This window comes from Lactuca sativa, chromosome 4 (genome assembly GCF_002870075.4).
Source record: "Lactuca sativa cultivar Salinas chromosome 4, Lsat_Salinas_v11, whole genome shotgun sequence".
NCBI classification, from domain to species: Eukaryota; Viridiplantae; Streptophyta; class Magnoliopsida; order Asterales; family Asteraceae; genus Lactuca; species Lactuca sativa.
The window spans coordinates 334,098,867-334,170,955 of NC_056626.2; the positions used below are offsets into that span (position 1 = coordinate 334,098,867).

General features: G+C 37.8%; 2 protein-coding genes across 3 annotated transcripts; both read left to right on the forward strand.

Annotated features, from left to right (window-relative positions):
* The first annotated feature begins 29,908 nt into the window (after positions 1–29,908).
* On the forward strand, positions 29,909–33,444 carry LOC111917897 (putative lipid phosphate phosphatase 3, chloroplastic). Of its 2 annotated transcripts, none has more exons than XM_023913530.3 (9): positions 29,909–30,402; positions 30,989–31,078; positions 31,172–31,388; positions 31,638–31,725; positions 31,975–32,084; positions 32,436–32,526; positions 32,624–32,812; positions 32,903–32,962; positions 33,082–33,444. In XM_023913530.3, exons 2-9 carry the CDS (start codon positions 31,062–31,064, stop codon positions 33,222–33,224), a joined length of 915 nt encoding a protein of 304 aa, XP_023769298.1. In that variant the 5' UTR covers positions 29,909–30,402; positions 30,989–31,061; the 3' UTR covers positions 33,225–33,444. The 2 variants fall into 2 exon arrangements, with proteins under 2 accessions (XP_023769298.1, XP_023769297.1); XM_023913529.3 differs by having other exon boundaries at positions 29,910–30,402; positions 31,167–31,388.
* Positions 33,445–36,768: 3,324 nt separating this feature from the next.
* Positions 36,769–37,440, forward strand: LOC111917896 (60S ribosomal protein L26-1). Its single transcript, XM_023913528.3, has one exon. The coding sequence runs from the start codon at positions 36,813–36,815 to the stop codon at positions 37,260–37,262; it is 450 nt and encodes a 149-aa protein (XP_023769296.1). The 5' UTR covers positions 36,769–36,812; the 3' UTR covers positions 37,263–37,440.
* Positions 37,441–72,089: the final 34,649 nt, after the last annotated feature.

Genomic DNA, 72,089 nt, shown 5'->3' on the forward strand with positions numbered 1-72,089 from the left:
TGCCTTCCCGTGGTCCTGAGAAGCACCTGAAACACATATCACACAACACGGTAAGCACAAAGCTTAGTGAGTTCCCCAAAATACCACATACACAAATAACAATAAGCCATTCATGGCTATAACTCGGCATGGACCTTCCAGTCTCATGCGACTCGGTGTGGACCCTCTGGTCATGTGTCTCAGTGAGGACCCTCTGGTCCTATCTTAGTGGAAACCCTCCTGTCCCACAACTCGAGTTGGACCCTCCAGTCCGATCTTAGTAAAACATAGAATATAGCATATATATCACACAAACAAAATGCATAATATTGCGTAACTCAAATAAGCACAGAAGACCCTCCGGTCACACATAGATACCACTCATGGTAAGTATAGTGAGAAGACTCACCTCGTAAGCAAGCACGTAATAACCTCATACACGAATCTCGAACTAGCCTCCGCTTAACACATAGAATAATTAGCTCTAATTAACACTCTATTCATAACTCTAAATAAACCAAGGTTTGTTCTCTCTCTCTCTAACTCTTGGAATGGGTAAAAGACCATTTTACGCCTCCATTGTCCCCATAATCCCTGTCTTGACCAAACCCTAAAGTCAATAGAAGCCAACACTCAAGTCAACAGTCTATGTTGACCTGACTCGCCGAGTGCATCTATGTGACTCGTCGAGTCCCCTTGCTTCTTCTGAAATATCATGAATATCCAGTTTAACTCGTCGAGTTGTCACATCAACTCGCCGAGTTACCCATGTCCAGACTCATCGGGGAAAACCCTAGCTGACTCGTCGAGTCAGCTCACTAACTCGGCGAGTCACTTCAGTCAGTTTCTCATTCAGACGTTTTAAGGCAGACCTACCACTCCAAACCCTAGATCTAGGCTCCCAAGGCCTAATTGTCACGTAAAGTTTCGATTTTTACGTTCATGCATGACATAGTTTGCTCCAAAATGCCAATACAACTCTAACAAGGGCGTTTAAGCATAATAACTCTTATATGGTTGAATAAAGATGGAACCTTTGGACTCTCTGGACCTCACAAGGTCCAAATCTGAAGTCTAGACCTCCTAATAGACTCCATGCACTCATTGTCCCAACAAAAGGTGGTAAAAGCCTTAACTTCCATACTCAAGATATCCAACTAATAAGATGAGACAGATGTAAGCTTTTTACCTTCCATAGAAGCTCGAAGTGAAAGAATGCTAGATGCCACAACCTCTCATTGTTCCTTGCTTGTATCTCACTCATTTCCTTCCAAAAGATCCACCAAAACACTCAATATTAGCTCACACACTCTCTCTTAGCTGTATGGTCGATTAGGGTTTCACACAGGGGAGTTGGGCAGTTGGTGAGGCGGAAATGAGGACATAAGTTCCCTTAAATAAACCCAAACCCAGGGATTTAGGGTTTTATCTCGCAGCGCTTACTTGGCGAGTCAGCTCTCTGACTCGTCGAGTCAGTTTTTAGACCCACGTGGTCAATCTGTCTCTACTCGACGAGTTTAGGCACCAACACGTCGAGTTGCTCAATAGATCTCAAAATAAATAAATAAAAGGATAATATACCTGGGATCCCAGATGTTACATCTACAGAACAAAGGCTTAATCTGTTAAGATGTCCAAACAGACAGACGGACTCGTCGAGCCCATGAGGGAGCTCGACGAGTCGGGTCATGTTGTCCTGTTCTAGTTTATGGTAGAACTTGATGAGTCTGTAGAGGAACTCGATGACTTGATTCGCCAAGTCGCAACTATGAGTAGCTCGATAGGACTCGACGAGTCAGAGGACGACTAGGCGAGTTGAGTCGCGATTCCAGGATTTCTGTGTTATAGAACTCGGCGAATTGAAAGGTTGACTCGGCGAGTTGGTCAACCCATAATGTTGAGCTTAACCAAAGCGTTGACTTCGACCAGAGGTAAAATGGTCATTTTACCCTTAGATGGATTTCCAGTTTTCTGACTAAGTATTGTTGTAAAGAGTTAGCCGGGGTGTCGTGGGAGCAGCCAATAGAGATTCCTCACTCACGAGATCAGCATCCAGTTTGAGAGGTGAGTATTCCTCTAGTAGGAACGGTTCGAAGGCACCAATGTCGGCCCATTCATGTATGTTATTGTATGTCGGACTTAGGTCCGATGCCGAGGATAGCCCGATGCAGTTTATATGTTCCGGTCTCCGGTCCGATGTTGGGGCAAGCCCAAGGAATGTTGTATTCTTGATTTCTTTATGATTCTTGCATGTACTTGTTTGTATGTTCAAGACTTCAGTTTGATGCCGGGGAAAGCCCGATGAAGATTTAGCTTATATGTTATGTGTTATGTGTTAGGACTTCGATCCAATGTCAGGGCAAGCCCGAGGAAGCTTTACATGTTATATGTTTATGTGTTATGTGTTGTTGTTATGGTATATGTATACCAGAATTTGGTCCGATGTCGGGCGGGGCCCGATGCCAGATTTCGGTCCGATGTCGGGCGGAGCCCGATGCCGGATTCGTCCGATGCCGGGCGGGGCCCGATGTAGTGGGTAAGGCCCAGTATGTGCTATCATGTGTTATTATATGGTATGTGGTAGTTTGGGGAAGCTCACTAAGCTTCTTGCTTACAATTTGCAATTTTGGTTTCAGGTACTTCTGCTAGTAAAGGGAAGGGCTCGGGATGATCGCATGGCACACACCACAATCTTCAGCCTGAGTTGTTTTAGACTCTGATATTTGCTACATGATTTTGATACAATATTTTTGATATGATGTTTGAGATACACGACATGTGATTTTATTATGTTGTTCTATGAGTTATGGGTTTTTCTTTAATGATTTAAAATGAATTTTTTGGACTATATTTTTGGGATGTTTCACTCTTATATCTATTCCAGTTTTTATTATTTATGCTTATGTCTTATTTGATTGTGATTAGGGATGTTTTTAGTCAATGGTGTAATTGCTCATGTTCTTTTCGATTCAGGGGCTACCCAATCTTTCGTATCTATTGCATTTAGCAAGAAGTTTAGTGACACTCTGGGAGCGTTGGACTACCTGTTGGAGGTGGAGATTGATGATGATTGTACCGTTAGTGCTCCGAGAGTTCACCAAGGTTGTGTCCTCGAGTTGTTTCGCGAGATGTATTTGATAAATTTGGTCCCTATTTCACTGTGTGGGACAAAGAGTATTATGAACAAGGGTTGTTTGAGCCATACTGGGGAAATGTAAGAACTCTCTATCCCTAACACTTACGACTACTACAACACTATATACATTAGTGCCCTCAACAGACTCAAAATACATAGTTTGACTAAAGTATAAAGTATAACCTCAATGTTCACACTAGATATATAGATATATCAGAGTAATATAGACTTCGATATAGATAAATATCTGTGACCTTTTCTATCACCTTCTCTATAACCTTCTCTATTACTTTCTCTATCACCTTCTCAACACCTTCTATAGAGAAGCTTCTACATTAGACTTCTCTATCAGAAATTCCACATCATCATATTCAATATTTCTTGACTCAAAATTCTCCCCTTAAATGTTGGATCTAGTGAGGAACACGCTTTTATCCTATGACAATTCCCCCCTTAAAGTGTGAGAAGCATCAACATCTGAGAATGTATAAGAGAAAGGAACAAATCTGAAAAAATGTCACCATCAAAACACATAGATCGGAAAATTCAAACCCCCCTTGAACAAACAACACTACCTTTTGAAGAAAAAATCTTGAAAAATTTCTCAGATCTAAAAGCTTTGAATTTGATGTCAAATGTGAAGATGCAAAGCATATCAAAGCTTCAATTTAGCTATCAACATGAAAAGCAAAGTAGGAACACTACCTTCTCCACTTTGACACTTAAGTCTTCAGAGCTTTGATTTTTAGGCTTTCAAAGCTTCGATTTTCAGGTCTTAAAAGTTTCGATTTTTAGGTCTTCAACGCTTCGACACTCAAACTTCGCAAGTAAGACGTTTGAGCAAGCTATGGAAGCAAGATCTTTGAGCAAGCTTCATATCTCGAATCGCAAAGAACAAACTGAAACATAATTTTTTTGGTTTTTCGTGTTTTTCTGAGGATTCAAACAAAAAACAAACAAAACAAAGATCTTTTTGAATTTTCAGGGTTTTTGAGGCTTCAAATAACAAAGATGAAAATCTTTTTGTGTTATTCAATTTTCTTGAAAATCAGACCAAAAGAAAAGATAAGAAATAAAATTAAGATGGATGAAATGTTCTTTGAGAAAGCTTCGCTATCAAAATCGAAGGTCAAAGGCGAAGGTTAAACTTTGATTAAGTTGCCAAGAACAAACTGAAACATAATATTTTAGTTTTTTGTGTTTTTTTGAGGATTCAAACAAAAAATGAACAAAACAAAAATCTTTTTGAGTTTTCAGAGTTTTTTTGAGGCTTCAAAGAACAAAGACGAAAATCTTTTTATGTTTTTTTATTTTCTTGAAAATCAGACCAAAAGAAAAGTTAAGAAACAAAGTTAAGATGGAGGAAATGTTCTTTCATAAAGCTTGACTATCAAAATCGAAGGTCAGAGGCGAAGGTTAAACTTTGATATCTGAATCAAAGGTTTTTATGCCTTCCCATACACACCTTCCCAACCTTCCTGATAGGTTTGATTTGCACTATGATGTTGATAAATAAAATTCAATATGAAAACCCTTGATGGAAGACTTCAATTTACTCACCATACAAAACAAAGCTTGAACAAAAACCCAACTCGTTAACAGCTCATACACATTTCCCAAACTCATTTTAGCTGTATAGACCCGCTTTCCAACAAAACATAGTATCCAATGCTCCTTTACAGCTCATACACATCTCACATGTTATTTCTGATATGTTGAAAGTCAACAACTACACACATTCTTCAAGACAAATGAGTTGTCAATACTATTCTCAAGACTATTAAATGCACCACAACTTTTCCATTCCCCCATGAGCTTTTAAGACCTTCCGATATACAAATGACGAAGAGGCTCATGGTCTATGAGGCCACGAGCATTATCCATGCACACCACCCTGACCTATCGTGGTCCATCATTTTCATGGTGGTTAGTGGCGGGGAAAACGCATGACAACGACAAATCGCTTCTTCTTCTCTCTCATGCCTCAAACTTATTATTATTATTATTATTATTATTATTATTATTATTATTATTATTCTTTTTCTTTTTCTTCTTATCTCTGTCTCTTTCTCTTCCTCTCTCTCTCTCTCTCTCTTCTATCTTCTCTTGTACTTTCTGTTCGTGGTCGTCCCCGGTACACGAACACCGGTCCATGGTTCATGATGGTCCTTGTGGTTTGTTGTTCGTCCTATGTACTACAGATGGCCTAATATTGACACAGCTCTCACATGCTATTAGAAAAACAACTTTTTCAGCTTGAACATCACGCTATTAGACAAACAACATTTTCAGCTTGAACATCACGCTTGCTAGACGTTGCTTGAACAATCAATTCACACATGTCATAATTGGAAAAATTAGGTTAAAATGTGAATTCATGTACAATATAACCTCCTTGTGTAACCTTACAACATCTCATCTAGCGAACTTCAAAACTTCAATACCATTAAAATTCTACTTTTATACATTGACATTTAGGTCAAAACAATCTCATATAAACCCGAAAATCGATCCAATAAGCTAAGACCAATAATTTTTTGGCCTTAATCTCAAATTAAAACCCTTAAGGGACCAGAAATCTCTTATTGGGCCCAAATAGGCCGACAACCCCTCCTTTGGGCTTTAATGGGCTGAAAAACCTTATTTTAGCATTAATGGACCACAATTTGTTATTGGATTTTCTATTTGGGCTGAAAAACTTTTATTTATCATCTTTAGTTGGGCCAAGAATTAATATTTTTGGATTAATAAAAAAAAAAAAGAGGGAATGAATTAATCCAAGTTTGACACCTCAGTTTTACATGGCAAATAACCATGCTTATCGTCTAGCATACATCTAGAAAAAGATTAATTGCCCAACAAACATCAATGCACTAATCTCTCCTCTTCCTTTTTTATAAAACCGAACACACACACACACACTACACAAAAATTCATTTTTCTTACTCTTTTGCTCTCAAGAACATCTCCCATCCATTCATCAAGAGCCCATCCCTTTTTCTCCCCTCTCTTCTCTACCTCTCGGCCCATATCCATACACATAAACACTTCACAAACTTCAAACTCCTCACTCAACACTCAAGGAATATCCTCATCCTCTCCAAAAATCTTGAGTACATCCTCATAAAGAGTTGGATTCTAAGCTTCTTGGTAAGTCCATGTTTGATCCAAGTGTTTTTGCTTCATATATATGCTTAGAACTTTCAATTTACACCTTTTGTTGTGTGTAAAACTTTTAGAAAAACTCTCCAAAAACTCAAGTTAGGTTCAAAGATTCTTCTTCTTCTTCATCTACATCTCAAAAACCAAAAGGTGATTTTATACCCCCTTATTTTCGGTTTTATAATGTTTTTGGGGGAGGATACAAGTGCTTTTGTGTTAGATCTATGTATATGTGTTTAACTTTTAGATCTTTACTTGAACATGAAGTTTATCACTTGGATCTTCAAAAAAGCCTTGAGAAAAGTATGTGCTATCACATATAATACATGTAAACTTGTAGATCTGGGATTTATACACTTAAAATAGCCAAAAACAAGTGTTGTGAACCAACATGGATAACTTAAACTCAAAAATCAGCCTTTGACAGAAACGTTTTAGTCTAATCTTGGACTGTTTTGACCCCCTTAATGGTAATATTTTTCAAAAATGTTTTAAATGAAAACATTTCAGGTTATTACCTTTAATATGACTACTCTCACGTTTTCATACGATTTTTCTACAATTTTTGGGGAATTTTACAAAACTAGCTATCATATTTGAAATAATCTCAGACCAGCCTGTGAAGGTCAGCAATTTCACACTTGTTTGAGGACATTAACAATTATGATAAAAATAGTGAACAAATTAGATAAAATTTCCAAACTTCCAGAGTTTACGGATCCAAATTTCGACTTACGATGATTTTCTACAAATTTTCCAATAACCGGGTCAGAAAAGTAAAAAACCAGAAAAATGTGTATTTTCACAAAAATCAAGCCAAAAATGATATTTTTGATAAAAATGGGTTAAAATGCTATCTTTACCAAAAACTAGCCATAAATACAAGTTTTTAACAAAAGGGGGACTAAAGTGTTGTTTTTACTAAAAGTTGGCTTTTTATATCAATTTGGTAAATAATCGAGCTAAAACTAGCAATATAATAATAAACGGGCTAATTAGGTTATTTTCATGTTTATTGGGCCTTAGTAACCCATTAATATGTTTGATAGGTCCTGAATACTATTTATATGTTTATTGAGCATCATTGACCCATTAACATGTACGACGGACCTTGGATTCTATTTGCGTGTTATTTGGGCCTGTAAATACCTTACATGTGAAATGGGCCTTAGTAGTCCTTTTACATATATTTTGGGCCCATGTTATATAATCACATTCCTATCGGGCCTTCAAATGACTTACATGCTTAGTGATGCCTTAGTGGTTCACTTACATGGTTCATTAGGCCTGGGAATGAGTTTTATATGTTTTTCTTCTTTTCTCGCATAAACTTTGATTAAGGATCTAGTGAGACATGTCGGTTGACACCTATTGAGTGTATGATCGTAGCATGTAGTTATAACCAGAGTCTCTTGGAAGGAGAGCGTGAGTTTGTGTATAGATCTATACGGGGGTGACGCCCCACACCTGAGCTGTTCGCTATAGTTAGACTCAGCCAATCTGGGGTGACAGACCGTACCTTGTTCCGTCGGTGTCCCAAAGACGCCAAGACAGACGAAATTGTCATTATTTAGTATGGTTATAATGGCTCACTTAGAAGAATTAACATTATAAGATTTACAGAAACCATTCTATTTTCTTTTTGGGATAAAACAGGAAACCTTCTTTTGATAAAACGACAATCTATACGCATCAGTACTCAACCATGGGGGTTGAGATTCCAACATTATCTATCGCAGACAACATCAGGTTGTCTGGAATCATTCTTTTTCTATTTTCGCAAACATTAACACACATTCATTAATATAAGATCGGACACAAATATTTCAAACCATTTCTTTTTAGAAAATATCGGATTTTTTAAAGCACTATGAAAACTATTCTAAACAAGCACAAAAAACATTTTTATTCAAAACTGCTTATGAACTCACCAACTTTTTAGTTGACACTTTTCAAAACAACTTGTATTCTCAGGAATTCCGGTAGCAGGTAATAAGCTCGGCTATAAGATCAAGTGGTACGACTTCAAGAAATTTTACTTTCTTACTTTTGTGTAACTGATGAGCAAGTTCAATATGTAAACTAAGTGAGTGGGTATTTCCAATGTGTGATGTTTGATTGCTATGTTTCATTCATATTCAATTGTTATGATATTGTACATGAAGTCATCCACCCCCGGACGTTTCCGTCATCCCGGTTCGGGGGTGTGACAACATAATTTCAGCTTTTAGGAACAACTCTATGCATATTCAATGACCTCCTAGATGATTTTTCTTTCCAACAATGTTGACCTGTACTCTTTGCATATTCAAAAATTCATTTTGATAGGTGGAATACATATATCACAACTCTTGATATTTAATTCATGATAAGAATACCAAGTTATCAATTTTTGATAAGGCCACCAAGATATAAAATTTGATATGTCCACCAACTTATCAACAATCCATAACAATATCAAAGCTTCAATATTTGACCACCAATATCATATTGATTTTAAAAAAAATCAATTCACCCATGTCGTTAATATCTTCCAAATTGAATTCATGTATTTGTCGAAGCAATATCTCCAAATTTAGATATCAAACTTTTCCCTTTATAGAACGGCCTCAAATATTTAATTGGCTCACTCTCAAAATAAGCTTTATCAATTATCAAGATTTTTAGAAATCCACTTGAAATTGAGAATTGGAGAAAATGCCTTGTAAATTCGTTGCTCTTTCAAAAAATATGGATCGAATATAGAAGATCCAATATCATTCTTCTGAGAATAAAATGAACTTCTAGGCTCTTTGGTAGGCACATAAGAATTATTAAACATCACACTGTACCATCCATGTCACTTTTCTCACTTCTCCAGTATCGAACTTCGTCATCATGTCGAATTTGAGAACCTTCAACATTTTTGGATTTGAAATTCGAAGTCATAACAACATTTGAAGACTTTTTCTTAGGAACCCAAATTTTCTTGGATTTACTCTTCCTCTTCTTCTTCTTTTTCATCTTTTTCGAGCTTGAAGTTTTGCAATCAAGAGACTCAACATCTTCCTTCACAACTTTAACATTACACATTTGTACCATATCATTTGGTGTTTAATACATCTGAACATCTTGAATTCTGGGTTTTCTGTAAGACACCATTCCTTTAAATGAATTGCAAGAACATGAAGAATCATCAATTTGAGTTCCAATAGAACAAAATACTTTCACAACCTTAGGGGATCTATTGTTAAATTCTTCATTTGACACATCAAATTTGGAGTGTAAATCTTCTGAATCACAAGAATTACACAAAACACCTAACTCCCCCTCAACATGAGCATTTGGAGTTATCTCATTTTTTGGAACCTCAAGAACATGATGAAAGCTATGAACATCTTCAATAACACCATTATGAACTTCATGAACATCTTTAACAAATTCAAGACCACTAAGAACACTTTGATCTTCAATCAGAGAAACATATTTCCTGATATACATTTCCAATTCCTTAGGTTCTTTATCGTAAGCTCTTGAAAGATTCATCGTTTCTTTAATCATACGTAAATTCAAACTATGAGAAAGAGGTTGAAATATCAACTTTCCAGAACTATCTTTCTTTCCATAAGAAATTGGAATGCTTCAATCGAATCTACCATCTTTCGAATATTTGAACATAAATCCATAATATTGCTCCTTATTGACTTTGTACTTCACATTTTCAATCATCACTATCAAAGAATCATACTCCAAATTCACCATTTTTTATCAAATACCAAAAAGATCACCAAATATTAGATATTTCAAGAGAGAGAAGATAGATCTCAACAGAATTCTAGAGAGAGAAAGTAGACATGAAATGAATTTTTAAGAGATCTACATCGAATCTATGAACAAAATATGAATATTTTCAACAAAATCACTTCTAAAAAACGAATAAATAACATATATGAACATATTTCCGAATAAGAAATAAGATTTGAATAATGTTCTAGAGAGAAAAAAACGAATCTGAATGAATCAAAGAATAAAATTCGATTTCTAGAACAAGAATTCCTTCCAAAACAGAATACTTACAACATTTGAAGAACGATGTAAGATTCACGAGATCAAATTCTCATTTAGGATCGTTTTCTTTAAATAGTTGTTTAAACCTCCAAGATTAAACTCTGATACCACATGTAGGATCACATGGAAATGACATTGAGGGATTAAAAACATCAAACATAAATCAAATGATAAGGAAATCAACACAAGGTGTAAATAATTCTCTTTAAACTCAATTAGTCTGAAAGGAAATCTCAAGTGTACAAATGTGGAAATGTAAGAACTCTCTATTTCTAACACTTAAGCCTACAAAACTATAAATAAGAGTGCCCTTAACAGACTCAAAATACATAGCGTGACTAAGGCATAAAGTACAACCTCAATGTTCACACTAAAATAGATAGATATATCGAAGTAAGATAGACTTCGATATAGAGAACTATATATGAACTTCTCTATGAACTTCTCAACACCTTCTCTATCACCTTCTTAACACCTTTTATAGAGAGGATTCTAAACCATACTTATCTATCAAAAATACCACATCAATAAATTCAATATTTCTTGACTCAACAACGGTGAAGAACTGTTATCCACTTCCAAGAATCGACAATTTTTTCGATCAGCTGCAGGGTGCATATTGGGTTTCCAAGATTGACTTGAGGTCGGGTTATCATTATATGAGGTTCAAAGATGAGGATGTGTAGAAGACGACCTTCATGACTTGTTATGGTCATTACGAGTTTTTGGTGATGCCTTTTGGACACTCCAACACACCAACGACATTCATGGATCTCATGAACCGGGCGTGCACGCCGATGTTGGACCTATCTGTGATTGTATTCATTGATTGTAATTTGGTATATTATAAGACTAAGGATCACTTAAGAGAGGTTATGTAGAATTTGAGGAGGGAGAGGCTTTATCCCAAGTTCTCCAAGTGCAAGTTCTCGTTGTGCGAGGTGCATTTTTCAGGGCACCTTGTCAACCAGGATAGTATATTGGTCGATCCGGCCTAAATCGAGGTAGTGATGCAGTGGGAGGTTCCGAGGTGTCCATCTGAGATTAAGAGTTTCCTTGGGTTAGCAGGATATTATCATAGATTTATCCATGATATCTTCAAGATTTCAGTGCGTTTAACCAGGTTGACGAAGAAGAATGTAACCTTTCGGTGGGGGCCTGAGCAGCAGGCGACATTTGAGACCTTGAGGCAGAGATTGTACGAGGCCCTCATACTGACCCTTCCCGAGGGTGTGGATGATTTTTTGGTATATTATGATGTTTTTATCATGGGGTTGGGGGAAGTGCTTATGCAGAGGGGTCACGTGATCGCTTACATTTTAAGGCAGTTGAAGCCTCATGAGACGAATTATCCTACTCACGACCTATAGTTGGGGGTTGTGATTTTCACCCTCAAGATTTTGCGACATTACTTGTATGGGGTTCGGTATACCACCTACACGGATAATAAAAGTTTGAGATATTTGATGGATCAGTTGAATTTAAACATGAGGCAACGCAGATGGTTAGATGTTGTGAAGGATTACGAATATGAGATTTTGTATATCCTGGAAAGGCCAACGTAGTGATCGATGCCTTGAGTTGCAAAGCGAACAGTACTCCTATCAGATACCTATTTTTGAGGATGATTATCACTTCACCATTGTTATATTTGATCGAGGAACATGTAGAGGGGATTAAAGAAAGAGAATTAGAAGAAAGAAAAGATTAGGTGTCAGATTCCTTTATTTTCCAGAGATAGTAAGGGCTTATTGACTCAATGTGGCAGAGTATGGGTTCCTGCTTCTAGTGGGGTTAGGCAGACATTATTTGAGGATGCCCACAAGTCAAAGTTTTCGATTCATCCAGGCGCTACAAAGATGTATAGGGATCTGAGACTTAGTTATTGGTGGCCCTGTATTAAGAGGGAGATAGCTTGGTATGTAGAGCGGTGCTTGACTTACCGAAAAGTCATGACCGAACATCAGAGACCCTACAAAAAGGTGCAACCATTACCCATCCCTCATGTGGAAATGGGAGGAGATCACCATGGATTGCATCACGAAGTTGCCAAGGATGGCGCGCAGGGTTGATTCTATCTAGGTTATTGTCGACAGATTGACCAAGAGCGGCCAATTCATCCCGATTTAGGAGAATTCATCCACTCATGTAGGCAGAAGTACCTATTTAGTTTTCAATTTATAACCTAACAAACTCTTACTAGCTATGCACCTATCACTACTAGAAAAAAAAGTCTTTTACGACGCGCAATGCATGTCGTAAAATGCTCTGACGACGCGTAAATACGTGTCAAGGAAGGCCATGTCATAACGAGAGACGACCCGCTTTTTCGCGTCGTCTATAGACGAGATGCATTTATGACGCACATTTATGACATGCAATGCGTATCATTAAAACCCCTGTCAAGAAAGGTCATGTCATAAATGAAGATGACACACATTTTTGCGTATCGTAAATTTAAATGTTTAAAAAATATATTTTTATATTTGTATATTTTTAAATTAAATTTGCATTTAATGTGTCATAATAGAAATAAAATACCATATACAAAAAATACAATCGATTGCATAAAATTTAATGTCGTACAATTCTATTTCTTACAATATATAAATTTGCATTCATTTAATCTACACTGTATAAATTTGCATTCATAGATAAAAATAAATACATCCACAATGCTTGGAATCAATTTGAATCTTGAATCATGAAAAGTGTTTGTTCCATTAACAAATCTTTCCAGCAAAGAGTCTTTGGCTATTGGCCTATCAGCAACAAAGTAGAGAACTAGGTTGTGATTCGGTTTAGCTGGCACCTGAAAAGAAAAACCAGAGTTTTCACCATTAGCAAAAAGTTGACCATAAGTCATGTCCCCATTAAGCCAAAAAAATAGAATGTAGGGGCAATTCGGTCAAAACTGTTAAAATGATAATTTTTTTTATCAAACAAACAGTATGCAGGGGCATTTTGGACAAAATAAACGACCATAAGTCATGTCCCCATTAAGCCAAAAAAAAAAACATTGATAACTGAGGTAATTTACAGAAAACCAATTTTGTGATGAGTATATATTGCTTGCCTTGAGAATTATCATGGCAAAGCCCTCGTTACCATAACACAACTAACCAATCAAACATATCTTGTAATGTTTCCATAGGATCACAACAGCCTTCAAATGATTATCACAAGATTCAGATGTCTGGAGCAAAAGGTTCATCTGCACAAAAGTCTAAGTCTTAAGTTGAAGTTTGATGAAATCCTTTCCAATATTCAATCCCTCCACCAAGCATACCTTTCCCAAATTTAGTGCTAAATAAAGATCTACCAACTATTTGACGGCTGTAATTACAGAGGGAAATTAACAACTTTATATAAATTTTATTCAGTACAAAATGTAAAGAAATAATATAGAAATTATGTTACCCATTTATTGAAGCCGCCACCCTTGGAACAACATCAAGAGCTTGAATGATCTCTTGGGGTTATCATATTGTCCACCACTTAAAAAGTGTCTCAAATGGTGCAGATCTTTTAAAGACACAAACTTGATGTTCACCTTCAATTCCATTTCATGCCTACAATATGCATACCAACATTAACATAGGACAATGGTTAATGGTTTTTGAAAAAGCAAGAATTAAGAGGGCCAGTAGCAAACGCAGTGAGTTTCACCACAAACTCTTTAGACTCAAACGGAAGAGGGCCAGTAGCAAACGTAGTCTTCATGCCATCATAAGCCAACATCATGCTTCCCAAATGTGATTGCTTGTATACGGACTCGTGGCCTGTTGCTGAGCAGAAACCACAGGTGTCAGGGGGTTTGAACCGGATTCTGCTGCATTGCCGGTTTTTGCAGAACAGTACCAGTAGCAGTAAACCAAGCGGTGGCGGCAGTGTTTGCCGGTAACGGTGCTGCTAAACCTAGAGAAAAGTTCCTCTACCGTCTACCGCCGACATTTCCCAAATCAAGAAAATGAATTTGTATATTACCAAAGTGCTAGCATTTCCCAAATCAAATCTTGTAAGTAAAAGGTAACCCTTTAATGTTAGAAAATATTTTCAAATTCTTGTTACAAATTTCATCATCGTTACACATGTAAGATACTATAATTACCTTAAGTAAATAAAAAATTATGAAATATTATCCTAATGATTTGGTAAAAAGGTCAAATAATTGGTACAAAAGAATGATACGATGATGAATGATATGCTCATTTTGGATTTTATGTCAAGAAATAACAAGTAGAATTAATGTAAAAGATTTAAGAGAAAAGTTAATCTGAACCTGTACAACGTCAAAGGACTTAAAAATGCCACCAATTATAACATGTCACCCACAGTGAGCTCCATTCCTAATAGTTGTAGCCTTAATGTGACCACATTTCCTACAAGGAACAATGTTTCCAGCATATTATTAACATTAAAAAAAATCCAAATGATATATAAAATATTAGATAAAACAAAGATATGTCAAGACATGCCATATTTCAAACCAAATATGCACTTTAAAGTTGAAGGGAAAACTACTCACTAATGTAATTGACAGAAAAAAGAACCGAAACCACCCTGAAGTCTAGACAAATATGTTCATGTCCAACATTCATGCACAAAAAAAGATGACTAAGAATGTCAATGGACAACAATATTTAACAAAGCATCCTCTTCTCATTTCTTCCTATTACAACATTGTACTTTGAAAAATCCATCCAATCAAAGCTATGATACAGTAAGTCTTTCAAAGAACAAGTAAAGAGAAACTCCATAGAAAATGATAGTCTTGCTGTTTCAATTCCACCATGTTGTATCCTGAGAGAAACACATTTTTGGATGTTTTTTCAGATGTTCCGGAAGATTCAGTTTTGGATGTGTTTTCTGATGTTCCGGAAGATTCATTTGTGTCCCCATCACTGGAACTGCATCAAGAGACAATGCTTGCAAGATGAATGGCCAGGATTCTTCTAAACATTGCTTCAACTTTTTGGCAACTAGAGAGGATTGAATTCCATCAAGGAATGGTTTCCACTACAGGAAGAAGACACAGAGAAATGTTATAGACTCCCAAATATGATGTATAGCATGTATTTAACTGAAAAGTATACAAGGAATAGATTAAGCTTACATGTATATTGGGCCGTGTGCGGAAGCAGACATAGCTGTAATCCTTCAAGAGTGAGAGCCAATAGTTGCCCAATGTATTTGAATTTTTTTGAGAATAATGGTAATAATGCAAGATACTCCTCTGGGATGCTGTTATGTCTCCTCAAGAATGCATATGTATAACATTTGAAAGAGGCATGGGCTGTTAATAGTCTTATCTTGATCTAGAAAACAATAGAGGGAGAATTAGTAGAAATTCCATCTGAAACATCTATATCAAGAAAGAAGATTAAGCTAGTGTTTAATAAGATGAAATCGGTCATCCCATTGGACTAAAACAAAGACTTTATTTTGTCTAATGGAATGGAAATAAGCATGCTTGAAGAAATGTGATTCCCTCCATTTTGTTGATTCTCGTTCCTTTAGCCAGTTTTTTTTCATTTCGTCATGGAATGGAATGAAAAAATTGCAATATAACCCATTTTTCTGTATGTTACAGCACCAATCCCTTTTTTAAAAAGAACACGATTAAATAATATTATTATTTTTGACATTTGTTGCATGTTGTTAGCCATGTTTGCTTGACTTGGATTTGCAAATGTCCCTGTGTGGGTATTTTAGGGTTTTGAAAGAACTACTGAAATGCTTTCAAGCAACAATTACATGGATTTGAATGAAAAAATAAGGAAAAAGGTTAAAGATCATAAACTCACGAGAACTCACCATCAACGAATTTGATCTCAGCCCTCAAGTCCTCAAAGTTAAGGAACAATATTTTGGCATTGATTTCCTGGAAATCAGTAACAAGATTAAGAACATACATGAAAAAAGGAAGGACTTTAAACACATAACTTACGAATAAAAAAGATGGAGAAAGATCTCATACATCCATGGTAGTAGTTACGCTCATAGTACCATCTTCCTCAAGGCGACCAATTTTACTGCAATAGATGATAGTTCCGTTGAACAAAAGCATTCCTAACCTTCATCTATGGAGGAGAGACTTACCTAAAGTCGCAAGAGAAGAAGTGTTTGTGCAATCATAGTAGTTTTAAGGTTTCCTTCGGTTGCTCCCTTCACATCTCCGACAATCTTCATCTATGGAGGAGAGAGATGAGAGACAACCCGGTGAAGGGGGAGAGACGAGAAGGTGGATGCATCGATTAGGGAGAAAACAAACTCAGAGAGTGGAGTGAAGTCGGATTTAGGACAAGTTGTACCAACTTTAGGGAGAAATCGAAACAGTTGTTCTTTGTTGTTGATCTTCTTTGCCGTGATTATTGGCTTGTGAATAGAGAGAAAGGTTAGGGTTTCTTGATTGAGAGAAAGGTTAGGATTGATAGAATTTACGAGAAATATATTGTGGAAGGAGTTGAGAGAAAGGTTAGGATTGAGAGGAGGTTTCTTGATTTATGATTTAAGGTGATATGGGGAGTCATAGTAGGCGGGATGTTTAATTTTTTTTGGGAAAGGAAAACGGTTATGAATGATTTAGGGTTCTTAGCAGAGGATTTTAGAAGGAGAAGAAGGAGTATCAGGCGAGGTGTTTAATTTTTTTGGGATTTCATTTCCTAAAAAAACACAGAGAGCGCGCCTTCTTAAAAAAAATATAAAGCGACACCTTTACACGACACACTTTTTATGATAGGTACCCTCCATATTTTTTTTTCTTTTCTGACACTAATTTCAGGGCACGCATAAATACGTGTCCTCTATCCTTCAAATTTTAGAAGATATGACATTATTTTTAGGGTGCACGCTTTTGCGTATCGTAAATCACTGTGTGTCATTGTTTGCGCGTCATTAAAGGGTTGTTTTCTAGTAGTGTATAGGAAGTGTACCTAGTCAGTTTATAGTATAGCTCATGTAAGTTTGATGTCGATCATAGGGAACGAAATCCAATTAATTAAAATTAACTACTTCTAATTAAACTATTAAACAAACTATGATTTGGGGGTTTTACTGATTTTTCAAGATCAGAATAACTTTATATCAACTAGCAAACAAGCAAGCAACAAAAACAAAGTAACTTCACGAATTACAAGAATACTTATGCCTAGATCCGATTTCACTTTCTCCTATTGTTGATTCTTATGGATAAATTATATTGATTACCAATTATCTAGCTATTATGATCAAATATCTAGACGTACCAATTTATGAATGACAAAGAAATGATCATGCAAAAGTTAAACACCAAATTGATAATAGTACAATTGGACTATGAATGATATGATTTGCTCTCATATGATCAAATCAAGCAACCAAACACAAATTAATACTAATTTTGCTCTTTAACACAGTTAAATTTACTAGCTTTAGTTACTTAAACTAAGATGTGATTAATCATATCTCTAATTATCTAATGATCATAAACAATTAAAAGAGAGATTCATGCAATTAATATGATCAACTAACACATAAAATCTTATTTATAAGCAATATCAACTAGAACTGAAACATGCTAGGGTTTATATATATCAAACACAAGTAACATCAATAATAACCATCCAATATCGAAATCAACTTATAAGTATCAAACTCATCTTCATCAAACAGAAGTAAAAGGTGATTAGCCTCTCATTGTAGCAGGAAAAACTCATTAAATCTAAGTAAAATAAGCTAGACATAAGTTTAATAAGCAGACCAACTAGATCAATGATGGACATTTTCTAAATCTTCTTCAATCCTTGAGCTCTCTTGAATTTCGACTTTCTTCTGGGTTTCTAAGGGTTTATTAGTTGCAATTAACCTTAGGGAACCGAATGCAAGCCTTCAATTTCGATATAATGTCCGAGATTTTATAATTGAGAAATCTGACCACCATATCGTGGTTGACCGCCACCACGACATGGTCTTCGTGTTAATAACGTATCTGTCCGGTCAGCAAATGGGTCGTGATTCTTCAAATTACCTATCACACCCCCAAACCAGAATGGCGGAAACGTTCGGGGGCGGAGGATGTCATGCTCAGTATCACAACACATGTATCATAGTATTCAAAGTAACAAACAATCATTGTATAAATATTAAAGTGCTTACATGTATTCGATTCACAAAAGATTTACTCCAAAATTGAAGAACAAAACAAAGACATGAAGCTACTATACTCCATCTTCTGAATCCCTGTGTGTGTACATGTCTACTAGTTTCCTGAGAATACAAGTTATTTTGAAAAGAGAGTAGATCAGAATTTAAGCTGGTGAGTTCATAAGTATTTAAGTTATGAAAGTAAACTATAAGTTCTTTTGAAGAGATCGCCTGTTCCTCTAGAAAATCCTATATTTTCTGATGTGATGAAAGATAAGTGAAAATGACTCTTAAAATTCCTTCTATGAGTACTTAATGGATACAAGTTATATACAATCTAAAGTAAACAGACATTCGATTGTGTGAATCTGCCATAAGCCCACAACCAAAGAAGGAACAGGAAGTAAGGCGAAAGTCACACATCCCATTGTTTGTTAGCTCTTCATTGTATATAACCCTGGAGTATCCATTAGGTGCTTACGGAGTTAACTGTATTAGTTCTTTTATATTTGATGAAAATATTCCATAAGAAAATCATATATTTTCTTTAGTAAAAAGGTAACCACAATAGTTCCTTCTATAATCACTAAGTTTATACAAGTTATATACAATCCAATATCGAACGGACAGTTAAATGTGTGAATCTGCCCTAAGACCACAACCAAACAAGGAACAAGAAGTAAGGCGGAAATCACACATTCCACTGCCTACCGGGTATTAATTATATATAACCCTGATGTATAAACTAAGGAATCATAGAATTAACCATTTAAGGTCCTTTATGTTATACTAGTTTAATAATATTGTTTTCGGTAATAAATGATATTGTTTTCAGAAAGATCCATTGAAAACCGTTTACCTTAAAAGAATAATGTTTACCATAGAAAATCCTATATTTTCTATAAAAACCGACTGGATGTTTATGTTCTTCTAAGTTTGAAAAGCACAATTGTACTCCATATACTTACTACCATGATGTCTAGTTTTGTTGATACGTTAAAATGAATAAATACTTGGTTGCTCTGGGTACCTGATATGACGATACTACCCTCCTATGATTACCTAATACATACGAGTTGCATATAACCAAGATCGAACAGACTGTTGAATGGTTGAATCTGCCCTAAGCCCACAACCAAACAAGGAACAGGAAGTAAGGCGGAAAGCACACATTCCACTGTCTATCGGACTTCAGTTCTATCTAACCTAAAAGTGTACATTGGGTAATCACATAGTTAATATCCTTTGAGATTGTTCATGAAAAGTATATTAGTACGTAAATATATTGTTGTTTTCTATTGTGAGTTTTATGACCATACTAATTGGACCGATTGAACACGACGTATTGTAGACGTCGAAAAGAATATGACATTTGTCACCCATAGACCTGCCGGTCCGGCTGTAGCTAACAGCGAAGTGCAGGATTGTCAATCCCGTATAGATCTATACACAAATTCACGCTCTCCCTCCAAGAGACTCTGGTTGTAAGGGTAGACTTCTATTGTACTTATGTAAGTACCGAAGACGTGTCTTACAAGCTAGATTAACGACTTTACAAGTAATAATGCGGAAAATCCTTTTTATAATTAACATATAAGTTTATAAAAAGATCCTTTTGTTCCTTGAGCTAAACTTATTAAAGTTTATAAGCTCATTTCTATGTTCTATTCGAAGTTTCATGTTCTAAATACAGTTTATTGATACAAAGACATAATAAGCAATTTATATTTTATAACACAACATTTCTTGTGTTATACTTGTACCCCCTAAAACATTTAAAAAGTTGGAAAAGACATGGGGGTATGAACTCACCTTATATGGGTGATTCACTAAAGATTCGAATAAGGATGATAAGTTCCACGAATGAAGTCCCGAGGCACAAACGAGTCCTAAATGATATATATTAATACATATAGGCATGAAATTAGTGAATCTAACTACAAAGGTGATTAGGAAACAACCTAGGATGCAAGAAGAACTCACCAAAAAGTGCTAGAAGCTAGATAGGAGGTTGATAGGGTGTTCACGGCCCAAAGGAAGGATGGTTCACAGCGCAATGGAGTTCATGGCCCAAATTGATGAACACACGAAGTGTTTACGGTCCACTTGATGAACACGACCCAAAAGATGAAGAACTCTTGAAGATCTTGGTGTTTTGGTGGGTGTTTGAAGTTCCTAGTAAGCTTCTATGGAGTAGCAAAGGGAAGGGGTGTTTAAGAGTGAAAGATGGTGTTCTTGAACTAAGATACTTGAGAGATAATGGAGTGATTGCGGCCAAGAGAAGAAGCAGTGAAGGAAAAGTGGCGAAAACTCATCTATATACCATGAGTTCACGACCTAAGAGGGGTTCACGGTCGTGAACCTCACTTGTTGAGGTTTTATGGCTCAAATGTTGTTCTAGGCTCTTGGTTCTTACGTGGTTCACTTCTTAACACGCAACCCTTACGTATACTCGGTCTAGAAGCCTATACGTTTGACCTTAAGTTGATGTGTTTGACCTGATCCAATAATTTTTTTTTTCGGGTTGTGACATTACCACGTTGTGGTTATGTGACCACGACGTGGTCTTTACACCTTTTCTTTCCTTCTTTTGTTTTAGCTCCCGTTTCTTGCTTCCAACTCTTCATATGCTTCCTTTTTGTCTCGAGCAAATCTTCACCGCTATAAAACATAATTTAAACATAATAAGTATCTTTTGTTCCATAGTAAGCATAATTGTAGCTAAAAGTACTAGAAATATGCATTAAATATGTAGTTAATTAGGCACACATCACTAACCCTAGCCTCCCTTTAAATTTCTTGGCTCATTTTTGTTGGAATAGTGTCTAAGGCTACAACTATATTAGGCAAGTATTTGACCCGGTTGTGCGTGGTCCTTTTGGGTTGCCTTCACCATAGCAACTTGATAGGATGATTTATTAAGAGAGAATAAATATTATTAATATATTATGAGAATAATATAAAGAATAATAATATTGTTATTTGATTAATATAAGTCATAAATTAATTAGAATTAATTTGGTGACTTAAAGAGATTAATTAAATAAGAGGGTATAAACTGTCAATTGTTTGATAGTTAAACTTTAGACTGTAAATCCATATTGGATAGGGGTGGACGAATTCTAGAAGCTAGGGATAGCTTAAAATCATCCAAGGCTATCTAAGGAATGGATTTGGATTGCTTTAAGAGAAGATTATCCAACTAGGGTTTAAACTGTAACCCTTAAGGAGTCTACAAGTATAAATAGACCCTATGGCAAAGGGAAATCGACACCTCATTGAAAGTAGAGAACCCCTGGCCGAATTCCCTCCCCTCTCCTCTCTCTCAAATCATCCTCTTTGCTATTTGGTGTTTATAAGCCATTGGAGGAGTGACAATTGTGACTCTAGAGCTCCAAGACAACAAGATCAAACAAGAGATTCAAAGGTATGATTCTAGATCTGATTTTGTATTGTTCTTATACCTAATTAGTCATTAGAAGTCTTGGATTCAAAGCATGTTTAATTAGAAAGCCTAGATCCAAGCATTAGGGTTTTGCATGCGCACATAGGAAAGTTCTTATGGCTAAAACCCATCAGTGGTATCAGAGCCTAGCTTGGTTTCTATTAAATTGTTGCTTGTTTGAAACTTAACTGCAAAATTCGATTTTTTGTGTTTCTGAGTCATGGACTCGGCGAGTTGGCCTCACTCGGCGAGTCCCTTGGTGCACTCGGCGAGTCCAAGCGTCAGGAATGGCCAGATTCGGGATTTCTTCATGATTATCTTATGGAAACTTACCTTAATCATATTAGATCAACCCTAATCCGATTTTTTGATATATATGACTATAATCTTGATCTAATTAAAGATATTTATCAACTAATAAAATATTTAATTTCCTTACATGATAATTAATTAATTATTTTGATTAATTTGGTAATTATCTTGCAAGAAATCTTGAATAAATCAAATATAGATAATTAGGAAATTAATTGTTAATTAAAATTATTTGTTATTTGATCTTCCATGTTTTAAATGTTTAAAACTTGTCCTCAAGTTTTGAAATTTATATTTTGTGATTAAAAGTTTTAATTTAGACAATTTAAATTTCAAACCCTAGATTTTTAAAAGGTTTAAAAATACAACCCTATACTAATATAATATTACAAGAATAATATATATATATATATATATATATATATATATAACTAAAATGCTAGTCTTACCGTTAGTAGGCCTCATTCACGAAGCCGATCTATAAGGTGGGTATAAGGTTGTGGCCTATAAAATGACGCTTAATGGGTGTACACTCACACCCACCGCTTGCTTGATCGGTGGAGGGTCGTTAGCCGAACGGGTAGGATAGGGCAACCTCATCCTCTCATTAAAAGTATAATATGTAATACAAAGTAACTACACATTTTTTTTAAAAAATTTCCCAATCTTAGTTACTTTAGGAAAAGTGAATTGATGCAATCCCATGAAATTACACTTTGCACCCTTGCTAAGAAGTTAGTGGAGCGTGTGTGGTTTACCGGCACACTAATTGGTTCTAAGCAAAGGTGGCAAAGGGTGATTCATTGTTTATCATAGTTCGATGGAGCGTGTATGGTTTACCGGCACATCGAATAAGTGATCGTTACAATGAAGGCACCGTGTGAATTTGCATGGTAATTCACACTCGCTTTGTGATCCTCGGTATCCCAGTCACAAACAAGAGGGGCATATCGAGATTTAAACATGCCATTGAATAGTTTCAATGAATCTCATCCGAACCTAGGAATTCTCAATACATTTAGGACTTATAGTTAGGTTTTTATGGTGGAGAATTAGTGAATCGTCATTCACTTACCTTCAATTTATTTGCATGTTAGATTATGGCATCCCTTTTCTAATATGTAAATGTTGTTGTTGGATCCTGGCCCTAATTTTTCTTATTGGGTGATAATTAGGGATTCATATTCTAATCTATCTTTGTCCTTTCTATTTGTAGATGTCGAACGCAAACAACGCTGCTGCTAGTTCTTTCACATTGATGAGCCTTTGCCAAAAGGTCACTTTCGATGGAACGAACTTTAGCGAATGGATAAGATACATTCACACCATTGCTCGATATGAGGATAAGGAGTATGTCCTCGATGAGAAGCTCGAGAAAATCAACCTTGAAATTGCTACTCTGGCTGAAATGACCGCTTTTGAAACTCATGAGCACGATGCAACGAAGGTACATTGCATCATGATAGCCACCATGAACTCCGAATTCCAAAAGTCCTATGAGGACATGTACCCGTACGAGATGCATCAAGACTTATTGGAGAGATACCACCAGAACGCGAGACAAGAGCGTTATGAGATTTTCACTAACATGATTTCCGCTAAGATGGGTCATGGAGAATCTCTTACCGTGCACCTGCAAAAGATGCAAAGGTATGTCGACCGCCTTCGCAAGTTAAATGTTGACTTTGGGGAATACTTGGCGATCGACATGGTGCTTCACTCTTTGCCTTCGAGCTACAATCAATTTAGGATGACCTACCACATGAACAAAGAGGAGGTCACCCTAAGCAAACTCCAAGGTCTCTTGAGGGTCGCTGAGAGCAACTTCAAAGACAAGTCTGTTGCACCAACTCCCAATCCACCCGCTGCTCCTGTCTTGGCTATTGGTCAAGGAAAGGGAAAGAAGAGGAAGGCTTCGTCCAAGAACTATCGCAAGGTTAAAGCCCGAGATGGTGCCTCTTCTAGTGGGACCAAAGTTGATCCTGCTAAGCCCTGCCCTAACCCTAAGGAGGCAGAGTGTCACCACTGCCACAAGATAGGACATTGGAAGAGAAGCTGCCCAGAGTACCTGCAAGCCATCAAGGAAGGAAAGATCAAGCCGTCTTTCGCAGGTATATACACAATTAAATCTAACGATTCTAATCATGCTATTTCTTGGGTTCTTGATACCGGTTGTGGTTATCACATTTGTTCTAATGTGCAGGGACTAAGAAGAAGTAGTGATGTGGAGCAAGGAAGGATCAATCTAATCATGGGGAACAGAAGATCGTCGCCTGTGACCAAGATTGGAGTGTATTCTTTAGTGCTTAGGAATAATTTATGTTTAGATTTGAACAATTGTTGCTATTCGCCAGAAATGGCTAGAAACATCATTTCATTTCATGGTTTATTTAGACAAGGTTTTAGATTTTCTTTTAATAATGAGAATGGTTCTATTTTGGCTTATCTAAATGGCGTCTTTTATTTTGAAGCTGTACCATGTAATGGAATATATGAAACCGTTATGATTGTTGATAACTTAGGAAATGATGTTCTGAATATAGATTCTTCCAATAGTATGGATAGAGCATCCTTGTGGCATTGTCGTCTTGGACATGTCAACAAGAAATGCATAGCCCAACTCCAAAAGGATGGAGTGTTGGAGTCATTCGACCTTAGGGAAGATGACACGTGCGAGTCTTGTTTACTTGGAAAGATGACTAAGTCACCCTTCACGAGTACGTGTGAAAGGGGTGAGGGTCTATTGGACCTAATACATACTGATGTATGTGGACCGTTTAGATCAACCATGAAGGATGGGAACCGCTTCTATGTGACTTTTACCGATGACTATAGTAGATATGGGTATATCTATTTAATCAAGCAAAAGTCAGAAACTTTTGAAAAGTTCAAAGAGTTCAAGAATGAAGTGGAGAATCAATTGGGCAGGAAAATCAAGATGCTTCGATCCGATCGAGGAGGAGAGTACCTAAGTCTTGAATTCCACGATTATCTCAAGGAGTGTGGAATAGTTTCACAATTAACGCCTCCTAGGACACCGCAGTTGAATGGTGTGGCAGAAAGGCGTAATCGAACCTTATTGGATATGGTTCGCTCTATGATGAGTCGTGCTTCACTACCTATCTCTTTTTGGGGGTATGCCTTAGAGACTGCCGCCCATATCCTTAACCGAGTCCCTACTAAGAATGTTACCAAAACACCTCACGAAATGTGGATAGGGAAAGCTCCCTCGTTGGCACATATCAAGGTTTGGGGTTGCGAGGCTTTCGTAAGACGAGATACTCACGACAAGCTTGAACCTCGTAGTGAGCGATGTATTTTCATCGGCTACCCGCAGAAATCCTTTGGATATCTCTTCTATAGACCAAAGGACAATATTGTCTTTATTGCGAGGAAAGGAGTTTTCCGAGAGCGAGAGCTCATAGGCCAAGGAGACAGTGGGAGGAAAATCGAGCTTGAAGAGATTCAAGAGTCGATAGATGAAGGAACCTCTACCGCTGGCACTCAACCCGAGGAGGAAACTCCGGTTGAACCGATTGACGAGTCCTTACCTCTTAGACGTTCCGATAGAGTTAGAGTTTAACCCCAGTTTTATGGTTTTCATATTACTACCGAAGGGGACACGTATATTAGTGATGGTACACTAATAAATCTTGATGAACCTAATAGCTATAAGGAAGCCATGGCAGGCCCGGAGTCTGCGAAATGGAAAGAGGCAATGGATAGCGAGATCCAATCCATGTATGATAACCAAGTTTGGAATTTGGTTGATAATGTGCCCGGACGTAAGACTGTTGGGTGCAAATGGATCTTCAAGAAGAAAACCGACGTGGATGGAAACGTACACACATATAAAGCGCGATTGGTTGCGAAGGGCTTTACTCAAACTCCCAGAGTTGACTATGATGAGACCTTCTCACCAGTTGCGAAGATAAAATCTATTAGAGTGATGCTAGCAATTGCCGCATTTCATGATTATGAGATTTGGCAAATGGATGTCAAGACCGCTTTCCTTAACGGAAAGTTGGTTGAGGATGTTTACATGGCTCAGCTAGAAGGGTTTGTGGATTCGAAGCATCCGAATAGAGTGTGTAGGCTTGAGAAGTCCATTTATGGACTTAAGCAAGCATCTCGCAGATGGAATCTTTGCTTCGATGAGAAAGTCAAAGAGTTTGGATTTGTACGAAGCGAAGATGAATCATGTGTATATGTCAAAGCCAGTGGGAGTATAGTTAGCTTCCTCGTTCTATATGTCGATGACATATTACTCATAGGAAACGACATCCCGACTCTGCAGGAAGTTAAGTCCTGGCTCAGGAAGTGCTTCACTATGAAGGACCTCGGAGAGGCTTTTTACATTTTGGGAATAAGGATAGTAAGAGAAAGAAGTAAGAGACTAATAGGACTTAGTCAGAACACTTACTTAGAGAAGGTACTAAAATGTTTTAGTATGGAAAACTCGAAGAAGGGAGAATTACTGATACAAAGTAATGCCAAGTTGAGTAAGACTCAAAGTCCGAGTACCGAAGCTGAGATAGCAGAAATGAGCCAAGTACCATACGCTTCCGCAGTTGGCTCAATCATGTACACTATGACTTGTACTCGCCCTGATGTAGCCTTCGCTTTGAGCATGGTTAGCAGATATCAAGGTAATCCTGGCAGAGCCCATTGGATTGCGGTGAAGAATATCCTTAAGTACCTTCGGAGGACGAAGGAATGGTTCTTAGTCCTCGGAGGGAGTGATGACTTGAAGGTGCGAGGGTATAGTGACGCCAGTTTTCAGACCGACAAGGACAACTACCGTTCGCAGTCGGGCTGGGTCTTTACCCTGAATGGAGGAGCAGTGACATGGAAGAGTTCCAAGCAGGAAACCGTAGCTGATTCAACGTGCGAATCAGAGTACATTGCAGCGAGCGAAGCGTCGAAGGAGGCAATATGGCTGAAGAACTTCATCGGTGATCTTGGAGTTGTACCTGCCATAAAGGAGCCCATGGAGATTTTCTGTGATAATGAAGGAGTGGTTGCCTTGACCAAGGAACCGAGGAATCATGGTAGATCACGACATATCGACAGAAAATATCATTTTATTAGACATCGTGTAGAAGAAGGACAACTCGTAGTGAAGAGGATATCATCAGAAGATAACCCAGCAGATCCGCTTGCGAAGGGACTGAGTAGGGTTAAGCACTTGCAGCATGCTAGGAGTATTGGGCTGAAGGATGATATTAGCATAGATTAGATAGTATTAGAAACGTGTAATAGATAAATGTAATTAACATTTGATGATTAAATAAAGGAGTTTTATTTATGAGTAATGTTACTGTCTTATGTTAATTGTTTAACTATTGTTTCACTTTGCATGTTTTGACTTCCAGAATAATTGAGTTTATTAAGAATAATCGAATTATTCAAATTGTCTACAATCGTTCATATGTTGGAAGTAGATATGAATAAAGATTGTCATGAATTGGTATGTAGATTGTCTAAATGGTGTTAGACATAGCAAAGGGTTGCTGCAACGTTCATGAGTGCTTATGAACTAGTTTTGAGCATTGGAACAAACCCGCGCTTGCTGGAATCACCTTATGGAATATGATATAAAAGGGCGATCGCAAGACGATAATATCATATAGTTTTAAAACCTAGATATATGGTTTGTTATTTGTTAATTGATTGTACATTGATAATGCGAAAACGCATCAGTAACTCGGTGTTATAAAACGCATTGTTGTGTATAGTTGGTTAATGAATAAGTAAATGCATATAAGTCGAAGTTTATCTGTAACTTTTATCCCAAGAGGGTAAAAGCGATATCTCGACCGCTCGATGATTTGATTTGACTTATGTGCCGGGACCGGTCAGAACTAAATTGATGTGTTCGATTAAGTTCTATGTCAAATAAATCAGAGATCGAGAAACCTAAATGCTTGACAAATCATTCCATAGAATTGTCAGGTTGATATCTAACAGAGGACTGTACGATCCCTTATCTAAAGGACAAGATTGATTAGATCAGAGTTTGACAGCGTCTTTGAGAGCTACGATTGCAAATCGAATTATACTTGTGCATATAGTTGCTAGACTTATCCAAGTGGGAGACTGTTGGAATAGTGTCTAAGGTTGCAACTATATTAGGCAAGTATTTGACCCGGTTGTGCATGATCCTTTTGGGTTGCCTTCACCATAGCAACTTGATAGGATGGTTTATTAAAAGAGAATAAATATTATTAATATATTATGAGAATAATATAAAGAATAATAATATTGTTATTTGATTAATATAAGTCATAAATTAATTAGAATTAATTTGGTGACTTAAAGAGATTAATTAAATAAGAGGGTACAAACTGTCAATTGTTTGATAGTTAAACTTTAGACTGTAAATCCATATTGGATAGGGGTGGACGAATTCTAGAAGCTAGGGATAGCTTAAAATCATCCAAGGCTATCTAAGGAATGGATTTGGATTGCTTTAAGAGAAGATTATCCAACTAGGGTTTAAGCTGTAACCCTTAAGGAGTCTACAAGTATAAATAGACCATATGGCAAAGGGAAATCGGCACCTCATTGAAAGTAGAGAACCCCTGGCCGAATTCCCTCCCCACTCCTCTCTCTCAAATCATCCTCTTTGCTATTTGGTGTTTGTAAGCCATTGGAGGAGTGACAATTGTGACTCTAGAGCTCCAAGACAACAAGATCAAACAAGAGATTCAAAGGTATGATTCTAGATCTGATTTTGTATTGTTCTTATACCTAATTAGTCATTAGAAGTCTTGGATTCAAAACATGTTTAATTAGAAAGCCTAGATCCAAGCATTAGGGTTTTGCATGCGCACATAGGAAAGTTCTTATGGCTAAAACCCCATCAATTTTGGTGTCCTTGGTGTATTTTGAAGAAATAATAAGTAGTTTTTGGTGCAAGGATCAAGCAAGAAACTCATCTCCATCTTTGGAGTCACTCTCTAGATCATTTGTAAGACTTCAAGACTTGATCTTTTTGGTTCCTTCTTACTAGATCTTGGTTTGGTTTGCATTTTTGGGTTCATAGTTATGGTTGGAATGGTTCTACGAGATAAAGTTTGCAACTTTATGACTCACCAAGGTCTCTTGAGCATAATACCTTATGGATCTAGAAGATGGTTGAGTTTTTAGAGTATGCATGTGGTTTAGCTTATTTTCGCATTTCTTATATTACTCTGATTTTCGCTAATGTATTATGGAATAAACATTTTTTTTCTTAATGACTGATTTATAATTAAGGACTTTTGTCTTATTTAAAAATGAAATTTTTGGTTGTAAAAATGAGACCTTACACATAAACATTAACAGCTCCATACACTTTATCAATGATTGTCCCACGTAAGATGTTGTGAGAAAAATCTAAAGAAATCATTTATAAGTACTGAATGAGTATAAAAATAAAAATGACTTATTTTGAAACAAAAAAATATTAAAGACTAAATATGTACAAAAACTATTAAGAACTAAATGTGTACAAAATAAGAAATATATTACCTATTAAGTCATTTCTAAGCTAACCTGGAGTAACCGATCATAAAGACTTAATATGTACAGTTTGAATATGAACGAAAAAAAAAACTCAATAACCAAATATATATACAAATCAAAATATATATTACCCTTTTAAATCATTATAACTTTTTAATAATTTACAAAGAATTCGTCCGATCACCCCTGTTTTAAAACTAAAAGCAAAATATCAATTTCGCTCGATCTCCATTCTCCAAAATATCCATTTCCATCACTGCAACAGAATTTGTTCAAAAAGGAACACGTACTCGCCACTTCTTTCATCTCAACGTGACACATCTTGAAGCTGGCATCACGTCGACATGGGTTTGGCCCCCTGCTTCCTCATCATCAATATCCAAATCTCTGGCAATTTAGTAATAATGACTTCTAGGTCAACTGATGCAGACCATACCCTTTTAGAGTTTTACTAATTCATTACCATTAACAAGTGTTCATCAATCATTTCTTTTGTTGCTCCAAAAACCTCTCTCTCGAGTCTCGATCCCCCTCTTCTTCCCGATATCCCACTCATTTTGATTCAATGCCATTCATATATGAATTGTTTGCATAATTCTTCGATTTGTGTCTGATGGGTAATTGGCAATTTTCTTCGTGGAATTTGAGATCCCTTTTCAATTCTAGGAATTCCGCAGAAACCTCTCAGGTGAGTTTGTTAAGGGTTTTTTTCTCTTCTTGTCTACGTGTGAAGAAATGGATTTCTTACCTGATTTCTCCTTCTGGAGTACAATTAGACTTAAGGGTCTTCATAATCTTGTGATTTTAGTTGTAATTAATTACTTACATTGATTATAAGCCTGAATCCTTAGCTTACATATGCGTACTTTACGAGCTGAAAATTGCAGATTACAGTAGTGAAATCAAGTAGAAATAGTTCAAAATCTAAGCTCCATTTTCAAGCTTGTATAACTTCACTTAGCTTTAATGCTTGAAAATTTTGATCTTTATGAACTTAAAGACAATAAAATTTTCCCTCTGAACTACTGAATCACGTGGTTACTTCTTTCTGTTGCTCTAGTAAGAATCATATCTCACTAGTTAAGTGGAAATGTGATAATTGTTATTCCATAATTAGTCATATACTGATACTCATATTCCCAAATTGATGCTCAAACATTCAATTCAATCTATATCGTTTTCTATTTATAGCCAATTTTACCAAATCCAATTCAATAATGGCATTCAAACTATATCATTTCCCACTTCAAGACTGATTTCTTAAAGTTCTACAGAATGCATCAAGCAAGAAGCAAGACATTTCAACCGAAACAAATCGGTTTTCTCATCTTTATTCTCCTTTAGTAAATGACAAGAAAGCTGAGGTACCACTTACCAAAACTATTATATAATACATTCTCTTGATTATAGCCCTAATGATTTAATCCTCTTCTTTTTGGGCCTATTTTATAGAGTAGAATGAGAAATGGACAGCTTGGAACTCATACCATGAGATCTCATGGATTTATGGTTGCAAAAACTCACATCCATGATTGGTTGATTCTCATACTACTTGCAATTCTAATGATTGTTTTAAATTGTATCCATCCATTTTATCGTTATGTTGGAAAAGATATGATGGCAGATCTTAAGTACCCGTTGCAGGATAACACTGTTCCGATTTGGTCTGTTCCCGTAAGTAATCTTTTTATTGTTTAAATCGGTGTTTGGATGTGCATTTTCAAATGATTATTGTGAGGTTTGATTCTAGGCAGTGTGGAAGTTTCAGTTCCAATGTGGATTGAGATTCTTGTGGGGCTCTAGGCTCTTATGTCAGCCAGCTAGTGGGCCACTGTGTACCTGATTTACATTTACGGATACTCGTAGGAGACAGTGTAAACCAACTATTCAAAATTATAATCTTATTTCGTTATTGTTGATTAGGTATATGCAATATTGTTTCCATTGGCTATCTTTTTGGCTTTCTATTTTCGTAGAAGAGATGTCTATGATCTTCATCATGCCACATTAGGTGACCAAAGGCTATTATCATTATTATTATTTTTTTATAAATGATGTCTAAATGATATTTGAGAAAATGGTGACATATTTGGGAATACATGAAAAGTAAAATTTGTAAAGAGTTGGGACAAAAAAGGAAAAAGGGAAAACCCTATTTTCCTTTCTTCTTCAATTGAAACATTCTATCTACTTTAATTAAAAAAAAAAGTAACACTATAGCTTACTAGATTAAATTAAATCATGTATACTGTATACACAGGGATTTTATTCTCAGTATTGATAACCGGTGTTATAACGGATGCTATAAAAGACGCGGTTGGCCGACCTCGCCCCGACTTTTTCTGGCGATGTTTTCCAGATGGAAAAGATGTATGTTTTTTTATAGTAAATTACACGAATGGTCCCTATGGTTCGGGGTAATTTGCACGTTTGGTCTCTAACTTATTTTTTTAACTCGGAAGGTCTCTACAGTTTGTTTTTGTTGCACGCTTGGTTCCTATCTTACCCAAAAAGACTATTTTGCCCTTGATTTTTTAGATAAGACAGGGACCCAGCGCGCAACAAAAACAAACTGTAGGGACCTTCCGAGTTAAAAAAATAAGTTAGGGACCAAACGTGCAAATTACCCCAAACCATAGGGACCATTCGTGTAATTTACCTTTTAAAAAAAATAATAATAAATTTAAATTCCCGTTACTAAAGTACAATGATTATTTTCAGTTTTATGATCAATTAGGAAACGTAATATGTCATGGCGATAGCAAAGTTATAAGAGAAGGCCACAAGAGTTTCCCAAGTGGACATACTTCATGTGAGAGCACCAAATGTCCCTCGATTTATGTAAAATAAAATCCGTATGTTTTAATTCTAGTCAATAAAAATCCTAATAAATTATAATTTTATTACAGGGTCTTTCTCGGGTCTTGGATTTTTGTCGCTATATTTATGTGGAAAAGTAAGAGTGTTTGATCGAAAAGGACACATTGCAAAACTATGTGTGGTTTTTTTGCCTTTACTTTTTGCATCTCTTGTTGGGATTTCTCGTGTGGATGATTATTGGCATCATTGGCAAGACGTATTTGCCGGAGGTCTTATAGGTAAATTCACACCTCTTGACCAAACAATCATCTGTTATTCTGACGTCATATCAAAAACATAAGGGTAAAATGGTCATTTACTCGTTGTAGGTATGACTGTGGCCACATTTTGCTACTTGCAATTTTTCGCACCACCGTATCATGCCGAAGGTATCGTTAAATGTTTTTTTTTTTTCTTTTATAACTTTTTATATGTTTCAAATTATTTCAAAAGTTACCAATTCTGTCTCATAAATTTGTAATAAAATGAAACGTGATTGAAAATGAAGGTTGGGGACCTTATGCATTTTTTCGGGCTTTAGAGGAGTCTAGACCTACGATTGTTGAAACAAACGTGCTTTGTGAAGAAATTGAAGAATTGGATAATAATCCTGATTTGAGGTTGAATGATGTTGAAATTGGCATTAGGTAGTTTGATATATTTTGCAATGTTTAGAAGTTTATATTTTTCTTTCGTTTTTTTTTTTTTTTTGCTACAAATTGGTATAGTTATGATTGTTTGTATTGATTTCCACAAGATTTGTTTGGTTTGCAAAGAAATAAGGAGCATTGATTAGTGGTTAAACGGTTAATTGTACAAGGATGTACATATATGATCAAGCTATTTAATCGAATGTCAACTTTAGTTTGTTTGAGTGGACTAAAATGATTGGAAGAAATACAATATTTTTATTTTGAGTTTTTATGATACAAGGTAAAGAGAAAGGTGATTTATTTAACATTTACATGGTAAAGGATATTCAAGATACTATGGGATGCAATTCTTCCATGAGACATTGACAAATCAATTTTTTTTATTTTTTTTGTCATACGATGTATTTGTAGAGATAATTGAGAAACATGTTAAAAAGATAGAATATTTGTTATAATCAATTGATATATCTTTAATGAGTTATTAAATAACATATGTTTGCTGTAAGGTATCAGTGCCATACTTATTTTATCTTTCTAATCAATTCAATTATTTAATCTAAATATATAAAAAAAAAATACTATGTATTCAGTTTAGGAAGGGTGGTTCAAACATATTTTGGGCCCGGTGTGAAAAAAAAGGCCCCTAAAAAACTATCTAAAACATAAAACGAAGGACGAATACAAGACAAAGAACAAAAAAACAGTTTTATTATACATAATGAAGAAATGTTTTAGGGAACATTCCATATACTTCAAAAGCAACCAAGTTTTATGTCTTCACCGAGAACAACAACCTAGTTTGGGTGTCAAACCAAAAATAGCAGGCACGTATTCCACTTACACAGGCTTTAGCTGCGAGTGTATTTTCGTCTAAAATGACAATTTTAATTTTTGAATATTAGAGATCCAACAAGCAAACACGCCTTTTCACTTTTTTAAAGAGGTCACACTTTTTCACTTATGCACAACAAATACAAAATTTAAGTTACTTAAATAATTTATTAAATATTATTTTATCTAAGACTAATCGATTAAAGTTGTATATACAACTAAATAAAACAAGTTGCTACTTCTAACTTAGGTAAATAGCATAAAAAACACTCCGTTTATATAAAAATTCTAATTTGACACCGTGTTTTTTTTGTCTCAAATTTGACACTGTGTTTTTCAATTTGTTACAATTCTGACCACTTGACCGGTCAACCAGGCTACATGCTGACGTGTCAGTTTTGATGACATGACATGCTGACATGATATGCTGACATGTCAAAATTGAATTTTTTTTCCACAAAAAACACCAAGTTTTTAATTTTTTCGATTTTGACACTAAGTTTAATATTTTCTTTCAATTTTGACACTATATTTTTTTTGTTCCAAATCGAACATCATTTTTTCTAATTTTGTTCAATTTTGACAATTTTCCATTTGAAAGCGTATAAATATATATTTTTTGTTTAAAAACCACATTCTTATTTAAATACAAGGTGTTTTTTTTTGTTTTTTTACATCCAAAGCATAATGTATATATGCATTAGTTATATCATTAGAATCAAACTAACCATAAGCTTCTAATAAGATGTAAAATTTTCAGGGGTTGTAAACTTGACATCCAGGTTTTGATCGACTATACGTCTCCAAACCTCCAAACTCGTTTTAAAGTTGCATATTTAATATAAAGTACGGTTTTTATATAACTAATACATATTTATACATAAAATTATGGTTTGAATTTAAAAAAAAACCATCGTATTTATACAAAACTTTGGTTTTTAATTGAAAAAAACGTATTTATACGGTTTAAAATGTAGTAAAAAAATATATTTATAATGTTTCAAACGAAATATGGTCAAAATTGAACAAAATTTGATAAATGATGTTCAATTTAGAACAAAAAAACATAGTGTCAAAATTGAAAGAAAAAATTAAACTTAGTGTTAAAATCGAAAAAATGTGAAAACGTAGTGTTTTTTGTGGAAAAAAATCAATTTTGACACATCAGCATGTCACATCATCAAAACTGACACATCATCATGACACGTCAGCATGTAACCTGGTTGACCGGTCAAGTGGTCAGAATTGTAACAAATTGAAAAACACAGTGTCAAATTTGAGACAAAAAAAACACGGTGTCAAATTACAATTTTGATGTAAATAAAGTGTTTTTTATGTTATTTACCCTTCTAACTTTGTAAAAATTATCGATTCTAACATCTATGAAGTCAAGTTCAAGAATCAAGTAAACTTTGCTAGAATTGGGATACAGTTAGTAGTTTTTTGAAGGCATGAATAATCTTAGTTTAGCTCATCTAAAATCTTTTAAATTAAAGGTATTGTATGAAAAATACAATGTAAACATGATCCATCATAAAATCGGTTTAGTCTCTGATTCATAAAGAAAACTTGAATATCTTCATCACGGGATTCGTCTCTCCCTAGATTTCTTTTAGACCTACAATAAACTTGGTGTCGCAGTAGGTTGTAGCTCTTGAGAGTTCATCAAAATAAGAGTTGAAGTCTTACCCTTGCGCCCTTGCCTCTGCGTGAAATCAGATTCGTGAGACGTATCAGATTTCTTAATTTGTATAATATCAAAGTCAGAAGAAAGAAGACGAGAGTTTGTTCGATGGAGTATTATAGATTCTTAAACAATGGAGAATACGAGTACTCGCTAAAATCAGTTTGAAGCTTCATCCGTTCTTTATATCGAAAATAAAGGCATGAAAACTCTTAACTTTAAAAACGAGAAGTTACTTTGATTTACTGGATCGTAAAAAGTCTGCTTTGGAAACTGAAAAGTCTTTTTTGAAACTTATCAGACTAAAACTTAGAAAAAAATATCCTAAAAAATTAATTTGCAAGGATCAAACACATGACTACAGTTAATTCTTTTCTATGCATCAACCATATAATCTCTAAGCAACTTTGGTTTTTTTGTATTAGATTATATTTTTATATTATCAAAAAACTATATATATATATATATATATATATATATATATATATATATATATATATATATATATATATATATATATATATATATATATATATATATATATATATATATATATATATATATATATATATAGAAACTAATCATATCTCAGAGGGGCCTCGACATTTGGTGAGGCCCGGGGCGGTCTCCCAGCTTGCCCACAATCTAGGGTCAGCTGAGTTTAGGTAGTATGTATCAAGACGAGCAAACAGTTGTTATGTCGTTAATAAATACAATTAAAAATAAATTAAACTGAATAATTCTCATGGCTTTAGCAAGTTATACATTCCTTTTAAAAAACCACATTTATGAATATCAATGGTTTTAATAAAATAGTAAATTTTATAAAATAGTGAAAAATTGAAAACATAAATACTATACAATTTAGCAATAGTGTTTTTGTAAATACGAAAAACCAAGGGGCCCAAAAACCAAATACTATACAAATTTAGCAATAGTGTTTTTGTAAATAGACTAAAGATCAAGGTGATTTTCGTAATTTACCTGAAACCCTAGTTCCCTCTCCTCTTTTATAAGTTATAACTATTCGGTTCAATCTGTTTCGTCGGCCAAGAACCCTAGACGCTCAAAATGAAGTACAACCCACGAGTCACCAGCTCCCGCCGCAAGTGCCGGAAGGCGCACTTCTCCGCCCCATCCAGCGTCCGCCGCGTGCTGATGAGTGCGCCGCTCTCCACCGAACTACGAACCAAGCACAACGTCCGGTCAATTCCCGTCAGGAAAGACGACGAGGTCCAGGTGGTGCGTGGAACTTACAAAGGCCGTGAAGGTAAGGTGGTTCAGGTCTACCGGCGAAAGTGGGTCATCCATATCGAGAGGATCACCCGTGAGAAAGTTAACGGGCAAACAGTGAACGTCGGAATCAATCCTTCAAAGGTCGTCGTCACCAAGTTGAAGCTTGATAAGGATCGGAAGTCGCTACTTGACCGGAAAGCCAAGGGGCGCGCCGCCGATAAGTCGAAGGGAAAGTTCACAGTCGATGACGTTGCTGCCGGTGCTTCTCTTCAAGAGATCGATTAGGGTTTGCAACATTTCAATTATCTTATTAAATGCTTCTTCAAATTTTGTTTTTTTTTTTCTATAATGATAAGGATTTTTGGGGATTACTCTTATGAGTTTTATGAATTTGATCTGTTTAATGCACTTATCCATACTTGATTTACTTAATCTAGTAAGTGGTTAATTTGATTTGAAGCAATTATAGTGTACTCTATTGTTCTTGATTATGATTGAGGTCGAATGTTCGAATAATTTTAACATTTTAGAATGTAAGATTGTTCTTATTGAGCTCAAATGGTATCAAAGTGATTACAGATGAAAGACGACTGACCTATTTATGCTTCAATACAAGCATTAGGAACAGAGATATTCATGAATGCTTTGGATGATGAAGTCATGGCTTCTACTTTCCAGAATTGGTTGAAGGTTATCAATACTAGATACGTCCATTCGTTTGTGGATGCCTTCAATTAGTTTTTGATAGTTTTTGTTATGTGTTTTTATTAATTTTATTTACTTTAAAAACTTACAACTATTTTTTTTTCAGATACTTCTACATAAAAGAAAATTAGCTTCTAGTTCTTAGTTTGAATTTTTTTAAGCTTAGCTTGTTTTGCCTAAACTTGATTCAAGCTATTTTTTGGTCGATTTTTAAGTATAATAGACAAAATGTTTTCTTGATCCATTCTCTTCTGCATCCTTAAGATTTTTTTTTTAAATTCAAAATGTTTATAATTGTGATGGAACCTTTTTGTATGTAAATGTAAGACAAATTTTCATAAACAATGTTTATGATTTCTAAAAGGTAGCAATTTTGAAATAACATTCAACAACACTATACACTACATTACACTACACTACATGTCCTTGTGATTTCCAAATCAAACACATATCATCATTATGAGAACTCCACTAGAAATCCGAGATTAAGTAAGTAAACATGAGTAACTCCATCACAAATTAGAGATTAAGGTGGACTTTGTTTTGGAATTGGTCAAATGTTTTGTCGTTTTCTATGTAAGGATAAAAGTCTTTTTTTATGTATTCATACAAAAGGTCTTAATGCAAAAAGATTGTTTTTTTTTTTTTTTTTTTTTTTTTTTTTTTTTTTTTTTTTTTAAATTAGAACTAGAAAGGAATCTCCAAGTTGTAGGGTATTTGTTTGTGATGTATGTTGTTGATTTTTTTAAAAAGAAGCATGTTGCTTATGCTAATTAGTGTTGCTGTGTATCACCATATGTTAAATGGGAGTACATTTTATTTATTTATGCACGGATGAAGACTTCATTACTTACATGAAAAAACATCAACAAAAAGCCGGGAAAACATGAAAAAATTTGCATACATTGTAAACAAAAAAACACATATTTTAAAGATGGGTGACACAACCACCATTTACTCATCGGAGATGTCTTTCATTATCTGTTTATGTTTCCCAATCCTTTTGTTTTCATTATCTGTTTATGTTTCCCAATCCTTTTGTGGGTTGATGCTACCCGTCAAAATAATCGAAATTATAACTACTTATTGTAGAATCGTCCGTCTGTTACTTTCTAATATAGCCATCTATTTTTTAGGTTTTACTTTATAAGGACGACCTTTAAACAAAATACCTAAAATACCCTTCAGTAGAAAAAAATAATGGAAAGTTGCACCTAATAGTATGGACAGAGTAGTGGTCTTTCTTGTTTTGCTTTAAATTTTCGGTTGCTACTACTTCTCAGATATGGTTCAAGGTAGCTGTAGGGTATTTTGGTGAGACTGGTGATTAGCAATGTTGTGCAGCTTCTATACAAAGTACATGGAATCGACATTTCCTATAAGAAGGTGTGGCCTAGATCTTGCCACATGTCACTCGTTGGTTAATCCAAAACATTAGTTATCTTTTAAATTTCGTAACTTTTGCATACGAGTTCCGCTTTTTACGTTCTTTATATTCACGTATAGGTAGCAACATGATCTACAACTTTCGTTTAGGCTTTGTCGGCTAATTTTGACTTTATTAAAGTTATATTTTAACAGACTTAAACAGTTAAAGTGTAACATCCCGGAATTCAGGTATATCTCTTTGATCCTTTTCTTTCCTCAAGTTGTCAAAATTAGTCCTTGAAAAGAATGTATGGTTTTTGAGTATGCTGGGCGTAAGGGAGAGTACGCTGCATACTCATTAGCGTGTTCTTGACGTGAAAGCTACCCAGTACGCGGGGCGTACCATAGTGTACGCTGGGCGTACTAGGTTCAGATTGAAAGCCTAATTGTGGGGGTGAGCCCTATATAAGGAACGTTATGGCCTCACTTTTAGCCACCATTTCTAGAGAGGAAAACCCTAAGTGTGCCCTAACCCTCGTTCTAGAGCTTGTGTGAGTGTGGTTGAGCTTGAAAGTGTTCTTGTGTGCTTTTGAAGAGAAAGAGGTGCTATTGAAGGAGCTAGAGTTGGAAGGCAAGCTTTGGATCTGAGCTTTCTGATGTTGCAGCATCAGTTGGAGGTAAAAAGCTCAGAGCTTTCTCAACCTTTTTGATTTGTGCATTATGGACCATTTCTAGGATTTTTGTCCCAAAGGTGGAGACTTTATGCGTAAAGGAGCTCCATAGACCTTGATCTGCCCATATTCAGTGTATAATGTGTATAGATCCATAAACATCCAATCTTGGACGTTAGGAGTGAGCCATGCATGAGATATGAGCTCCTTAGTGAAGGAAGTTGTGTGATTCGGATGATGATGACCTTTACAGCCATGCAAAGGCGTAAAGTAACTGAATTTATGGATTAAGAGGCATTAGAGTGACCAGATCTTGGATATGAGCTTGTGTCTTAATCGATTAAGAACAAAAATGATGAAGATTGTGAAAACTAGGCATAATCCCAGTACGCGCAGCATAGGGGTCGAGTGTCCCCGATTCTATATAGCATCCGTGTACGCCCAACGTACAGAGTTGTTATGCACCGCGTACTCCTTAGGGTTGACTTTCGTTGAGTTTTAGGGTTTAGTCAACAAGTGGACTTTTGGACCATTGGAGGGGTAGAATGGTCTTTTACCCTTCTAAGAGAGCATATGAAGGGATTAGTCTAGCCTTTAAGAGCCATTATTAATTAGAGATAATTTATGTTTATGATTATGCGGAGGCTAGATCAGTGTTTCGAGTTCGAGATCATTCGAATTTACCTGAGGTGAGTCTTCTCACTATACAGTAACGAGGGTGGTATCTATGTGTGGACCGGAAGGTCATACATGTTTGCTTGAGATTATGTGTTTTGTGATTATGTATGCTATGTGATATTCTGACCGGATCGGAGGGTCCAACGATTTACAAGGCCAGGGGGTCTTCAACCAGAATGGACAGGAGGGTCCAATGAGCTAGATCGGACTAGAGGGTTGGTGGTTGTCGAGGCCAACACAAATAATAACCCTAAATATTATACACTAAAATGGTGTATAGTGGTAAAGGGATCGAATCCACGGAGATTGGTTCAATTTATAACTCTATGAAAAATCTCTTTGTAAAAATACTTGTAAAATAACAATAAAAATAAAATGGGGGGTTTTGGTGTTTTCAAATAAATGAAACAAACTAAAATTAACTATGATTTAAATAGATAATTTCAACAAAAATAAGAGTTTGATGTAAAATCAATAACGGAGAGATGGTTGACTTAAAGTTTCCTCACTTCGACTTTTGATGAACATATCATTAGAATCCAATGGTGCAATACTTTGATTTAAATGCTTAATTTGGTTATAGTAATCCAAGGAGCTTGAGATTACCTAGACTTTTCTTAATTGTTGAAATGGCTAGAGAAGCTCATAACAATTTCCTTAGTCAAAGTCACTAATTCCAAATAGCATGTAATTAGTGAAAGTCAACTAGCATTAAGAACCAAAAAGTCACCAAATCCAAGAGGAGTCAATTGCTTTTACTACCATGTTGGAGAAAATGTTTTTATGATTGTGTGAAACAAAAACAACACAAAAATCATTTGTTGCTTGCTAATTTGAGGATCCTTTACTTAATCAAGAAATTAGTCAACTAATCACCACAACACATTTAAACTCATGAATAAAAACATACTAGTAGTGATAATATGATGAAACATAAAACGTTTCCATAAAGATTTAAGAACAAGTTCATGGATCCTTCAACATCCAACAAAAGTTCAAAGGATTCAACAAAAAGTCAACCAAGATTAGTTTAGCCAAGCATGGCTAAACTCAAAGAAACTAAGTTAGAGGAAATTGTACCAAACATTTTACAATAATCAAGAGGTGAAATCAAGATGTTCTTGAGGTGTTCTTGGCCTTCAAAAGCACTCCAAACTCCAGAGAGATCAAGTCAAACTCGGACCTTTTTAGATAAGGCTAAAGAGGCACACCCACCTTCCCAATATAGAGCTCTTAGCAAAATCCCGAAATTTCCCTTGTCAGGAATCCACGCGGGCCGCGGGGAATCTTACGCGGGTCGCAGGCTCTGACGGGTATTTTGGGCTTCTTCAAGTCTTGGGCCCCCACAACTAGTCCATTGGCCCAGTTCGAGTCCAATCAGCTTCTAGCCCATTTTTCTTCAATATTTCTTCAATTAAAGCCCAATTTGTCGTTCCATATCACTCAAAACTTCTGCAAACTCTTAAACATCGATCTTGCACACTCAAGAATTCTTTCGCGCCCTTTCAAATTTAAAGTTCAACACTTCTGCGCCTTCAAGCAATCGACAAGCCCACTCCATGAATCACCTCCACAGCCATCAAGCACGAAATCCCCATTGCTCTTTAAGTCCAATCGCCTCCCAAAAGTTCCCGCACACTCCCGCTCCTCTAGTTTCCTTAAAATCTGCAATAATGCTCAAGAAACTAGAAAGTACCCAAAATGGTCATAAAAATAACAAAAAGGAAAATATGCATGGAAATTAATTAAAATGCGAATGGAATGTGCTAAAAAAACTATAAAAAGAAGTAAATAAAATGAAGCTATCAAATCACCCCAAGCTTAAACCTTACTTGTCCTCGAGTAAGACAAGACTAAAATGAACTTGGGACGAACTACCCTAGAAATAAAAAGAATGGATAGAACCATGGAACCTGTTCGACGTTAGTCAACATGGTCAGAACTGATCTCGCTGCTATCTCACAATTTTTTCATCCGATGACAATGGAACCATAAACCACATCCAAGACAATTCCTTTAGGTGAGTAAGGAGGGATGAGCAGTCGTAGCCTCAATGGAACATGCATACAATGAAGAACATCTGTAGTAGGGAGAAAGCAACTGGATGGGCTCGGGTGGAGCTCTTCTTTAAGTGTACACTCTGATCTCATGTCTGTCGGTTTCTCTCATGTGTAACTTGGTTTAATCGCTCGGGCACCGTTGTAGGAATCGGTTCACTTAGTGTTGGCCCAAACCTCTCGTAGTATCTGACTCGACAGTCTCCCTAACATCACCAGTTTGCGAAAAAAGAACAACTCGATCTATATACAATAAAACAGACCTATACAAATGAATATCAAACCCCGGGTGACCAAGGTGTTGGAAAATATGTTCAGTAATTGAACCGGCCACCTATCTAAGATAGTTGCAACTGAAAATTTTGCATGCTTTTTTTTCTTTCTTTTTTTTGATGACATAACAATCGATATATATATATATATATATATATATATATATATATATATATATATATATATATATATATATATATATATATATATATATATATATATATATATATATATATATAAGAAAACCATTTGACTCAAAATTTGGTTCCCAAAGGTGTGTAAGTGGAACCGAAAGGGTAATGATATAATCCGAATGGTCTAAGTGTGAAAATGACCATGTATGGAGCATAAAGATGTAATGTAAGCTCCTTTTCAAACTTGAGGTTTTTCAAAGATAATGAAAATGTCCAAATATGGACTAAAAGATTCTCTAAAATTCTAAGAAAATCGCAAAAAGGTATGGTGATGTAAAGAGACCGGATATGGATTCTACTCGGGGACAAGCACCAATGCTTCATCCTAACAGTTCAAACATGATCAAGTGTGATCCTCTCAGCGGTAGTGACCGCAAGGCTAAGAACATCCATTTCTATAGTATATCCTACAGTTGTTAGTATTGCATGCATAGTTCTTCATGAAACTACCTGGCCATGATCACTTACCCCTTTAAGATACCAACATCTGATCCCAAGTATGAAGTCCCAAACTGCAGCCAACGGTCCCGGTTCGATGGGTGAGATAGCAACAAGATCCTGGACCAATAATGATACAATAACTGTGAACCTGTTCCATGGTATCCAAGAGAGGTGAGAATAAACAGACAACAAAAATGCATGAATGCTAATGCCTTAGGCTAAATGTTATGCAAAAATATAAAAGGTGAAAAAGAAGAAAATAAAATCTTTTTTGGAATTTTAAATAAATAAAAAAAATGAATGAAAATTAGCTTAATACTAAAATGTTATGCAACCTAGTTAAAAATGCATGAAAAAGTAAACGATAAGGGAAATGCCCTACCCGAAGCTTAAGAACAAGCATTGTCCTCAATGCTTAGGGAAAGGGCGGAAAGGACCTAAATCGGAGGGTCGGGCGGCGGGAAATGCCCGTGGCGATAATGGTAGTCCCATATATCTTGGACCTGGAGGGAAATGGGAGGGAAGGACTGCTCCAATCGATCAACGCGACTCGCCACATCTTGGATGGCTCTCGTATTTTCTTGCGTTTGGGTATCAATGCGCTGCACCGTGGAGAACATGGTGGCAAATTGGTCAAAGAACGTAGGGGGAAATATAGTGGGACTTCGTGTCCCCCCCTGTTACTGCTGCTGAAACTGAGGCTCGACGAATTGCTGTGCAGGCTGAAACTGGTCATCCTCATCATATACAGGTGGAGGGTAGTCTGATGGAATGATCCATTGCTTGGGATCGGTTGGCTCAAAACTCCCTATATACTCATGGGGGAGAATGAGGTATGGTTGGTTGTCAAGAATCCACATGGGACCGACGACCAAATCCCGGATGAGTTGCATTCGACGAAGTGCGTTGCCGTCAAGGCTAGAGGGGCCGGAAGCCTTCTCGAATGGAAGAGTAGAGAGATGAAGTTGAAGCGGTGGCCGGGATGCAATAAGGGTGATTAATCCCCGAATGAAAATGTCTCCTTTGTCCATAGTTGTGAGGTTGTAACACTTGGTGAAGAAAAAGGAGGCAAAATCAGGCCGCGGACCGTTCTCACGAGTCATGCACCAAAGAAAAAATAATTCCGCCTTTGAAATTTGTCTTACTTCGGAGCGGGCGAAAATGGTGCATGTGAGAACTTGATGCACTAGGCGCAAACATGGGTGGATTATGGAGGAGGCCTTTGACGAAGACGATGAATATTGTGGCTCGTTGGTAATTTGCTTCCAAAAGTGATGCTCATTGAAGTTTCCCGGACATGGGTCTTGTTGGTAATATAGGTTGTCCACTGGTGCGCCTATTAGGGCGTTCACGACCCGATGCGGTATGGATCGTTTCTCACCGAGCATTTGGAAGGTGACAGTTTGGGCTTCTCGAGATTGAATGTGGCAAGAAATTCCAAGGTGGGTTCAACATAGGTGGCGGCGCGGTTATAGAGGAATTGACCCCACCCGATGTTGTTAAATAACACTTGGACTCCATCGAGCACCCCAAGACTAGCAAAAGATTCCCTATGGAGGAATTTTGTTGACTTGACTTGACGCTTATTTGAAATGAGAAAATTATAAGTTTTACGGTCCTCGCGATTCAACAAACGAAACGGGGGATCCTTGGATTTTCCCTTCGACCCTCCTTTAGAGGAAGTTGCTCCCGTCCCCGTTTTTGCACGCTTGGACATTTTATCGGGACAAAATTTTACCAATAACAACTTTCAAGCCACAACAAAGGCACACAATACCAACAACAAATGAGAAATTGGGATGTAAACAATCAAGTTAAAGGAATGAGATTACCCAATTTCTTAGACCCGGGATGAACTAGTGCCACCAAAAAGATTTCGTCAAGACATACCCGAAGCTTGCAATTTTGCTCCGTATTTGACGCTTTAATCACTAAAACAACCCCACAAACTAGCTTCAAGATGACTTTCCGGCGACTACCGTGGTGGCACCCGGAATTAGACGGAAATTTTTCGTGAGTTTTTGCGGAAAGATTGGTAGGGTTAGAAAGCCGTTGATGAGAGAAACAAAACCCCGTGCTCGGAATCTTCAATGGTGGCCGGAGTTGGCCGGAAAACGCGAAAGAAGGTGGTGGTGGGTGGCGGTGGCGCCCGGAATTCCGGCCACAGATCGGACCGGAATTTGGATGGGGTTTATAGAGGATTAAAAATGGAGAAGAATGGTGGTGGTTTCGCGAGATTCCGACCGGTAGAACTCCGGGAAAATGGATTTTTATGAGAAGTGGGTTTAGTGTTCTTGAGCTTCTAGAGAGAGAATGGAGGAATTTGTTAGGTTAGAATGAAGAAGAAGGGTGTTGGAGGTGTTTAATCCTTGGTCAAGGAAGGTCAAATCCGGGTCAATGTTGGTCAACTCATTAAACCTCTTGGTCAATGAAAGTCAAGGCAGTTAATAGCTCCAAGGAAACAGTCAAGTGGCCAACACGCGGGCTGGGCGCGGGCCGCGTGCTGGCCGCGTCTAGTCCCCAAAAATGGACCTGTCCAACAGCGAACAAGAAAGCAAGCTGCGTGGGTGGCACTCGGGCCGCGGGAACTGATTTGCTCGAAAAATTTTCCAAGTGCTTCGAAAATCCACGCGGGTCAGGCGCGGGCCGCGGGTACTGTATGAAGTTTGAGCTTTGGCCTACGCGGGCTGGACTCGGGCCGCGTGCTGGCCGCGTCTACTTGCTCGAGATGAAATGTTGCTCTCTGATCCCACACGCGGGTTGGGCTCGGGCCGTGTGATGGCCGCGGGTACTGAATGACAATTGGATCTTTTGACCTACGCGGGCCGCGGGTAATCCTTCATGCATCTTACGCGGGCCGCGGGTATGCTTGCACATGAAAAATGAGATTTTTCCAAAAAACTTGATTTTTAAGCCAAAACGATCCCCGTAGGGCCCGGTATAAAAAAATTGACAAAATTTGGAGTAAAACGGGGAACGATTGGTGAAACCTTTCAAAAATTTATTTGAATCCCAAAAAAAAAAATGCTTTGCAAAATGATTTATTTGAATTTGAAAAATGGTGAAAGCACATTGCTTTCCAAAAATGCCCTTCTTTAACGTCTTTGGCGAGACGTCTTCCTGGCTTGCTTCAACACATCGGGACATCCAAATGGATGATTTCAAGAGCATTAGCACTGAAACCTTCATAGAATGGCTTCAACCGATGCCCATTGACTTTGAAACTTTTTCCCGTCTTTTCGCTTTGAATTTCTACCGCCCCATGGTCAAAGGTCTTTATCACGACAAAAGGTCCAATCCATCTTGACCTTAGCTTGCCTGGAAATAACTTCAATCGCGAATGGTATAGTAGGAGCCTATGCCCCGGTTCAAAATGCTTCCTGGTGATGGACTTGTTGTGGAAGAGCTTCGTTTTCTCCTTGTAAATCCTTGCGTTTTCATAGGAGTCGTTTCTCAATTCTTCTAGCTCTTGGAGTTGAAGTTTCCTATGCCTTCCCGCTTCGTCAATGTTGAAATTGCATTGCTTGACCGCCCAAAATGCGCGGTGCTCTAATTCGACGGGAAGATGACATGGTTTTCCAAAAACCAATCTGAAGGGCGACATTCCTATCGGGGTCTTATAAGCGGTCCGATAGGCCCATATGGCATCGTCTAGTCTCAAACTCCAATCCTTCCTTGTCGGATTCACCGTTTTCTCTAGAATAGACTTCACTTCACGATTCGAGACCTCCGCTTGACCATTCGTTTGAGGGTGGTAGGCGGTAGAGACATGATGGGTCACGTTGTACTTTTTCAATAAAGCTTCCATCATTTTGTTGCAAAATTGCGTCCCTCTATCACTAATCAAAGCCCTAGGCACACCAAATCTCACAAACACATTAGATTTTAAAAACTCGATAACCGTCTTGGCATCATCCGATCTTGTGGCTTTGGCCTCAACCTACTTAGAAACATAGTCAACTGCGAGCAAGATGTAAACGTTGCCAAACGAAACAGGAAATGGGCCCATGAAATCAATCCCCCAAACGTCAAAAATTTCACAAACAAGGATTGGATTTTGGGGCATTTGGTTCTTTTGTGAAATGTTTCCCGTCATTTGACACCATTCACAACTTTTGCAAAACAACTAGCAGTCGCGTGACATGGTTGGCCAAAATAGTCCACATTCAAGAAACTTTCTCAAGGTTCGGCTAGGTCCGAAGTGTCCCCCACAAGCAAATTCATGACAAAATTGCAAAATAGATTGATGCTCTTGTTGGGGTACACATCGCCTAATGATTTGATCGGGATAATGTTTCCACAAATAAGGCTCATCCCACACATAGTATTTTGCATCACTTTTGAGCTTGTCTTTTTGAGCACGTGTGAATGTGTCGGGATACTTTTTTGTGACCAAAAAGTTAACGATATCGGCATACCAAGGAATAGATTGAGTAAGGGAAAAGAGATGCTTATCCAGAAACTCGTCCCGCAGCGGGAGAGGAGTTTCATTTGAAGTGATCCGGCTTAGATGATCGGCCACGAGGTTCTCGCATCCACTCTTGTCCCAGATTTCCAAGTCAAATTCTTGTAACAGTAGGACTCACCAGATGAGTCTCGGCTTTGCATCTTTCTTTGTCATCAAGTACTTGAGAGCCGCATGATCCGAATACACTATGACTTTGGTGCCAAGTAGATATTGCCGAAACTTCTCCAAAGCAAACACTATGGCCAATAGCTCCTTCTCCGTGGTAGAGTAGTTGCTTTGAGCATTGTCTAGTGTCCTTGATGCATAATAGATCACGTGGGAGGCCCTACCATTCTTTTGACCCAAAACGATGCCTATCGCATAGTTGCTTGCATCACACATGATCTCAAAGGGGAGATCCCAATTTGGTGCTTGCATAATGGGAGCGGATGTAAGCAACTCTTTGAGCTTGTCAAAAGCTTCTTTGCACGCCTCATTGAACTCGAAATCAACCTCCTTTTGCAAGAGTTGGCACATTGGTCTTGTTATCTTTGAAAAATCCTTGATGAACCTTCGGTAGAAACCTGCATGGCCCAAAAAAGAACGAACTTCCCGAACACAAGTCGGGTAAGGTAAGCTTTGAATAACATCAATTTTGGCCTTATCTACCACAATTCCTTTTTTAGACACAATGTGACCCAAAATGAGACCTTGACTCACCATGAAATGACATTTTTCAAAATTTAGAACCAAATTTGTTTCAATGCATCTTTTTAAAATTTTGGTGAGATTGGTCAAACACTCTTGAAAGGAGTTGCCATATATCGTGAAATCGTCCATAAAAACCTCAATTATGTTTTCAACGTATTCCGAAAAGATACTAACCATACAACGTTGGAAAGTGGCCGGGGCGTTACACAATCCAAATGGCATTCTCCGATATGCAAAAGTACCAAATGGACATGTAAATGTCGTCTATTCTTGGTCTTCTGGTGCCACCGGAATTTGGTGAAAACCGGAATACCCGTCTAGACAACAATAATGGGATTTCCCTGCCAACCTTTCTAACATTTGGTCGATGAAAGGCAATGGAAAATGATTTTTTCGTGTGCTTGCATTGAGTTTGCGGTAGTCAATACATACTCTCCACACGTTTTGCACACGGGTGGGGACCATCATACCTTTGTTGTTTTCGACCACCGTGATTCCCGTCTTCTTTGGAACGACTTGCACTGGACTCACCCACTTGCTATCCGAGATTGGATAGATCATCCCCGCATCTAGGAGCTTCAAAATCTCTTTCTTGACCACTTCCATCATTGGCGGATTCAACCTTCTTTGTGCGTCCCGTCTCGGCTTGCATTCATCCTCCATTAAGATCTTGAGCATACAAGTGGAGGGGTTCAATCCTTTGATATCCGCAATCGTCCAACCCATGGCTTCTTTATGCTCCTTCAACACCTTGACGAGTTGTTCTTCTTCAAATTCGGTTAAGTGAGTTGAAATGATAACCGGAAGGGTTTCATTCTTTCCCAAATAAGCATACTTCAAGTGTTGAGGTAAGACCTTCAATTCCAATTCGGGTGGTTGAACAAGGGATGGGGGCAATTTTGTATGAGTTGGGGGCAATTCAACTTGCTTGACATATAATCTTGTGGATTTCTTCATCTCCATTTTATTTACCAACTTCTCAACTTCCGGATCCAAAGAATACAGTTTTAATTGCTCGGCTAGCTTCCCACAATCGAATCCTTTGCTTAAGATCATTTCCAACATATCACCGTTAGATAACTCAAACAATTCTTGAGTAATTGGCTCGACAACATCAACAAAGTACAAAGATGAAACATAACATCATAAATATTAAAACTTATTGTTTCACCATCAAACTCCATTGTCAAACTTCCCACATACACATCGATCTTCGTCCTAGCCGTCTTCAAAAACGGTCTCCCAAGCAAGATTAGAGCCGATTTGGAGGACACTTGCTCATCTAGATCAATCACATAAGAAATCCGCCGGGAAGACCAATTGGTTCACTTGCACTAGGACATCTTCCAAAACGCCTCTAGGAAAGACACTTGATTTATCCGCAAGAGAGATTATGACACCAGTTTCACTTAAGGGTCTGACATTCAATGATTCATACACCGTATAGGGCATTACATTGATAGAGGCACCAAGATCAAGCATAGCACTACTAAAAGTGACATCTCCAATCTTGCAAGGAACCGTGAACATTCTGGGATCTTTGCATTTGGGTGAAGTTTCCTTTGTAAAACCGCGGATGCATTTTCATTCATCAAAATTTTCTCATTTCCCTTCAACTTCCTCTTGTTGGTGCAAAGTTCTTTCAAGAACTTTGCATATCTCGGAATTTACTTGATCGCATCAAGTAGAGGGATGTTTACTTCCACCTTTCGGAAGGTGTCCAAAATCTCTTTCTCCTCCATATTCTTCTTTGAAGTTGCAAGTCGGGAGGGGAACGGTGGTTGAGTGGCTATTGGTGTTACTAGAGGGGTAGACTTCTTTGGAACTCCGGCTTGTGCATCGTTCTTGACTGTAGGTTCTTCAATGGGAATGATCTCTATTTCTTCCTCTTCTTCCCTTGGCTTCTTCTTTGAACTACTTTCTCCGGCTTGTTTGCCACTTCTCAAGGTCACCATATTGACATTTGGGTTCTTTTCGGTTTGAGAAGGGAGTTTACCACGGGATTCCAACTTACTTATAGATGTAACTATATCTCCTATTTGTGCTTCAAGGTTGGAGATACTAGTCCTTGTCTCTTTTTGGAATTGTTGGGTACTAGTGGCTAGAGATTTGACAATGTCTTCAAGAGACATTCCGGAGCTACTTGGTTGAGATTGAGGAGGTTGTTGATGATGATGTGGAGGGTGTGGTTTGGGTTGATAGTGTGGTTGTTGATGTTGGTATTGAGGTTGTGGTGGTGGATAGGACGGTCTAACCAATGCATTTTGAGGCAATGGTCTTGAGTTGTAGTTCATGTTGGGATTTGGCTTCCAACTCGAATTATATGCATTTTGGTAACCGGATGGTTTGTTGTGGTAGTTTTGGAACTCTCCCGTGGCATTCACATGTTCCGCATCTTCTTGAAGGATGGGACACATATTTGTAGGATGTACCATTGTTGCACATATTCCACAAACCATCACTTGTGGAGTTTGTCCCATGGCTATCTTTTGGACAACAGAGGTTAGATCTTTTATTTGAGACTCAAGATTTGATGTTCCCACTTCATTGACTTTGTGTTGTGTGTCTCTCTTCATGTCTTGGCGTGGGCCAAAATGTTGTGAATTTGCGGCTATGGTGTTGAAAAGTTGTCTTGTTTGTTGTGGGGTTTTACTAAAGACATCTCCACCACTTGAGGCATCAACTAGTCTTCTCTCCATTGGCAACAATCCCTCATAGAAGTGTTGAATGAGGAGTTGTTCCGGAATTTGGTGTTGTGGGCAACTATAGCACAACTTGTTGAACCTCTCCCAATAATCATGAAAAGTCTCATTTTGACTTTGGCGGATTCCACAAATCTTATTTCCAAGACTTGAGACTCTTGAGGCAGGATAAAATTTATCAAGGAAAGCTCTTGCCATGTCGGTCCATGAGTTGATCGACCCCGGTGAAAGATAGAATTGATGGGTTTTGGTCATAAGACATCCTATGTGCTCATACAAACCCTAAAGCTTGGATCTAGGTTTCTCTATTGTACATACTTTGAATCCAAGACTTTGGACCCTAATTCTAGCATATGGAAATCAGAATTCACATGTAATTAGGTTTAAGAACATACCTTGATTGTTATATAGCAATAACAATCCAATTCCTCCTTGAATTGACCTTGGAAAGCTGAGAGTCACAAGTGTCACTCCTCTAATGGCTTACAAACACCATAAGCAAGTGGAGAAGGTATAAAGAGAGAGGAGGGAGGTTAGAATTCGTCCTTAGGACCTCTTGGGAAGGGTTAGACGAATTCCTAAGCCCTAGGGGGTTTATATAGGTGTAAAGATTAAGGTTTTAGTCCTTATCCTTATCTAGTTGCTTGTCCACCAACCAACCATAAGATAAGTCCTAGAAACCCTTATCCTAGTCGAATTCTAAGGGATTTACACCTCAAATTCGTTCACCATATATATAAGATAATCCTTACCTTATTTTGTAACTATCACATAATTACAATTCAGCCCCTCTAGTTTAATTAATTACACTTGATCACAAAATTAATTCTTAATTAATTATTGACCAATATTAATTAAACAAATATGATTTCTCCTTTAATATATTACTCTTATAACATATTAATAAATCATAATAACCTCTCTCTTTATTTATTTCTCCAATCAAGTTGCTTTGGTGAAGGCAACCCAAAAGGACCATGCACCATCGGGTCAAGTACATACCAAAATAGTTATGGACTTAGACACTAATCCAACAGTCTCCCACTTGGATAAGTCTAACAACTATTCTGCGTATGACTTCAGATCCTGATCTGCAATCGTAGCTTTCCAAAGTCGCTGTCAACTCTGATCCTATCAGATACGCGTGTCCTTAGATAAGGGATCATATATTCCTCCATTCTAGATATCATATGAGATATGATTTCAAATCATTCTCTTTGTACTATATCTCGATTCCCGATTTATGACGACTGACTAATTGAACAAATCAAATTAGCCCTAGCCCGGCCGAGCATTTACGTTTATCATCACTAAACCATCGAGGGGCCCAAAGATATCACCTTTATCCTACTTTGAATAAAAGGAATGGATAAACTTTGATACAATGCTCGCTTGCACTCACCCACCGAATTACACACAACAATATGTTTTATAACACCAAGTTACTGGTGCGTTTACATATTATCAATGTGCAACCGATTTGCAAGATACAACTCACACATCTCGGTTTCAAGAATATAAGATGTTATCGTCTCACTAATCACTCGTGATACAATTCATCGAGTGATCCAAGTGAGCATGGGTTTAATCCAATGCTCAAATCATATTCGTAAGCACTCATGAACGTTGCAGTAAACATTTGCTTATGTCTAATACTCTTTTAGACAATCCACACACCAATTCACGACAGTCTTCATTCATATCTACTTCCAACATATGAACGACTGTGGCCCGTTTGAATAATTCGATTATTCTTAATAAATTCAATTATTTTGGAAGTCAAAACATGCAAAGTGAAACACATGAATAATACTAATCCCATATGGCCTCAAACCTTTGAGTATAAATAAAACACCTTTTATTTATCACCATATCGATTACTCATTATTTGTCGTTTTGGGTAATCAACTTCTTACTTGAATTATTACACTTGTCCCATGCTCCTAGCATGCACACAATGTTTACCTATGGTTCTTACTTTGTGAAATAGATCACATTGAACACATTTCCAATCATTCTCATTTCACAACTCCAAATCCGTTTTCCATAAGTTAAAGAATATCAAATTCTTGTTACTTATAGAATATGCTAGATTCTAACATTCTATGCAACTATCCTTTCGTAATGACAATGCACCAAAGTCACAAAGACTATTGCCAATGATATTACAAAGTCTTTTATCGGAGATTGTTACAAGACAATTCCTTAGATATGATGTCTCTCACTCAAAGTACATTCCTTTAAACATCCTTTTGCATAAAAGTTTCTAATCTAGTCATAGATTTTCAATATTTACTTCCCAATATAGACACGCTTCCATATTTTCCATATGACAACTTATTCTTAATAGAATCTTTTCTATTCATAATAAGGTCGATATGGTCCATTCAATACCATGCTTCCAACTACTTACAAGCAACCAATCCTCGTCGAACTTTGGATTGTCCTTTGATAGTTGTTTAATTATTTTTAGTCAAAACCGATTCTAGTCCTTTTTCCCTCTAAATGCGCTAGACATTTGGAAAATTTTAGAATGGTCAAACATTAAAGCATTTGCAATCGATCCTCTACCCAAAGCGTATTGGACACGACGCACAATGTTTTATTTGCTATGTTCTCAAAATTCGAATTGTGAAGAGGAATGCCGTAATCATAATCGAAATTTTAAGAACACACTATGTACCTTCGACTAAATTTATTAACATTTCTCAACCTAATCCTTTAGATTTGAAATGAAGCATAATATTCTCTCCCTTAATTATAGCAAAACAACTTTATAACCCTTACTACTTTCCAAGGTTTAACTCTTGTTTTCTATAATTAATATTGCCAACTTTGCAATACGTGCCTTAATAATCATACAGTCATAACATTTATGCTCCCACTATCATGATGATTATTGTAAAACATAACACTTATGCTCCCACTAGCTTCGACATGTATTCATAAACATCTTAACTTCCAGAAAGACAATACTTATTGAATTTCTTAAGTCCATGTTTCTAATACTTAGTGCTTTGATAATCTTTTATCAAGGCTTCTTGAACTTATACACCTTTGCCTTTGATAGTTTATATGTGTGTCTAAACAATTAAGACTAATTGCCAAACCTCACAATTCAAATTATGGAAAGGGATACCGTAACCATGATTGAATTTGAGAATGCAATTTTACAATTACTATCTTCTTAAATCTTTCTTAGTGAAAGCGTTTCCTCACAATCATTTTCATGAAGGAGGAAATCTTATGACACTTAGATTTGAGCGGTGTATGTGTTCCTATCCATGTGAATTTGTTAAAACCAAAGTTTACGACAAATTCAAACTCATATGGACGGAACTTTCTTAATCTTGATTTCTTGCTTTATGGTAGCACGGCTGCCCACCATGTCTTCCAAGTAGTTAAGCAGCTCACCCTTTCCTATCAATGTACCTTTCATTGATTAAGGTGCTTTGCCTTTTATGCGTTCAAAATGAGAACTCATAGAACTCACATGCATAATTAACTCGATTGGATTGGCACAAAATCAAAATAATGTCAACACGATAGGTTGTAAACCTCAACTCGTGTGCTAGTGATGACCGATAAGGTTTATTTGATTTGTTCTTGAAACCTTTCAAGACCATTAAGACTCCTACTGACTCCTTGACATATAAGATTCTCTTGTCAATAAACATTTCTTGACAAACAAATATTCAAGAGTTAGTGTAGTTTTTATCAAAACACTTCATAAATTGGTCCTAGTTAGTCTTTGTCTTATCCAAGACATCACAACTTTCCACATTTAATGAAAGTTACAAACCTTCTTAATACCTTTCACTCAATGTCACAATCTTAACTTTAAGATTTGTTATTGGAACGAAGTATGATTGACTTATTGATTTAACCATTTCTTCAATTCTTGATTCCTTTTCTTAGACATACAATTGTACTAAGACTCACTTAGAGGATCAATTGAGATATGGTTCTTAATCATTAAGACCTATCATAAAGCATAAAAGGTACTCTCCCTTCATCTTAGAATGGAGAAACTTTTATCTTTCTGCCTACTTGATTCTTCTTATTCGTTCTGCTATTGATTTAAACCCTTTAATCAATTCAGAATTACACCTAATCATGTAAGTATAATCATATTTACTAAACCTTTAGTAAATCATGACGAATATCATTGTTACTCTTATGGTGGACTTGATCAACACGCAACATTGTGTGCTCGATCTCTTAGTCCTTCACCTGACACCTTGTCAACGAATTAGTCTAATTTCCATATATGAAATTTCTCATTCATCGTGCAACCAAGTTGCATGATTCCAAATTTCTGTCCAATTGAAACTTGGGCGATGAGAAAACTCTCCCTATTTGGTAAATTCTAGACTTTTCCATAAACACCATAAATAAGAATCATATCCATTTGTTGTAGAAATATGCAAACACCAATTTTCAAAACGATTTCATTGCAAGGAAATAAACAAATAAATAAATAAGTCAAACGAAAATTTATTTTATTTATAAAAGCAGCGGAAAACATATGTCCTTACAATGCAAAATCCATTGAAAACTATGTATTTCAAAAGAAAAATTTCTAACAACTCTATCATAACTATCTAAGATCAAAATCTAATCTTCAAGTCCATGCGATCAAGATCCATTCCTTGTGATTAGATTTATCTTGCTCTTTCACCAAGCTTCCTTTCTTTTCACCGATCCTATAAAACATTCAAATGCAATCTTATTACATTATGTATTAAGAATTAATGAATAGGAACTTAATGGAGTTAGATAGTGGATTTTACTTGAAGCGCAGCCATACTCTTTGACTCTCCCATCTTCTGGACTCTTCAGGCTCTTTGGGCAGACTTGTATCCAACGCCCTTTCTTTTGGCAGCAAACGCAGGTCGGTTCTCCCAGAACGTCCTCGGAAGTATGGTCGGTTGACTCTCCCAACAAATACGCTCCATTGCTTCGCCAAATCATTTCTGATTCAGCAGCAATGAGCATGTAAGTTAGGTCAATGAGGTTGTCGTCATGATCCATCATATAATACTTTCTTTTGAACTCATTATATGATTCTGGAAGTGACTGCAAAACCCAATTCACAGCCAACTCATTCGGGAATGACACACCCAACATTATCAACCTATCAATGTGTGATTTCATTCCTAGAACATGGGCACACACGGGCTTACCATCTTCATGTTTCATTTCCAACAGGGATTTAGTGATGTTGAACCTTTCAATTCTTCGATCTTGTGGGTTAGGGAGAACAATTGGAGGAGGTGGAGGAAGTGAAGCATGATTTCTTGTTCCTCGATCGAATCGTGGAATACCATCTTCATGTGGAATGCTTGTTCCACGGGATTTGAGAAGACCATAGTTGTCGAACTTTGACATCTACAAAACGGGAGAAAAATGAATTCAAGTTAGTTGATCGATTGAGTCCTTAGTAAATCACCCAAATCAGATACTAAGGCTAGGACCCAACACAATATTCTACAACTCGGGAGAGGGATGTCGTAACCCTAATTGCAGAACATTTGAAGGTAAGTGAATGACGATTCACTAATTTCCACCATGAAAAACGAAAAGAAATTTAAGTTTTAAATCTATGAAAACTCCTAGATCCTTTGAGATTCATTGAACTTTCAATGGCATGTTTAAATCTCGATATGCCCCCTCTAGTTTGTGACTGGGATGCCGAGGATCACAAAGCGGGTGTGAATAACCATGCAAACTTACATGGTGCCCTCACATGTTACAGTCACCTATTGGATGTGCCGGTAAACCACACACGCTCCACCGAACTATGACAAACATTGAGTCACCCTTTGCTACCATTGCTTAGAACCATTTAGTGTGCCGGTAAACCACACACGCTCCACTAACGTCTTTGCAAGGGCACAAAGTGTAATTTCATGGAATTGCATCAATTCACTTTTGCCTAAGTAACTAAGATTGGGAATTTTATGAAACATTTAGTTACTTTAATAATTCATTATACTTATAATGGAAGGTTTCGTCCTATCCTACCCGTTCGGCTAACGACCCTCCACTAGTCAAGAGTGCGGTGGGTAAGAGTGGATACCCATTCAATCGCCATTTTATAGGCAATTTCCTTAAACACCCCTTATAGACCAGCTTCGAGAATGAGGCCTACTAACGGTAAGACTGACTTTTACTCATACATATATATAATGTTAGACTTTTAATGTTATATATAGTATAGGGTGTATTTTATACTTTCAAAATACTAGGTGGTCTAATTTAACAATTATACTTTTAATTCAATTAAATTGTAAACCTAAACTTTTATGGATTTACTAAACCTCTTTTAATTATACACCTTAATTAATTAATAAAACCATAAGGGTGTGATGTGAACTTTTTCAAAACAATACTAGAGTTTTAGAATTTAACATTCCTAATTAAACTTTTAATCAACTTTTAAATTCCAAAACTTGAGGGCAAGTTTTGAAACATTTCAACACATTAGGGTTTGGAATTTAAATATGCATCAAAATTAAACTATTTAATCAAAATTTAAATTCCAAAACTTGAGGGCAAGTTTTGAAACCTTTTTCAAAACATTAGGGTTTCAACTATTTAAATTTCAAAACGACAAAACTTTTGGGGTTCAAATTTAAACTATAAAACCTAAAGGGCCAAATATGAAACTTTTCACAACAACAAGGATCAAATAACAAATAATTCAAATTAACATTTAATCACATAATTATCCATATTTGATGATTTCTTGCAAAAATAATTTATCAATTTACTTAAAATAATTAATCAATTATCTTATAAGGAAACAATTATCTTATTAATTGATAAATATCTTCAATTAGATTAAAATTATAGTCAAATATATCATATAATCAGATTAATATTAATCTAACATGATAAGGTAATTATCCCAATGCAAAAACAGCAAGAAATCCCGAGATAAGCACTATCTGACGCACCGACTCGCCGAGTCACCCTCTGGAACTCGCCGAGTAGGGCTGACTCGCTGAGTCCAAGAGTGACTCGCCGAGTCAGGTCGAACAGTGAGGCCAAAACACGATTTTCAATTACATCAAGCATCAATACAATAGAAACCAATCATGGCTCTGATATCACTGATGGGTTTTGGTCATAAGACATCCTATGTGCTCATACAAACCCTAAAGCTTGGATCTAGGTTTCTCTATTGTACATACTTTGAATCCAAGACTTTGAACCCTAATTCTAGCATATGGAAATCAGAATTCACATGTAATTAGGTTTAAGAACATACCTTGATTGTTATATAGCAATAACAATCCAATTCCTCCTTGAATTGACCTTGGAAAGCTGAGAGTCACAAGTGTCACTCCTCTAATGGCTTACAAACACCATAAGCAAGTGGAGAAGGTATAAAGAGAGAGGAGGGAGGTTAGAATTCGTCCTTAGGACCTCTTGGGAAGGGTTAGACGAATTCCTAAGCCCTAGGGGGTTTATATAGGTGTAAAGATTAAGGTTTTAGTCCTTATCCTTATCTAGTTGCTTGTCCACCAACCAACCATAAGATAAGTCCTAGAAACCCTTATCCTAGTCGAATTCTAAGGGATTTACACCTCAAATTCGTTCACCATATATATAAGATAATCCTTACCTTATTTTGTAACTATCACATAATTACAATTCAGCCCCTCTAGTTTAATTAATTACACTTGATCACAAAATTAATTCTTAATTAATTATTGACCAATATTAATTAAACAAATATGATTTCTCCTTTAATATATTACTCTTATAACATATTAATAAATCATAATAACCTCTCTCTTTATTTATTTCTCCAATCAAGTTGCTTTGGTGAAGGCAACCCAAAAGGACCATGCACCATCGGGTCAAGTACATACCAAAATAGTTATGGACTTAGACACTAATCCAACAAGAATAACCAATCTTTTGCTTTATCGGCCAATGAAAAGGGGAACGCCCTTAGTTTGATTTGGTCATCGGTTGACCCTTGTGGCTTCATGCTAGTGCAAATAATGTGGAACATCTTCAAATACTTATGAGGGTCTTCATTCTCCAATCCATGAAAAGTTGGTAGGTGATGGACTAAAATTGACTTCAACTCCGAGCCTCCTTCCAAAACCGGGTAATTGATACCGGTTGGAGTTTGTGTAACATCGGTCTCCATCATTTGCCTCAAAGTTCTTTCGGGAGCTTCTCCTCCGTCCACCATTGCAATTGGTTCAATAATGGGTGGATTTGTTGTAGGGGTGGTGTTTCGGGAATTTCTTGGCGAGGGTCGGGTCTAGAATCGGGTTCTATATCACTTAATGAAGCGGTTTCAACCTCCGGGTCCCCGTGGGGGTTAGAAGTTTGACCACGTTCAACTCATTTTTCCTTAGCCAAATGCCTTGCTTCTTTTTCGATTTCTGGGTTGTAACTCAAGTCACTTGTACGCTGAGATCTGGGCATAGAGAAACAAATTGATTAAAAATAAACCAATCCCCGACAACGGCGCCAAAAATTTGGTGGTTGTCGAGGCCAGCACAAATAATAACCCTAAATATTACACACCAAAATAGTGTATAGTGGTAAAGGGATCGAATCCACGGAGATTGGTTCAATTTATAACTTTATGAAAAATCTCTTTGTAAAAATACTTGTAAAATAACAATAAAAATAAAATGGGGGGTTTTGGTGTTTTAAAATAATTGAAACAAACTAAAATTAACTATGATTTAAATAGACAATTTCAACAAAAATAAGAGTTTGATGTAAAATCAATAAGGGAGAGATGGTTGACTTAAAGTTTCCTCACTTTGACTTTTGATGAACATATCATTAGAATCCAATTGTGCAATACTTTGATTTAAATCCTCAATTTGGTTATAGTAATCCAAGGAGCTTGAGATTACCTAGACTTTTCTTAATTGTTGAAATGGCTAGAGAAGCTCATAACAATTTCCTTAGTCAAAGTCACTAATTCCAAATAGCATGTAATTAGTGAAAGTCAACTAGCATTAAGAACCAAAAAGTCACCAAATCCAAGAGGAGTCAATTGCTTTCACTACCATGTTGGAGAAAATGTTTTTATGATTGTGTGAAGCAAAAACAACACAAAAATCATTTGTTGCTTGCTAATTTGAGGATCCTTTACTTAATCAAGAAATTAGCCAACTAATCACCACAACACATTTAAACTCATGAATAAAAACATACTAGTAGTGATAATATGATGAAACATAAAACATTTCCATAAAGATTTAAGAACAAGTTCATGGATCCTTCAACATCCAACAAAAGTTCAAAGGATTCAACAAAACGTCAACCAAGATTAGTTTAGCCAAGCATGGCTAAACTCAAAGAAACTAAGTTAGAGGAAATTGTACCAAACATTTTACAATAATCAAGAGGTGAAATCAAGATGTTCTTGAGGTGTTCTTGGCCTTCAAAAGCACTCCAAACTCCAGAGAGAACAAGTCAAACTCGGACCTTTTTAGATAAGGCTAAAGAGGCACACCCACCTTCCCAATATAGAGCTCTTAGCAAAATCCCGAAATTGCTCTTGTCAGGAATCCACGCGGGCCGCGGGGAATCTTACGCGGGTCGCGGGCTCTGACGGGTATTTTGGGCTTCTTCAAGTCTTGGGCCCCCACTGCTAATCCATTGGCCCAGTTCGAGTCCAATCAGCTTCTAGCCCATTTTTCTTCAATATTTCTTCAATTAAAGCCCAATTTGTCTTTCCATATCACTCAAAACTTCTGCAAACTCTTAAACATCGATCTTGCACACTCAAGAATTCTTTCGCGCCCTTTCCAATTTAAAGTTCAACACTTCTGCACCTTCAAGCAATCGACAAGCCCACTCCATGAATCACCTCCACAGCCATCAAGCACGAAATCCCTTTTGCTGTTTAAGTCCAATCGCCTCCCAAAAGTTCCCACACACTCCCGCTCCTCTAGTTTCCTTAAAAGCTGCAATAATGCTCAAGAAACTAGAAAGTACCCAAAATGGTCATAAAAATAACAAAAAGGAAAATATGCATGGAAATTAATTAAAATGCGAATGGAATGTGCTAAAAAAACTATAAAAAGAAGTAAATAAAATGAAGCTATCAAGGGTCCAACGAGCTACGGTACTGGAGGGTCCCACTAAGACATATTGACCAGAGGGTCGTACAGAGTATAGCCTCGAATGGCGAAATGTTGTATGAGGTATTTTGGGGAACTCACTAAACATTCGTGCTTACCGTGTTATGTGTTATGTGTTTTAGGTACCCTAGAGGAACGCGGGAAGGCACCGGCGTGATTGTACACACACACACACTTTTGATATGGAGCTATGTTTGTGGATCCTGGATCCGAATAATTCTTTTGAAAACTTGTTGTTTGATTGTGAGGATTAATTTTGGGACATGTTTTATGGAATTAAAAATGAAAAATTTAGTTGAGTTTTTTTTTTGTCATTACAAGTTGGTATCAAAGCCTTGGGTTGAGGGATTCGGATACACATTCGGGCATATCTGAACTCAAACTGAGGATTTGAGAAAAGTTTTAAAAAAGAAACAACTTTTCTAAAAAGAGTAAAAGATTCCAAAAGAGCGGAAAGGAGCAGTGTGTACAATCAGCCAGCGCCCGAACGGTGATTTCCCAAAATACCCTTACGTTACGTGTTATGAGATATTATGAGGTGTGTTATGCATGCTAGAGTAGGCTAGGTATTCATATTTAGGACTAGAGTGGCCTGATTTGTGATGCCTTAGCCTAGGAGTTACTGCTAATATGAATTACTTCGAGTGTGAGTAGGTAGCAGAGAGGAGCTTATGAGAGTTCTACTGGAGGGTAGTCTACGTTCAGCAAGATATAGAGTACTTGTGATCTGGGATCCTAGGAGGAGGACTTGGGGTGAATACTGATGTGGTGTGGAAGGTAGTATAGGGCCTGTACTACTAGAAACACCGGGTCAGTGAGTAGTCCAAGTAAGAATCCTTAGGGTACTAAAGAACAAGTAGGGTTGAGTGATCGAGTGCGAGAATACTCAAGCGAGTCTCTGATTTCTTTTGTGTTGTGTTTAAGAGACATCATGGTGGGTACACGCCACAACCCAGAGAGCAGCGGTGTTAGCGATGATGATATTTGCAGGATGATTCATGATGAGGTGGCTGTAGCCATTCGAGCTGAGATACCAGGGATGTTTGAGTCTATCAAGACCACGTTGATTGAGACCTTTGATGAGCGATACGCTGCTCTTACCGATGCTGATGTTGTTGCGGCCACCGCAGCCGTCGCCGTTGCTAGGCCACAGGGGGATGACTCGTCGCTGTATCGGGAGTTCAGCAATACGAAGCCACCAGAGTTTAATGAGACTTAGGATCTGATAGTCGCGGTAAGATGGATCTATGACATAGAGGGATGCTTCTACACATGTTCTTGTCCGGAGCATCTGAGGGTACGGTTCACGCTGAACCAGCTTTGCTTGGGAGCGAAGGACTGGTGGAAGTTTATGACGGCTGACTTTACTACTGCAGAGCTTAGCGCAGTGACTTGGGAGAGGTTTACCTCTATGTTTTGAGACGAGTACATTCCCCCGGTGGAGAGGGAACGGTTGGCCCAGGAGTTCTTGTCCCTCAAGCAGGGGACGGAGTCTGTGACTGTGATCACCCAGATGTTTCGTGAGAGGCCATTGTTTTGCCCCGAGCACGTGTCTACTGAGCAGGCACGTATGATCCGGTATCTGAGCATTTTGAGGAGAGACATTCGTGAGTTCGTGGCGAACTCTACATATCGAACATTTGTCGAGCTCCAGGCAATTGCTCGGAAGAGGGAGATTGAGCTGGAGACTCAGGCCAGGGAGGAGGCGGAGTCTCAGAGGAGAGATAGGCGGCCGACACAGTCTCAGCCGGCGGCCAAGCAGGCAAAGCCCGCTAATTCGAGATCGAGAGGTCAGAAGGGCCGCACAGGTGGGAAGTGCGGCAAGAGTCATGATGGAATGTGTAGATCAGGTGAGTGTTACAAGTGTGGGAAGGAGGGGCATATCGAGAGGGATTACCCCAAGGGATTTTCGGATTGCTTCCATTGCAACTAGACTGGCCATAGGAGGGCCGATTGCCCGCAGTTACTTCAGGGATTAGCGCAGGGATCTGCGCCTTCCGCTACTCGAGCTCCAGAGGATCGGCCAGTGAAGGAAGAGGCACCGACGACTCATAGTAGATCTTTCTAGTTGACAGCGGAGGAGGTCCGCGCAACACCATACGTTGTGGCCGGTATATTCTCTTATTTATTCTATCATTGAGATATGTTATGCTTATATTGTGATATGTGTAGGTACTTTTCTTGTGAATTCTATGTCTGCTTTGGTGTTATTTGACTCGGGTGCGACTCGATCTTTCGTATCCCTAGCATTTAGTCGTCACATCAGTATCCGACGTGAGGCGTTGAGCCAACCTTTGAGAGTCTCCATAGCTGATGAGCATGCTGTTTTTGCGACTGATGTGATCTGGGGATGTGTGCTTGAGATTTTTGGAGTCGAGTTTCCGATAGATTTGGTACCTATTGTGATGGGGGATGTCAGTGTCATCGTGGGCATGGAGTGTTTGAGTCGATTCGGGGCTATGATCGACTGTGAGCGTCAGCTGGTGACCATCCGAAACCCTAGTGGGGGAGTACTTACAGTATTCGGCGGGGGTACCCGATCTGGGTCAACATTTTGTTCGGCTGCTCGAGCGAGGCAGAGTTTGCAGTAGGGTTGCATGGGTTTTCTAGTGTATGTGGCGAATACATGGGATGTTACTGAGAGACCAAGTTCTGTTGTTGAGGTTCTTGTAGTGAGTGAGTTCCCGAACGTTTTCCCCGAGGAGTTAGCAGGTGTGCCTCCCGAGAGGCAGGTGGAGTTTCATATTGATTTACTTCTGGGGGCGGCACCTATCGCCAAGGCACCCTATCGCCTTGCACCGCCAGAGATGCAGGAGTTATTCTCGCAGCTTCAGGAGCTGTTGGGAAAGGGGTTTATCCGGCCGAGTAGCTCGCCGTGGGGAGCACCGATCCTTTTAGTCAAGAAAAGGATGGTTCACACCGGATGTGCATTGATTATCGGGAGTTGAACAAGATGACGGTCAAGAACCGTTATCCACTCCCGAGGATCGACGATCTATTCGATCAATTGCAGGGTGCATCTTGGTTTTCCAAGATTGATTTGAGGTCTGGTTATCATCAAATGAGGGTTCGTGAGGAGGATATTTAGAAGACAACATTTAGGACTCGTTATGGGCATTACGAGTTCGTGGTGATGCCTTTCGGGCTCACCAATGCACCAACAACATTCATGGATCTCATGAACCGGGTATGCAGGGCTATGTTGGATCGTTCGATGATCGTGTTCTTCGATGATATTTTGTTGTATTCGAGGTCTAGAGAGCAGCATGAGGAGAATTTGAGAGAGGTTCTCGGAATATTGAGATCGAAGAGGCTTTATGCCAAATTCTCCAAGTGTGATTTCTGGTTACGAGAGGTCCAGTTCTTGGGACACCTCGTTAGTTAGAATGAGATTTTGGTTGACCCGACCAAGATTGAGGCAGTTATGAGTTGGGAGGTGCCGAGATCCCCCACCGAGATAAGGAGTTTTCTGGGGTTGGCCAGCTACCATTAGAGATTTATTAGAGATTTCTCCAAGATCGTCGTTCCTCTTACCAGGTTGACCCGAAAGGGTGTTGCTTTTACTTGGGGTCCCGAGCAGCAGACCTCGTTCGAGACCCTTCACCAGAGATTGTGCGAAGCTCCGGTTTTAACTCTTCCTGAGGGGATGGAGGGCTTTGTGGTTTACTGCGACGCATCTATATCGGGGTTAAGAGCAATTCTTATGCAGAGAGGGCACGTGATAGCAGACGCATCGAGGCAGCTGAAGCCTCATGAGACGAGGTATCCCACCCACGATTTAGAGTTGGGGCAGTGGTGTTCGCCCTCAAAATCTGACGCCATTACCTGTACGGGGTTCAGTGTACCATATACACAGACCACAAGACCTTGAAGTATCTGATGGACCAGCCCAACCTGAATATGCACCAGAGAAGGTGGTTGGACGTGGTGAAGGATTATGACTGTGAGATTTTGTATCACCCGGGCAAGGCTAACTTGGTAGCCGATGCCCTGAGCCGCAAGGCGGAGAGTGCCTTGATTCAGGATGTATGCATGAGGATGGCAGTGATGACTTCGGTATTGGATACCATTCGAGAGGCCTAGGCGAAGGCCGTGAGACCAGAGAACCACAAGAAGGAGCGGGTGATTGGATAGGTATCCGAGTTTGTGATAGATAGCCTGGGACTTATGACCTTTCGAGGTTGGATTTGGGTGCCTTATACGGGGTGAGCTCGTAGCACACTAATGGAGGAAGCGCATTAGTTGAGATTTTTGATCCATCCCGGGGCCACTAAGATGTATTTAGATCTAAAGAGAGACTATTGGTGGCCTTTTATGAAGAGAGATGTCGCGTGGGTAGTAGAGAGGTGCTTGACCTGCCGCTGGGTCAAGGTAGAGCACCAACGTCCACATGGTCCATTACAGCCCTTGGAGATTCCCCAGTGGAAGTGGGAGCAGATCTCGATGGACTTTATCACCAAATTACTGAGAACGGTGCGTGGAGTTGATGCGATCTGGGTAATTGTGGATCGGTTGACGAAGAGTGCTCACTTCCATTCTATTAGTGAGGGATCTTCTGTAGAGAAGCTGGCCGAGATTTATGTGAGAGAGGCAGTATCACGACATGGAGTACCGATCTCGATTGTGTCAGATCGAGATGTGCGTTTTACTTCCCAGTTTTGGAGGAAATTTCATGAGGAGTTGGGCACGCGTTTGCATTTCAGCATCGCGTACCATCCGCAGACAGACGAACAGAGTGAGCGGACAATTCAGATGCTCGAGGACATGCTTCGAGCATGCGTTATGGATTTCCGTGGGAGTTGGGACTCATACCTACCATTGGCTGAGTTTTCTTATAACAACAACCATCACTCGAGCATCGGTATGCCTCCTTTTGAGCTCTTTTATTGGAGTAGGTGTCGTACTCCCAACTGTTGGGGAGAGGTGGGGGAGAGAGTTATGGGCGACACTGAGATAGTGCTGAAGATGACCAAACAGATTCAGCAGGTCAGACAGAGGTTGCAAACGGATCAGAGTCGTCAGAAGAGTTACGCAGATAAACACCGATCCGAGCTTAAGTTCTAGGTTGGGGATTTCATTCTCCTGAAAGTTTTCCCGTGGAAAGGGGGTGATCCGGTTTAAGAAGCTAGGACCCCGATACATTGGTCCTTTTAGAGTGACCGCTAGAGTGGGTAAGGTAGCTTATCGTTTAGAGCTACCTAAAGAGTTGAGTCAGATTCATGACACCTTTCATGTGTCACAATTGAGGAAGTGTGTGGCCGATGAGATGGCGGTGGTTCCACTAGAGGACATTCAGGTGGATGCGAGCCTGAATTATATTAAGAGACCGACTGCGATTGTGGATCGCAAGGTAAAGACTTTGCGGAACAAAGAAATGATGGGTTTTAGGTAAAACAAATAAACTAGAAAAACGATTCCTAAGTTCACATGCAACCTATTTTGGATCTATGTTTTAACTACTGAACATATAAATTTGAATTGCAAAACAAGAAACCTAGAGGAGAGAGGATATTTTCAAAAATAACAAACTAGGGTTTAGGAATTACATACCTTTCAATTGTTATAGCAAACAATTGACAATCCTCTTGATCTTGATCTTGATCTTCTTGGAAGCTTAGCACCACAAATGTAATGCCTCTAATGAAATCACACCCAAGAACTAGCAAGAAGGAAACTAGAAGGAGAGAGAGAGGGAGGGAGTATGCAATTTTCGGCCAAGGGTTTCTTCCAAAGTAGGAGTGGCCAAAATTTGGAGCTAGGAGGCTCCTTATATAGCTGAGGGATCTAGGGTTTTGGGAAAACCCTAATGCTCCTTTGCTTAGGGCCTAAGCAAACCCAAGGGCCTTATCTAAAACCCCTTGGACGAAATCCTTAGGGTATCCCCTATAGATTTCGTCCACCTCCTTCCAAGGAGGTTCTGGAGCCTTCCGCTTAACTATCTGATAATTGCAAACTAGTCCCTGCACTTTATAATTAATACTTTTAACCCCAAAATTAATTCTGATTAATTTCTAGCTAACTATTAATTAAACATAATGATTCCTATTTAATATATTAATCTTTTAACATATTAATAAATCATTTATATTGATTTATTAATCTTATAATAAATCAATATCTCTCCTTTCATAATTTCCTTGTCCAGTTGCTAGGTTTGAGGGCAACCCAAAAGGACTGTGCTGCTATCAATTCAAGTACATACCAAATACAGTTATGGGATTAGACACCTAATCCAACAATCTCCCACTTGGATAAGTCTGTAACTATAATTGCTAGTACGACTTCTAAATTTGACCAACAAATTGTAGCTTCCAAAAGCTGCTGCCGAACTCTGACCCAGTCAGTTACGTGTCCTAAGATAAGTGATCTAATGACCCTTCGTTCTGCTAGATATACCTAGACATAAGACATGGAACACAATCAATCTCTTTGTCCATAATCTATGTTTCCCAATTTCTGATTTGTGATGATATAGGACTTCTAATCGAACACATCAATTTAGTCCTGGCTGGGCCCATCACAATAGTCAACACCAAATCATCGAGGGGCCCACATATATCGCTTTTACCGTTAGGGCAAAAGGAACGAATAAACATTGACTCATATGCTTGTATCTTTTACTCATCAAACCATACATGACAATGCATTTTTTAACACCAAGTTACTGATGCGTTTTCGTATCACCAATGTACAGCCGACTTGCAAATTACAGCTCATATATCTCTGTTTCAAGATCATAGATATTATCGTCTCAGTATTACTCGTGATGAATTCCATGAAGTAATACTCTGAGCGTGGGTTTATCCAATACTCAAATCTCACTCTCTGAGTACTCATGAACATTGCAGCAATTCTATTGTTATGTCTATCCTTAGACAATCTGCAATCCATTTCATGACAGTCTTAATTCACTACTTACTTCCAAAAGTACGAGCAACTATGGAGTTTGAACAATTATAGCAAACATTGACTCATATTAATTCATTAATATCATCTTTCAGCCCTATGCTCCGAGCATGCTGAATATGCTTAGCCCTACTCAAACCCTTTGTGAGGGGGTCTGTTGGGTTATCTTCAGATGATACCCTCTTTACAACAAGATGGCCTTCATCTACTCTATGTCTGATGAAATGGTACTTTCTGTCGATATGTCTGGTTTTACCATGGTCTCTGGGTTCCTTAGTTAAGGCAACCGCTCCCTCATTATCGCAGAACAGTTCCATAGGCTCCTGGATGGTTGGAACAACTCCGAGATCCCCGATGAAGTTCCTCAACCAAGCTGCTTCTTTAGACGCTTCACTCGCTACTATGCACTCTGATTCACAAGTAGAATCAGCTACCGTATCTTGCTTGGAACTTTTCCAAGTAACCGCTCCTCCATTCAGTATAAATACCAAGCCGGATTGAGAACATAAGTTATCTCTATCCGTTTGAAAGCTGGCATCACTGTAACGATCTACTCTCAAATTATCATTGCCACCAAGTACAAGGACCCAGTCCTTCATTCTTCGCAAATACCTGAGTATATTCTTTACTGCTATCCAATGAGCTCTACATGGGTTTCCCTGATATCGACTGACCATGCTTAAAGCAAAGGCCACATCAGGGCGAGTACATGTCATAGCGTACATGATCGATCCGACAACGGAAACATAAGGTACACGACTCATGTTAGCTATTTCCTCATCTGTACTAGGGCATTGAGTCTTACTCAATTTTGTGTTGCTCTGGATAGGTAGCTCTCCCTTCTTGGAATTTTCCATACTAAACCTCTTTAATACCTTATCCAAGTATGTGCTCTGACTAAGTCCAATAAGTCTCTTCTTTCTATCTCTCAATATCCTAATCCCAAGAATATAAGCAACTTCTCCAAGGTCTTTCATGGCAAAACACTTTCCAAGCCAAGACTTAACTTCGTTCGAGGTTGGAATGTCGTTACCAATGAGTAATATGTCATCGACATATAACATCAGAAAAGTTACTATACTCCCACTAGCCTTGATATACACACAAAACTCATCTTCACTTCTAGAGAAACCAAACTCTTTGACTTTCTCATGGAAGCAAAGATTCAAGCTGCGAGATGCTTGTTTCAATCTATAAATGGATTTCTCAAGCTTACACAGTCTATTGGGAAACTTTGCATCGACAAAACCCTCTGGCTGATTCATGTAAACATCCTCATCCAACTTCCCGTTAAGGAAAACAGTCTTGATATCCATCTGCTAGATTTCATAGTCATGAAAGGCAGCTACGGCGAGCAATATCCTGATAGATTTAATCTTGGCTACTGGCGAGAATGTTTCATCATAGTCAATTCCTGGGGTTTGTGTGAAACCTTTCGCAACTAGTCTAGCCTTGAATGTGTGTACATTCCCATCCATGTCTGTCTTCTTCTTGAAGATCCATTTGCACCCAACTGTCTTACGACCCGATGCATTATCAACCAAATTCCAAACTTGGTTGTCATACATGGACTTTATCTTGCTGTCCATTGCCTCTTTCCATTTGGAAGCCTCTGGGCATGCCATTGCTTCCTTATAAGAGACTGGTTCATCTAAATTCACCAGTGTCCTATCACTGATGAATGTGTCACCGTCTGAAGTAATATGAAAACCATACAACTCAGGTGGCACACTCTCCCTAGTGGATCTTCGAAGAGGTAATGATTATCAACTGGTTCAACAGGAACTGTTTCCTCTGGTTGAGTGCTAGTGTCATCTAAGGTTCCTTCATTAGTTGACTCTTGAATCACTTCAAGGTCAATGGTACTCCCACTTTCCTCTTTGAATATGAGATATCTTTCTAGAAAGACTCCTCTTCGTGCTACAAAAACCACGTTCTCACTAGGTCTGTAGAACACATATCCAAAAGACTGTTTTGGGTAACCAATGAAAGCACATTTCTCACTTCTTGCTGCTAGCTTGTCGTGAGTCTCTCATGTTACGAAAGCTTCACAACCCCAAACTTTAATATGTGCTAATGAGGGAACTTTCCCTATCCACATTTCGTGAGGTATTTTGGCAACCTTCTTTGTTGGGACAAGATTTAGGATGTGGGCGGCTGTTTCCAAGGCATTTCCCCAGAAATGAATTGGAAGTGGAGCACAAATCATCATAGAACGAACCATGTCTAACAAGGTTCGATTACGCCTCTCGGCCACACCATTTAACTGCGGTGTCCTAGGAGGAGTCAATTGTGAGACTATCCCACATTCCTTTAGATAGTCGTTGAACTCAATGCTAAGATATTCTCCGCCTCTATCGGATCTAAGTATCTTTATTTTCCTGCCTAATTTATTTTCGACCTCATGTTTGAACTCTTTGAACTTTTCAAAGGTTTCTGACTTATGTTTGATTAAGTATACATAACCATATCTACTATAATCATCAGTAAAAGTCACATAAAATCGATTAGCATCTCTTGTGGTTGATCTGAAAGGTCCATAAACATTTGTATGTATGAGGTCCAACAAACCTTCACCTCTTTCACAAGACCCTGTGAATGGTGATTTTGTTATCTTTCCCAAAAGACAAGATTCACACATATCATCTGATTTTAGGTCAAATGATTCCAACACTCCATCCTTTTGGAGTTGGACTATGCGTTTCTTGTTAATGTGTACAAAACAACAATGCCAAAAGCACGCCTTGTCTACACTATTAGACAAGTCAATATTAAATACACTATTTCCTAAGCTATCAACACAAGTCACTGTTTCATACACACCATCACAAGGTAAAGCTTCAAACACGAAAACTCCATTCTTATAAACAGAAATTGAACCATTCAAATCATTAAAAGGATATTTAAAACCTTGTCTGAACAATGCATGAAATGAAATAATGTTTCTCGTCATCTCAGACGAATAACAACAATTCAATAAATCTAATCCAACATCATTACTAAGAAAAAGTTGATAAACTCCGATCTTGGTTACTGGTGAAGACTTCTTGTTTCCCATGATCAAGTTTATCCTTCCTCGCTATATCTCCTCACTTTCCTTTAGCCCCTGCAAATCAGAACAGATGTGAAAACAACATCCTATATCAAGGACCCATGAACGAGAAGATAATGAGTTATTAGAAGAAATAGTGTAAACACCTGCCGAAGACGGCTTCACTTTGCCATCTTTGATATCCTGTTGATATTGTGGGCAGGTTCTCTTCCAATGCCCTTTTTGATTGCAATAAAAGCAAACAACTTCCTTTAGATCAAAAACATGGGAATGGAAGCATTGGGCTTAGCTTTTGGGCCACTGCTTGATGACCCGATTTGGACCTTTGCCTTCCAGTTTTGCTTAGGAGGACCTTTCCTCTTTTTCCCCTTTCCCTGTCCAATAGCTAGAACAGGAGCACTTGCAGGAGTGGAAGCTATACTTTTACCCTTCATCCCTGCTTCAGCAGTCTGCAACAAGTTGTGCAATTGGGCCAGTGTCTGCTTAGTGTTGTTCAAATGGTAAGTTAAGATAAACTGACCATAACAATCAGGCAATGAGTTCAAGACCATTTCAATGGCCAATTCCTCATCAAAATGAATGTTGAGCTTGACCAAACGCTCTATGTAGCGTTGCATTCTTTGCACATGAGATACAACCGACTCTCCCTCTTTCATCTTGCAAGCCATGAGTGACTTGACTACTTCAAACTTTTCTTGACGAGCTCGCTTATGGTACTTTTCCATAAGGTCCTTGTTCATCTCAAAAGGCCAGTAGTCCTCATAGTACCTTTGC

Excerpts from the sequence above, each read along its gene's own strand:
- LOC111917897 (XM_023913529.3), top strand. The coding sequence starts at position 30,328 with ATGGGTAATTGGCAATTTTCTTCGTGGAATTTGAGATCCCTTTTCAAT. Across the intron at positions 30,403-30,988 it reads ATTCCGCAGAAACCTCTCAG|AATGCATCAAGCAAGAAGCA; the intron begins GTGAGTTTGTTA and ends AAAGTTCTACAG. Across the intron at positions 32,527-32,623 it reads CCCAAGTGGACATACTTCAT|GGTCTTTCTCGGGTCTTGGA; the intron begins GTGAGAGCACCA and ends ATTTTATTACAG.
- LOC111917896 (XM_023913528.3), top strand. The coding sequence starts at position 36,813 with ATGAAGTACAACCCACGAGTCACCAGCTCCCGCCGCAAGTGCCGGAAG.